Source organism: Pelmatolapia mariae, linkage group LG14 (genome assembly GCF_036321145.2).
Source record: "Pelmatolapia mariae isolate MD_Pm_ZW linkage group LG14, Pm_UMD_F_2, whole genome shotgun sequence".
Lineage (NCBI taxonomy): Eukaryota > Metazoa > Chordata > Actinopteri > Cichliformes > Cichlidae > Pelmatolapia > Pelmatolapia mariae.
Window position 1 is genome coordinate 26,759,442 of NC_086239.1, and position 63,401 is coordinate 26,822,842.

The 63,401-nt window shown below is 40.6% G+C and overlaps 3 protein-coding genes across 13 annotated transcripts in view; 2 read left to right on the forward strand and 1 right to left on the reverse strand.

The window, feature by feature from the left end:
• Positions 1 to 3,242, reverse strand: part of zpld1b (zona pellucida-like domain containing 1b) — a 20,449-nt gene extending 17,207 nt beyond the window's left edge. The window contains exons 1-7 of the mRNA XM_065471911.1: positions 3,137 to 3,242; positions 2,147 to 2,367; positions 1,850 to 2,031; positions 1,412 to 1,484; positions 722 to 819; positions 344 to 424; positions 1 to 142 (exon numbers count right to left, since the gene is read on the reverse strand). The exon at positions 1 to 142 is cut by the window's left edge and continues 30 nt beyond it. Of these exons, the coding sequence (XP_065327983.1) occupies positions 1 to 142; positions 344 to 424; positions 722 to 819; positions 1,412 to 1,484; positions 1,850 to 2,031; positions 2,147 to 2,367; positions 3,137 to 3,242 (903 nt within the window). The remainder of the gene's footprint in view (positions 143 to 343; positions 425 to 721; positions 820 to 1,411; positions 1,485 to 1,849; positions 2,032 to 2,146; positions 2,368 to 3,136) is intronic.
• Positions 3,243 to 18,818: 15,576 nt separating this feature from the next.
• picalmb (phosphatidylinositol binding clathrin assembly protein b) lies at positions 18,819 to 39,556 on the forward strand. 10 transcript variants are annotated; one of them, XM_063492345.1, is made up of 24 exons: positions 18,821 to 19,591; positions 24,216 to 24,358; positions 24,489 to 24,564; positions 24,656 to 24,758; positions 25,640 to 25,733; positions 25,932 to 26,043; positions 26,162 to 26,268; positions 26,356 to 26,397; positions 27,038 to 27,061; positions 27,469 to 27,554; positions 27,675 to 27,798; positions 27,904 to 28,037; positions 29,463 to 29,563; positions 29,739 to 29,891; positions 30,262 to 30,345; positions 32,086 to 32,178; positions 32,406 to 32,516; positions 34,145 to 34,261; positions 34,366 to 34,396; positions 34,511 to 34,610; positions 35,626 to 35,685; positions 36,061 to 36,165; positions 36,563 to 36,668; positions 38,144 to 39,556. In XM_063492345.1, the coding sequence occupies exons 1-23, from the start codon at positions 19,462 to 19,464 to the stop codon at positions 36,653 to 36,655; spliced, it is 2,223 nt and encodes a 740-aa protein (XP_063348415.1). In that variant the 5' UTR covers positions 18,821 to 19,461; the 3' UTR covers positions 36,656 to 36,668; positions 38,144 to 39,556. The 10 variants fall into 10 exon arrangements, with proteins under 10 accessions (XP_063348420.1, XP_063348419.1, XP_063348421.1 ...); XM_063492350.1 differs by lacking the exon at positions 32,086 to 32,178 and having other exon boundaries at positions 18,819 to 19,591; XM_063492349.1 differs by lacking the exon at positions 30,262 to 30,345 and having other exon boundaries at positions 18,819 to 19,591.
• Positions 39,557 to 41,494: 1,938 nt separating this feature from the next.
• Positions 41,495 to 60,664, forward strand: sytl2b (synaptotagmin-like 2b). 2 transcript variants are annotated; one of them, XM_063493050.1, is made up of 20 exons: positions 41,495 to 41,603; positions 42,790 to 42,942; positions 44,406 to 44,569; positions 44,877 to 44,988; positions 46,089 to 46,137; positions 46,231 to 46,333; positions 46,420 to 46,822; positions 46,904 to 47,109; positions 48,541 to 51,030; positions 52,286 to 52,399; positions 52,486 to 52,536; positions 52,830 to 52,924; positions 53,016 to 53,132; positions 54,112 to 54,281; positions 54,757 to 54,859; positions 54,960 to 55,121; positions 55,314 to 55,398; positions 58,891 to 58,993; positions 59,084 to 59,289; positions 59,891 to 60,664. In XM_063493050.1, the coding sequence occupies exons 2-20, from the start codon at positions 42,842 to 42,844 to the stop codon at positions 60,037 to 60,039; spliced, it is 4,983 nt and encodes a 1,660-aa protein (XP_063349120.1). In that variant the 5' UTR covers positions 41,495 to 41,603; positions 42,790 to 42,841; the 3' UTR covers positions 60,040 to 60,664. The 2 variants fall into 2 exon arrangements, with proteins under 2 accessions (XP_063349120.1, XP_063349122.1); XM_063493052.1 differs by lacking the exons at positions 41,495 to 41,603; positions 42,790 to 42,942; positions 44,406 to 44,569; ... (7 more) ...; positions 52,830 to 52,924; positions 53,016 to 53,132 and having other exon boundaries at positions 52,492 to 52,536.
• The last annotated feature ends 2,737 nt before the right edge of the window (positions 60,665 to 63,401 follow it).

A 63,401-nucleotide genomic window follows, 5' to 3' on the forward strand; every position in this document is an offset into this window, starting at 1 on the left:
GCAAAGCTTGGTGACGCAGTGCAAAAACACAGTCGACATCTTCTGGTGTCTGTGTTTAACAAAACGGAAAACCTCAAAGGAAAAACGGCCCATCTGGCTCTTCCCATTCTCCAAAACTGTCGTCTGGGGGTCTTTATAGCAACTGTATGGAAGCAGATACATATATTCAGACCCAGCAGAAATGCTAGATTTAATGTCTATGAGTACCCTTAAGAACTCTTTAGGAAGAGAAAACGTGGCATTCAATGAGGATAAGCCATGTGGAGAACCTGAATAGGTAATGACTCTCTTTTGTGGTTTATCAGTCATTATCTTGAAGCAGAAAAAAAACCGCAAGATTTACCCAAAGAAAAGGTCATAGCGGAGTTCATCATTAGGATTCCCTGAGGGGGTTGTGTAACAGTAGTCCATCAAAATGTTCCACCTGCAAAGGGACAAAACTGTGAGATGGGATGGAGGATAGAGATCTAACTGCACATGAGAAAACTGCAGCCTGGCGCCTTCATGAAGAATAATAACATAATAGCATAATGAATGTAGGCAAAGCAAAGAAAAGAGGAGTAAATCTGTAAAAATGATAGTGGGAAAGATGCTGTGGAGAACTATATTTAAAATATCCTTTCTGCTGCAGTAATAGGTTTGTTATGGTAAAGAGTCTTGCACATCTATGACGTGAAAATTATGGAAATTCAATAGTGAATAGCTGGGTTTTGTGCGGTACCGTTTGTCTAAGTTTGTGGCTTTCACAGCAGCAAATACTCTGGTTTTCAGAGCCAGTCCAGCCATGGGGATAGAGAGAGGCTGATTGTATGCTGAATCCTGGAGAAAAAAGAAAAAGAAAAAAAATGTTGATTATTCACTCAAAACATGGCATAATGCAAATGAAGACACTGAATCAGTCTTTGCATAGCTGGTGTTATTCTATAGTTTTGCTATTTTTCTGCTGTCCAGAGCAATTTTTGCACAGGTCTGTAGCCAAACAAGCATATGTGACATAAATTGTTAAAGAAGGAGCACAATTATATGCAACACAGTGATTATGTTGTTTAAAGTAAGTACAGAGTATTCTAAGCAGTGTGATTTTAAACAGGATTACATAGCAAACCTTTTGTGGAATATTGTTGTTGGTGGAAAAATACATGGGCTATTACAGAAAACCAGCTGCTTATTGTCACTTGGTTTTGTTGTTTTCATGGAGTTAGTTGGAAACAGTGAAAATACTAAGCACTGATAATTAAAAGACATTAAAAGATGTTATATGAACATCGAACTGAGTCACTAAAAACAAACCAAACATGCTTATCCAGTCATGTGCCAGTTTTAATGTCTATTTTGTTTCATATAAATTCCTCTGCACCTCTTAAGCTAGAAATGGAAATATATTTTTATTCCAGCGCTGCTTTGTACTCACGTTGTACAGGATCATACTGAGCGTGCTCACAAAAGTACCGTTGCTGTCTTTGACAGACACAGCTGCAGAGGATCTGTGAAGAGATGGAGCCTTTGTGAGCCTTAGCTTAATAAATAACATTTCGGGAGCAGAGGTTTCGATTTAGTACAGTTATAAATCAGCTGCGCTTTTATTTATATACTTGTCTGATTTACGAAGGTCAGAGAATAATATATGTGAATAATAAAATTAATGGTTTGAAAAAATACTGCGAGGCACAAAGTCACTGAAGCTTTTAAACTGGGAATTTAATTGTTAGCACAGTTTTTGAAAGCTATAAGTGAATCTAATTAAATGAATATATCTTAAAGCCAGCCTTTCAGGATTAACTCTGCAAAGCAACTCCTGCAAGGTGCAGCTCTCTTTTGGACACTGATGGATGTTTTGGCAGAAACTCACGATGCCAGCTGTGAGTTATTGACCAGGTACTCCAGCGGGTAGCTGCAACTGAATTTATACAACAAACCAGGCAGATAGCTGATTATAGTTGGTGGGTCAGGGGTGTCGATGTAGCCTGATATATTCCCAATTTGTACAAGAGACATGTTCCCATAGGCAGTGGGCCCGTAGGCTGTGCTGACCTGCAGAGAGAAACATCGGCCAGTCACTTTGCTCTCCGCCAAAGTCAATACACAACATGATGAAGTTGATTATTGATTAGAATAAAGCCATGCGCAGTGCTCGAGTATTCTTTACCACCAGACTGTTGCCGCAGGCCTCCAAAGTGCTGAGGCTGATGCTGAACAGAAGTGCTGTGGGGAAAGTGTTGTTGTTGATGAAGCCGCGACACTGGGCTTCGCTGTGATGGCCGTTGAGGGCCAAATCTGCGTCGGTGTAGCCGGAGAAGAGAACAGGACAGAAGTTGATCTTCAAAGTGATGGTCTGAACCCCGCAGTACACACTGATGTCCCTTTCACCTGGAGGAAGACGGGAGAGGGAGGTTCAGAGAGAAAAGTTGGCAATGTAACTGTAATAATTGAAATCGTAACTACTCGGTGCGTGTTTCCAGAATGGCTGCTGCTTGAAAATTACTTTTTGGAGTCCTAAACAGCTGGCACATACACAAGCGTGAGCCTCGAGTTTTTTGTTTGATGGGTGCAAAGATAAAAATCAAGATTTGAGGCATCATGCTGGGTCATGCAAGGCAGAAGTTACTAATTTTTCTAATTAAGATTTTTATTCACTTTTGTATGGGAATTTTCGCACAAGTATGAAATTACTAACAGAGCTCTGTGGAGGCAAAATCAATCAGGTAAATCAATCTAGTGTAATTTTGTAGATCATAGCAGGAGATTGCCTCAAAATGTCTGTATCCAGGAAATGTTTGTCATAATAGGGCCATAAACATTGTAAGTAAAATATTCGATGGATTAAATTATTTATGTGGTTCACATGTTTTTTTTAACCATAAATGAAGCTTCCCAGCTTAGATAGATAGAAAGGTATGTTGATGATCTATCTATCTAAGTATAAAGATATAACTTTATTGTCCTCAATATTAACTCTCAATAAGGAAAGAAATGTTATTAGAAACACCATCAGTAAAAAAGCATCAACCTACCAGAACTATTTGTGCTCATTTTAATGTGGCTGCTACTTTTGCTGCTCATAGATCTACCGTGTTCCACACCTGTTGGCAGACGTGTGTGGACGGCAAAGAGAGAACCTGCTGGGGAGGATTCTCACCTGGAAACCTGCTGTGGTAGTTGGCGTCACAGTTGTATCCATTAAACTGTGTGGAGACTGACGTGGCGTTACTCAGCAGCAGGAAGATAAAACCCATTCGTGTCATTTCCGCGCCTAAGAGAGGTTTGTCCGCTGTCATCTTCAGAAGGTCACCACTGCATTAGCCACATTCCTCAGGTACGTGTTAAAAAACAGCACTTATCTCAAAATTAGATGTTCAAAAACAATGCCTCTTGTTTCCTGACTGCTCCACGGTTTGACCTCTATCAAAGTAGTTCAGCCTTCTTTCCCCACGTCCCCTAATCCTTCTTGTCCTGCTCCCCCTGCACCCTTTTACCTCAGTTGCTCATGTTGGCCTAATGCCTCCATTACCCAACCCCTTTTAAACTGAGGTCACCCCTCTTTGCGGCTCATTTCATCCCAACCCCACAACCCTCCCTCTGTCCACCCCCACATCTATTATTTTTCCACACCTGTTTACCTGTCTCCTGCCTTTTCCAAAGTAATTGGCTGGAACCCCTCTTCACCTGGTTAGCGATGAGAGAAAAGTTCAACTCTGTGGCATGCAGCTCTGGTGGCACCGAGTACCTAAACTAAACACAGCGTCAGCCTCACATGTATCTCTTGTGTGCGCACAGATGAGAAAGATACCTCGACAAAAACCAGCTGCGGTGCAGAATATGGGAAACTCCATCAGATCTGAATGGACTGGACAAATCTTTTCACCATGCCAAGAAACCTGAGCGTACTCAGAGGGTTTCCACTCATCTCTCCACAGTCTGATCTCTGTCTGTCAGATCACACAAACGGCGAGCCTCGGCAGGGGGGGGCCCAGCTCAGGAATTAAGCTGTCATCGGCTCCTGCTGCGGCCCACATTCACATCAACATAAAAGTCAACTCACGGTCTGATGCAGGGCTGTGTGTGGGTAATTGTGATGCACAAGACATCACTTAGAGTAAAGGCATTCAGCGGTGTATACAGCTACAGCACAGTGCTTTCAGCATTGCAGAAGGAAAAAGTGGACTCTTGCGTGTGCTTTTACGCCGTGTTTCTCTGCCTCGAGATAACCCGCTCACCTTGGATTTTACTGCAGTCCATCTAACAAAACATTATTATGTTGCACTTGTAGCATAACACAAAAAAACTTCTTCTTCTGAAGTTCCTTGACCTTTAAAATGATCTACTCATATTTAAGGAGGTGTAAAAGAGTGTTGCTGGAGTCTTCTGTGGTGCTGCTAAGCTCAGTCCAAGCCTTTGGAAAGCATGAATTTATACAAATGGGTCACAAATATGGAAAAACAACTTTATTTTTCACGACAGCTGTAACTACAGCATTTTTTAGGAAATATTTTGATTATTGGATTTGGTGTTTAGTGGGTATTGGCAGCAGATCTGCCCATTTTCACCGTGATCGAGGAACATTTCACTCTGTGCAAATATGTGGCTCACTTTGTCCTAATGTGTTTGTGGATATAAATAAAGGAACTCAATAAGCTTTACAATATGTGCCATATTTTTCAGCATGCTCGGTTTTGATGCGTTCATGGAATTGGTTAATAGGAAAGTTGGTATATTGGATTATTGGCAGACTGTAAAATACCTGTGAACAAAGCACAGAGAAGAAATTGCTTAAAAATTAATCCAATTTGTGACTCATTTGACAGACAATCAATGTAAGTCTGGTTTGCTGTAGTTTATGAACAATGTGACAACAATTTTCTATTTTTCATTCTTATTATTTCTTTTCCATCTGTCTTTCCTGTAGAGGAAAAAAAGGACCAAATATCTCAAAGCAAATAGTTTCATTGCTTTTTAGATGAGCAGAAATAAACTTTTCTGTACCCTGCTGTCCTCATTCCTTTCTCTGGGTAATGACAAACAAACAGATGTGGAATTAAAGCACCTTCAGTGGTGTCTAAAGGGCCTTGAAACAGTCACATGCTTAAGATTGCTGAAAGTTGCTTATAAAATTCATGCTCATGCAGTTCCCTGAAACAGAAATATTCTAAACAGGATATTACTTTTCCTGAAGTCTCAGAAACACTGAAAAAATATTTTGGATACAAATTCTTGGAAGCATATTAGTCACAAGCTTTTCGATTGGTAAATCAATCATTTCGATAGCCTATTTTCATGCTAACAACTTTACAAGTAAAGCTTTAAATCTCTCAATGAGTCATTTTCAATTAGAAAAACTTTTTCATGCAGCACAGGTTGCAGCACATGGCTGATCTTAGAAGGTAAAGCAGGTCATCCACCAGTCTACCCGGTCTGCATGTCGAAGTGTTCTAGCCTCCAAGTTGCCTACAGAGTGTGCATGATAGTTAGAAAGTGCTTGAAGGCATAGGATAAAGTGCAGCATGAATGTGGCCTGTGGTTAAAAAAAAAAAAAAAAAAAAAAAAGTACTTTGAGTGCTCTGAGTAGAAAAACGCTATAGAAATTCGAAATTATTTACCATTAGCGGCCTGAGTCCTGAGTGGGGATATCTGGGATGTCCTGGCATCACAAGTGGAAAGGGAAGTTGTGTTGATGGCCAACCCTGTGGTAACATAAATCATTTCAATGTTACTCCAGGGATGATTTTATTGTTTTGTATAAATAAAGAGAACTGTGTGATTGACCTGTGGTCATATCACCTGAGCCCAAATGCTGTGAGCATCAAGTGTTCAATTCCCGGCCAAGCAAACCAATGCATGCAATCACTGCATGTCAGCCCCGCTCTCGCTTCTCAGATCTCCCCTCTCTGCCCACTGTCCACAACTCTGAAAGTCTCAGACTGTTCTCTGGCTCTGGCGGTATTTTTAATTGTAGTTTTTACATTTTTAGTTTTAAGAGCCAGCCTGACTACTACAAACTGAGTTTCCCCGAAAAAAAAAAAGATTATGTGGAAAAATAAATATTTTTTCCAGGTATTATTTTTGATTTGTATCAATCTAATGGTCTGAGTAAAATTATAATAGACTACATTTAATAAGACATATGCATACACAGTCATGGTAAAGTAAATCATGAAAGTAAATCCTCTTTCAATTAAGTAAATACAAACTGAGAGCAACATGACATTACACTGTGCAACTAGCTCTTTAATAACAATAAGAATGAGAATAACTTTATTAATCCCAGAGGGAAATTCATGTCTCATATCTCATAATAAAAACAAAAACAAAATTAAGATGCATTGTGTGAATAACTATATACATCCCTATGATCCAATAGCTTGTAGAAGCAGCAATAACTTTCAATGATATTTTTTTTCTTCTTTTGACTTTATCAGTCTCTCACATCGATGTAGAGGAATTTTGGCCCACTCTGCTTTACAACATGGCTTCAGTTCACCGAGGTTTTCAAAACCTTGATTCTTTTCTTTTCCAGCAATTCTTTGTGTAGATTTGCTGCTGTGCTTGGGATCATTGGCCTTTTGCATGACCCATTTTCAGTCAAGGTTTAGCTGTCACACAGATGGCCTCACATTTGACACTAGAATACTTTGGTATACAGAGGTATACAGAGGTGTTCATTGTCGACTCAATCACTGCACGATTCTCAGGTTCTGTGGCTTCAAAACACGCCTAAATCACCCCTACACCATCGTGCCTGATCTGCTGTTTGGCTCTCACTAAACGTGGTTCGATACATTATATCCAAACATCTCCACTTGTGATTCTTGTCTGTCCATTGTTCCAGAAGTCTTGTGGTTTCTTCAGCTATAGCTTTGCAAATCCAAGCTCTACTGCCATGCTTTTTTTTTTTAGAAACCCTTCCAAACGAACCACACTTGTTCAGTCTTTTTTGAACTTTAACATTTAACATTGCCAACTGTAGAGTCTGACATGTAGCTCTTTTTTGCAGTTTCTTTGAGCATTGTACGGTCTGACCTTGGGGTCAGTTTGCTGGGATGTTCACTGCTGTCAAGATTGGCAACAGTCTTCAGTGTTTTCCGATTGCGAATAATCTTTCTCACTTGTAGAATGATGGACTTTAAATAGTTTGGTAATGACCTTATAACCACTCCCTGATTGATCGCTGCTGTAAGATCATTGCTGATGTCTTTCCTCCTTGGCATTTTGCTAGCCCACACCTGAATGCTCCAGACCAACAAACCAAAACTTCTGCTTTTATAGAGGTGCTCAGATTCACTGGTGAGCAATTAATCAGTTGCATTTAATTACCAGCACCTGGCACCCTTTTAATTCATATGGAAACAGTAAGCGTGTCCTCAGTTTTTTACCCCCTGCTTTGGCATTTTGTTTCAGTTTTTGTTAAACAAATGATGACACGTTGTAATATGTCATATTTTGTAGTTCATCTGGTGTTGTAGTTACCTATTTTTACACCTGCTTAGGACCAGAGTGATTTGTTGTACTGTCCTGACACAAATAAAGAGTATACTTTTTTTTTACTGACTGTATATCAAAGCATTAGGTTTATTCGGTCAATCTTTTTTTGCATGAGCTCATTGAAACATTATATGCTTTGATTGTTATTCCCTTCCTGCCCCTAATATTGTTACTGTCGTCTAACACATGTAATGTATGTCACCTGGTTCAGGCACATCCTGCTCTGTGGTTTTATGTGTCAGATCCAGACTCACAGCCCTACACAGCTTGCTGCACGTGTTTGCTATCCCCCCTGCCTTTCTGATAAGGTAGTGCTGAAATACAATATGAAGTCTGAGCAAAACAAGATCAGATGGCCACATATCCTGCTTTTTTTTTTTTTTTGTTACAAATCCCACCCAGCAGATGACCTATTTAGCCAGTACACTGTGCGTTCAGTACAATTCTTTCTTAAAGATGCAAGAGTAAACTAAATATCTCTCACCAGTGTGTGGAAATAAATGGCTGCTGGTTTCTTCAAATTTGGCATCAAAATCACTCTTTGTTAAACATCAATGAACTTTCTTATCCTTGCCATAAAACCACGAGTTTCTGTGCAGCCCTCATGAGCTTTGCAAATGATTTCTTCAGGTCACCGTATCCAGAAACTTTTAATGGCTCGGGACCACCTGCCAAACTTAGATCTGCCTGATAGAGCCGCGTCTATCTGATCAGCCTGAAACACCCAGACTCAACAAACAGACATCTAAATCACACAGTCTGGGCTGAAGCACAAAACCTGTGAGAGTGCGGCTGTAATCTGATGCTCCAGTTTTAACGCAGGCAGGAAAGTGAAGCCTTCATCAAAGGCCCTGCTGCGATTTGATCCTCGGTGAGTAATGTTTGCCAAAGCCAGAAAAAAATCTTTATTTTTTGACAACAGCAGATGGACAGGTTCATAATGCATGATTAAAAACGTGACTTATAGTACAGATGAAAAAAAAAAAAAAGAAACTAGCCAATGATTATTTATAACCCTCTGCTAATACAGATGATTAAGAGCTTGTCTGTGGAAGTCATCTCACTGACGGCAAGTTTTTATGTGAGGATATGTTTACAGAGGCTTTTGTCCGTTTCCTTTGTTTGGCTGAAAATGGGAAAAGTCCCCAGTGGGGTGGGATAACTCCAGGATGAATTATTGTTTACATATGAATCTCAACCCCATATTTAGAGAACAATACGTGAGGAGCACTGCTTTCCACCATCATGACCTTGTCAAGGATATCACTCAGAGGAAAGTGCAGGTCTTTTTTAGTCTTTTATTTATGTTTCCACTTGTAAATACCCCAAAACATAATTTAATTCAGGAGATATTCCAGATTAAATATCAAGCTTATTTCATAATCAGTCATTAATATAAAGCGCATTGATATACATCACAATGAAACTGAAGGGAAGACCTAAGTAATCCTTCCTATTATTATACGTATTAATGAAGTTCAGCCACATTAATTAGTCATAAATTTGAATTTTATGTGGTTAAAACAATTCATGATTTACCAGGCATACAAAATCCTTAAACACCAACACCACAGACTTCATGTTTGGTCAGAATCATGGCTCTGTGCTGCTCCCCAGTGGTCTCTGTGGCACACTGCATATAGATAAATGCTCATTTGAATAAAAATGTATGAAAGGGACTATCCAGTCTCCTTTTTCATTATGCCCAGTTTCCAGATATTATCAGATTTTTATGTTGTTATGAGTTTTATTGTGTGACTTTGTCAAAAGATTGCGTTTAGTGTTTTGATGGTTTCTGTGGATCACCTGCGCTCCTGGGAATCAGTGGCATGCATGATTAGGCCCAGAGTAGTGAGTAACTGGGACACATGAGAAGTAGGGGAGAGCAGGAGATGTTTTAAACACAGCACAGTGTGTATATATTAAAGGTACTCATATTTAAAGATTTTGCTAGTACAAACCAGAAATATCATTAGCTTTATGTTGTTGTTGTTGTTGTGGGAACACAGTCCTGTAGTACTGAACATAATAATGATAATAATGATAATTTTGCACAACAACTACAGGTAAAAACTTGATAAAAAAGCAAAGATGAGCAAAACAATACAAGTCGAATATTATAAAGAGTTCCTTTGCATACAACACAAAATGATCATAAAGAAAAACACATTTCTTTTCTAATAGTATATGTACAGACTCAGAACCCAGGTAATTGGAAACTACACATGTACTTATTTGTTTTTCTAAACACAAAGTTAAGCACATTTAGTGCTACACTAAGTCACTTTTGAAGAAAATTCAGGGATTTTTTGCTGTTTTAATATAATAGTAATAATCTGTGCATCCACATTCTTTTTATTTATTTATTTATTTATTTTTTTATAAACCTGTCCCGTTTGGTTCTTTTGCCATCAGAATTATTGTCTAAAGGCGAAGAAAGATGCCCAACAGATTTACTTTACCAAATGGACCATCCCAGCCTTGCTGTAATGGTCCATTTGATTTACCTTTTATTGTTTATTTTATTTTATTTTATTTTATTTTTTACTCGCTAGATACGGGACAGGGGAAAAGAAAAGGGAGAAAGAAAGAGGGAAAAAAAAAAAACAGCGGAGAAGAGGGACGGGGATAAAGGGCAAAAAACAAAAACCAACAAAATAAGCAGACAAAAAATACATATATCGATCACCTGGATCACCTGTTGAGAAAGAAAAAAGAAAACAAGCAGAAGAAAACGAGAGTAATAGAATAAACAACATCACAATGATATATGGGAATATAACACTAAATACTTAATATTAAACATTATTGTGCAGCACGTGAGATCGACAGCGCACAGTGTGCTTTGAGGTAGGAGCCAAAAAGGGTGTAGTTTGTGTGTGTGATCACCTGTGTGTACACCTGTGAGCATGAGCGCGCTTGTATTTAAAAGGTTCCTTAATGTAATGATCTGCTAGAGGGTGTGGGGGGCCACAGTCCCATCCTCCAGGGCATGAAGCAGGTATAGAGGAGATCAAAACTCCAGACATCCAGAGGCCCCCAGAACACAAGAGACCAAGGAAGACCAACAGAGGGGCAGCCGCGCCACTGTCCCAGAAAGAGCTGAGGAGAGTCCCAGATGAGGGATCACTCAGCAGCCGCGGAGCAGAAGCCAGGGGGGGTTGCAGTGACGTGCCCGTGAGCTCCGCCGGCAGCCAGCTGTGCCTGAGTGACCGAGCCCCAGGCCGAGAGGCCGAGGGCACCCCACCCCCGAAGTGGCCCGAGCGAGCCCCAGGTTCCAGGCCCCGATAAGCAGCCACCAAGGAGTGAGCCGGTGTGTACCCGGACGCCCACCCCCGGACACAAAGAACCACCAACGCATCGATGTCTGAGGGCGTCTGCCACCGGCAGGGGAAGTGGTGGGGGAAGATAGGCCTCCAAACCTTGGAGGGCCTGAGATGTCCCCAGAGAGGTGGCGTCTGATACCCAGCCTGACATATAGACACAGACATACAGGCACACTCAAATACAAACATCCATTCCCACCCTCATGCTCTCATAGGCAATTACTCCACACTCAACCAACGTGGAGACAGACATAAAGAGACGCTGTACACACAATCACACTCCCCAAGCGTACTCTAAGAACCGGGTCTAGGTACCCTTGCCCCTGGAGGGGGAAACTGCACCCAGACCCAGGTGGTGTTACCCTTTTCCCTGCAGTGGGGAGAAGCAGACTGCCCCGACTCCGCAGCAGCAGGGAGGCCCCATACACCAGACCCCAGTCGGACGGCCAACTCCTCCTCCTAGCCCCCCCGCTCCAGCAGGCCGCAGAGACCGGGGGTGTGAGAAGACTCCAAACCTCCCTCTACCCGCTCATATGTAGTGTTGATGTATATGTGTTCTAAGGTGCAATTAAAACCCAGGAGGGCATGGAGCTACCTGCCAGAGAGCAGCAGGTAAGCGCATAGCCCCTCCTGATAGCCCTCAATGTCTACGTGTATTTAAAATTGAGAGGTGGGCAACGACGCCAGGGGTGAGGTGTACACCCTGATGGTAAATTGGAGTCCGTGTTGTGAGCCCACCCCCAAGATCCTATATGTATGTGTTATGAGAGTGTGAGTAATGTGAATGTCTAAGTTGTGAGATAAAATTGAGGCAGAGGCAGCCAGAAGGGGACAGAGGGGGGGGGATGCCTCCTCTGCACCCTGGTGACACACCCCTACCCCAAGGCCCTGCATGTGTGGGTGATTGTGGTGGAGCGGGAAGAGGGAAGAAAGAAAGGGAGGGGCAAGTGACCCCTCCCTGGGGCCAGCTCCCCCGCTGACCCCAGTAGGCACCCCCATACTCTGCAACCTGCCAGGGAAAGGGGGCCCAGGCCCATCCGGACCAGGGCCCAGTGCAGCAGCGCCGCCCGGCCCCACAGAGCCCGGGACAGCCCACCCGACCCCACTACAGAGAAAACTGCACCCACCCCATCATCCACTCATCTTCCAGACTACACAAGACAATAGACGCCCAGGCTGAGATCTTCCTCCACCTCTCCTATATCTCCCCCTCCTGCAGAGAGAATTCCTGAGGAGAGGAAAGCTCCTGCAAGATGTGACAACCTCCCCCACCAGTTGAAGAGTCCCCCAGGTGGCTCGATGCACTGGCGGTGCCCTGCGCCAGGGCTGGGCCCCCATATACCCACCCGCCCACAACCCCAGCAACACACCAACCAGGACCCGAGCCCCCGAGGCCCGGCCAGGGCCCCAGCCCAGAGACGGAGCGCCCCCAGAACCTCACGCCCGTCCCGGACCCATCCACATTCTTAACTGCTCAAGCTGTGATACTATACTTACAATCAACAAGAAAACATTGGTGCCTCCTAAATCATTTTTATGAATCTAGTCTTTTACAGCAACATGGATAATCTATACAGAGGTGTCACCAGATAGGGAGTGGGGTGGCACCAGCCCTGGTCACCTTGACCACTTACTCACATTAAATAATTTTCCACATTTTTCACTGTATTTATTTCTAATAAAATAATCCGATTTCTCATGCTTATTTCTTTATTCCTTCTTTGTCACCCCTGTGCCTCCTAAGAATTGCCGACCTGAATTTGGATTAGAAAATATATTTATCTTCGAATGACATATGTGCTACAGAGCTCTCAGTCTTAGTTCTGACTTTTTTAAAGGTAAAATAAGTTACCAAAAACATTTAATTTCTTGTATTTAGCATTCAGGGTAACTTACAGCTTTCATAGGTGCAACATTAGACAACTTTACAGCATCATTGCTAGATATGGAGTTTGGTATATGGTCTTCTCAACATTTTAAGCATATTCATTAAATAGTAAATGAAAATAAACACAATCCTTCTGCAAGATAAGACCAGATTTCCATTAATCAAAGTAAGATTTATATTTTTATCCCAAATGTCAGTGAAAGAAGCCAGAGGGAATTGTTGATTCTCGAGGCACAGAGCATCTGGACAGAAGTCTCTCTTCCTATAAACAACATTTTAGGGAGATCGCTGAAAATGAGCCCTAGACTGCAGTAATGGGAGTAAATAACAGTGATTATTGACATTCAGGATTATTAAATATTCTTCTGGTTATCCAAAAGAAATGGAACTGGACTGGACCAAGATAAAGTGCAGTATGAAGGAGGTACATGAAAATGTCCTATTTCCACAAAGCAAACAAACTCTAATGATGCAACCCTCTTATTGCCTTTATTATATTCATCTATTTGTGGTTTCTTTTCTCATTTGATTGATTTCTCATCTCCCGTCTACAAATGTAGATTGAGTAGATTCATTCTTGCAGAACGTTGCAAGTGAATTTAAATAAATAATGTCAATAAACACATGAAATATCAAGTCTGTAACAAAAAAAAATCTCATCAGTTTAATGTTGAATCAGGCTGTCTAATGGAAAAAAAACCCCTGCTGTCAAAATGTGGCTCAAAGGATGTGACAGATTTGCTTAGTTTATTAAAACTCCAACACAAAGCAAAGAGGTACTGTGGAAATCACAGAAACACAAACAGTGTGCATGTGTGTCGTGTTTGGAGTTGTTGCAGGAAATGAGGTTGAATCAGAGTGGATGGATGGAAGAGACAAGAGTGACCACATGACCCAGCTTTAATGGCCTGCAAGGCCCCAGAGAGTGGTCTTTATGGCATGTTGCCCTCTGATGTGACTAGGACTGCCTTTAGGATAGACCTCAGCACATCCAAACCCAAATGCTATAAGCAATTACAAATCTTAAATTTTACTTACTTTTATGTTTTGACTATTGTACATTACTTAATAGCTACATCACTTTAAATCTATTAAAATGGTTTATATTGAACGATGGCTAAGAGGCCAAGAGTAACAAAATATACTGCTACAGACACCTTGAGGCAGATATTTCATACTTAGATCAAAGAAAAGTTCGGTTAACTCCTTTTTAAATAAAAATCATTGGAAACCATAATTAAATATATCAGAACATTTTTTTCAATATCTGTCACAGGTATATGGAAACAAACAAACATGGAAGTATCTCCAAAAGTTGATTCTGTTCATCTGGACGTAGCATTTTGTGGGAGAAACGTTTCGTCACTCATCCAAGTGACTTCTTCAGTCTCAGCTGACTGCAGGTTTCCCCAAATCTTATAAACAGTACATTTGCATAATGACTGAAACCAGCCCACTGAAGGAACAATGGGCTGGGAGGTCAGTTCCTTAATCATAATTATGCAAATTCTCAATTACATGGAAGTAATTGAAGCAGGAAGCTGATATGATATTACTGAAAAAATATGCTTATCCTCTGCATCTCTGAAAATAGCTTATATCACCAGTAGGTACAGCTGTACAGAGGAATAATGAAAAGCACAACAAATCAAATTATTAAAGTCAAAACACTAATTAAAAGTCAATTAAAATGTGTTTTTTTAAATGATCAATAGAGTTAGCTTCCCTAATATTTTGAGTTGTAATGTAAAGTGTCAGACTGTGAGAAATGTAAGATGATCCAAGATGATTTAAGATTATATATCCAAGTAAGAGTGCTTTAAAATCAAGTGCAGGATATTGGATGCCAGTGTAGCTCTGCTAAAACTGAACTCATGTGCTCTTTGTTACTCATTTAACTTAATAATCTTGCAGTAGACTACTGCATAAACTGCACCCTATTGATAGTCTTTTAAAGAAATCCAAGTAAAACATCGATGCAGTAGTCCAGTAAGCTAGAGATGAATGTATGAACATGTTTTTCAGAGTTGTGGAAGGAGTCACATATTGGCAATATTTAAGTTAGAATCTTAAAATAACTCAAAGACCCTTAACTTGTGGTTATACCTTGTCAGCTAATCTCTCTAACTTATGAGCTGATTGCATTTGGCTTTCAGGCCAATTAAAATCATTTCCATTTTATGCTCATTAAGTTTTTATTAAAACATTTGCAGTCATCTGACTGTTAATTTAGGTTAAAGATAGCCATGTTTCCCTATTCTCAGCACTATCTGTCATAAAGCCGCCATGTATAATGAAAAATGCAGTGGGCCCAGAATTCTATCCAGTGGTACACCGCTTAAAATGGCATGTATGTTTGATACTTGATCTCTACAAGTGATGAAGCATTGGAATTATTTGAGAACATTATCAGAAAAACCTGCCCAGTGAAGAGTGCATTATCAGTTGTGTCAAAGGTTGTGCTTAAGTCACGTAAAATGAGGACAGCAACCTTATTAGTGACTTACGTTAGTATGTGAGGTCTGAGGTCAATTACCATCTCTATGGGGGCAGTTTCTGTGCTGTGAAAAATAGAAACATTATAGTATAATGGGGCCTTAAATGATTGCACTTATTCATTTTAGTCATTTAAATAGCTTTGATGCTTGAGGGCTGAAATGTTTCCTCATTAACATCTTACTATATAAAAGGACAATGCTTCAACCCACCACCCATCTCACAGAAAAGTACTATGAACAGGGCCATGTATCATGGTGTCTGAACTCTTATAACTAGCATCCAGAGAAGAAAACACCTGAACTTACATGTAAGACAGTGAGGATTATGGTCAGCAGGAAATTACTGTTAACCTCTGACCACTGGGACATATTTACATGTTTAACTGAGAGTGAGCAATCTGTTTATCATAAATGAATGATGAGAGTCACACTGGAAAAAGGTCACACTGCCTAAAAGCAAAAACGGACTCTTTTGTAAGGACACTTTATTAAAGGTTATGTTCCTTATGAAAATACTAGCGTCTTTCAGACTACGTGAGGCAGCTCAGTACACTGTTATCAAACATTTCAGGTAATTCAAAAAATATACGTTTGCCGTTTTTACATCTATGCACAAAAAATACCCGATCAATTCATTTCAAAGACAGACACAGTATTAAATCTGAAGTCACGATTTTGACATTTTTACTGGACCAGAATGAATGTTTCCTTTCCAAACTCAACAGTGTAAACAACAATACCTAAAATGAACAGCTTCTGTACACATCAACCTAGTTGTAAAAACAGTGAAAGTTTTTGGTTTATGAACATTTTTCAAGTCAGTAAAGTGAATGCAGGGTAAGCCATTTTTTTTTTAGCTTTTTAACTTTAAATGAAAATATTAATAATTATCTAATAAATGCTGAAGTCTTTTATTGAATGAAACTTTTGTGCAATATCAATCCACTGTACTTTCAGCATACACTATTAACTGCCTGCTTGTCATGACAGCAAACCTTTTTATCTATTCAAAATTTTAAATAGATTAGGAAAATCCAGATTAGGAAAAATGGTGGGGAGTCCCTGTCTGCTCTCCTTATTTTATCTGAGATGGCATAACAACTGCTCACAGAAGTCTTACAGTTAATCACTGCTACAATTTTAAATATGATCAGTTCATCTTTATCAGTAGGCTACATATGACATGGTTATAATCCAATTAAAACATTACTTACAAACCCTTTAACTTGATCCAAGTGTCCTAGCTAATTACAGACTGATTTCCTTTCTTTTATTTTGAAAATGATCACTTATAAGAGTTGTGGTAAGCTATATGATTACTTGCAAAGTAATGCTCTAGCTGAAGAATTTCGGCCAGGATCTAGAGTCCATCCCCATTATGGCCTCAGATAGTGAAGTGATTTCTGACATTTAATTGATTGAGAGTGGTGTATAAAATTGGCACAAAAGGTACCAACAGTAGTTAGTGTCTAGTTTGTTCATGTAAATGATAATCTCTTTCACACACACAATTCATGCAGTTCTACAGGGTTATATTCTGGGCCCAGTAATTTTTATATTATACATATTATATTATTATTAAACCCTGTATACATTTCCACTGCTATGCAAATGGTACTCAGTCATTTATGTCAGTTTTATTTATAAAGGCAAAACTATTAGTTAGTTTTGTATCATCTATATTATCTATCTGCTATTGCTACAAATATTATTACTAGTGCTATTAGTATTAGTATTAGCAGACATGTATTCATTTTTTTTTTTTTTGCTTTTATTAGATGGCATAGTGAAGAGTAGACAGGAAAGCAGGGAGAGTGAGTCAGGGTTTGTGACAAAAGTGAAGGTGTTGTACTGATGACATTACCTGGGCCTACAGTGCTACTTTTAGGGACCTTTTTTGACCTTCAACATAAACCAAATAAATATCCACAAATGCCTTTTTTTTCATCTGTATATTGCTACCAAAATTAGAGCCCTGTCTCAGAGGGATGTTGAAAAACTAGTTCACACATTTGTGACTCCTCAATAACTACAAAATGCTACAGTGAGAGAACTAACAGGGTGTAGAAAGAGAGATACATACAAAAGTCCTGAATGATCAGGCCATGTCATAGCTTAAAGACCTCGTAGGACTGTATTATCCCATAAGAAAACACTTCACTCTCAGTGTGCAGGCTTACTGAAGTTTCCAAAAATAACATGGTAGCCTTCAGCTATCAGGCCCCTGTCCAAATGGAACCAGCTCTTAGTTTGGGTTCAGGAGACAGACACCCTCTCTATTTTTAAGATTAAGCTTAAGACTTTCCTTTCTGATAAAGTTTATAGTTAGGGCTAGATAAGGTAGCCTTGAACAATCCCCTAGTTATGCTCCTTTAAGCTCAGGCTGCTGAGGGACCTCCCATCATGCACTGAGCACTTCTCCACTACTCTCTTTTCATTCCTGTTGGTTATAGCACATCTGCATGCCATTCACTTTCATCTACTCTCCCCCACAGTTTGTGTTCTGTCCTCATCTCCTCCCACCCTCCTTTCTCTCCATCAACCAGTCACAGCAGATGGCGTGGTCCCTCCTTGAGCCTGGTTCTTCTGGAGGACTCTTCCTTTCAATATGAAAGCACCTGGGGCGGTTGTTGTTATGAATTGGCACAGAAAATAAAATAAAACTGAACTGAATAATACTACATGTGAACTACTAAATATCTTGTATGGTTTTTAATTTTTATCACTGTTTTTTAATGGAAAGCACTTTGGTCAACCATGTTGTTTTAAAGTGCTCTATAAATAAAGTTGGATTGGATATTTGTGTAGAATTTTTCCTCATTTCTTCATAATGTTGCAACCTTACTTACTGTTATGATTTACTGATGTTATTTAGTTCAATATGTTTCACTGTAAAGGTTGGGGATGTGTGTAAATAACAAAACCCCTGTTAAGGAGACAGGATGGCTAGCCTTAGCGACAAGTCCAAGTTGACCAGACAGATAAATGAGGCTATCGCCATTCAGCAGTGATAATGGGAATTTCTCAAGGACTGGAGGAAGTTATCATAACAAGTTTAAAACTGTTCAGTCTCTGTGTTCTGGAGTAAGATAAACCACCTGTTCAACCTACCATGAAGCCTTGGGCTCATTGTGCCTCACAGCCATTCCTGGGAAAAATGCTTGCTCTAGCAAACCAAAGCCACACTTTTGCTAATGCAATCACACATTTTTACACACTGGAACTTGATCATTATTATTTACAGGGAATAATAACAGTTTCTGAGAAAATAAAATTCTATCCACTTCTTCTTTTCACACCAAAACGAAACAGGAAACTACATTTAAGTTTAAATCAGGAAAAGTATGTAAATAGGAGGTCTGCTTATCCTACTGGCCATTAAAATTTTTAAAATAAATTAAAATCACATGTATTTTTCAAAGTCAGTATTAGTAATTTCTTTGAAGTGTGTACATATTGAAAACACAAAAGTCCAACTCTCACTGCACACTCCTGTCCTCAATCAAAATACAGGCTTCATCTCGACATCCAGGCCTCACTGACTGAGCCTATCTGCTTTATTTCAGCTGGTCTGCGATCAGTTTGTACACACCTGCACGGCAGCGGACCTAGTGGCGTGTCTGAGGAGGCAAATCTGACTCAGGATCTGCAGCACAGTGTGTCGTGTATAAGTATTTTTCCCCACTTCATAACAGAAAAGAGGAAAGCAGGCCCGCCATTTCCCCTCCTCAGTGGTCTCTTTTTCAGTCCTAGCTTGTAAAGCCGACCGACGGTGGCGACGGCGACATCGGCGGGAGGAGGCGGAGGAGAAGGAGGAGCGGCGGAGGCAGGCAGGCGGGCAGGCGAGCGGAGAGACGCAGGGATCTGGTGTGCCACATCGGGATGAGAGCGAGGCTGAGATCCGGGTCGAGTGAGTCAGCGAGTGGACCTTGCAATCACGGCATCCTTAAAAACTGACTGATTCTGGACGGAGCCGAGCGGCACAACAATACATAAACTACCGAACATTTTTTTTATTGTTGTTGTCATTTTTCGCTTGTCTTTATTATTCCGCCCTCCCTCGGTCTGCGCCTGCCATAGCCTTAGTTCTGATTTTCATTTCCACCAAGCTGGGTGAAGCGGGGGGGTCCGGTGAGGTAGCGGTGTAGGAGGAGGTGGAGGGTTTATTAATTTTTTGCTGTTGTTATTGTTTTCGTACGAGCTCATATCTGAAGGCAAACCCAGACGAGCCTCATATTTTGACAGCCTTTTGTTGCACTGACTGGAAGCGAAGATGTCGGGGCAGAGCATTACGGACAGGATAACTGCAGCCCAGCACAGTGTAACGGGATCCGCCGTGTCGAAAACAGTATGCAAGGCCACCACGCACGAAATAATGGGCCCGAAAAAGAAACATCTGGATTGTGAGTATCTTTAAACACCACACGGGTTTTGGGGTAAAACCACCACTGGATTTTTTCCCAGTGGAAACTAAGCTAAGCTATATCGATAGCTGAGCTATTAGGCCTCAAAGCCTTTAGCACAGGCTACATAGGCTAAGATGCTAGCGCTTGCTCATGACAGGGAGATTAGTTATATTGTTTAAACACTGACCACATGCCTTCTTGAAATAGTTTTGAACGTAATTACGGAATTTTAAGATTGACAGCCTTTATTTATGCTTACAGTTAATTTAGCCTTTTTGTTTTACATATAAGTTGCTGTAAACCTTTCTTTTTTTTTTCTTTTAGCTCCCACTACTTCCTATATTTACTCATAGCTTGAAATTATAGCCGTAATTCGCTTATGTGACTGCTTCATACAGAAAATCCTTACAAAATATATCAGGAAGCTGTGGGCCCTTGCACAACATTTCCAGGAATGCTCTCATCTTTAGTGGAGTGAGTGAGTAATTTGATACCTGCTGATACACTGAGGTGACACTGAAGGAGCAAAAAAGAAAAATCACAGTTTGTGCCTGGAGTACCTTAAAGGACACGGACAGTACATGACACATCTATGATAAGAATACATATGCACCCTGACGCAGGCACAGGGGCTTAAACCCTCCTCTGACTTATGAGTACATCAGAGGGGTCACTGCTTGTGTGTACTTAAAGATGCAGTGGTAATTCTTTTCTGCATTTTGATCCGCAGAAATGAAAGCAATGAACATGGTTTTATGAAGGCCCTGTGTCTTCATAAGAGTTCAGTGCCGTGTATGTGTGTGGAGGGAGGGGGGATTGTATATTTATCTACCATGTTCAAGGCTGCTAACCCAGCACAGTGATTTGTGGACTCAAGAAGCTAAAACTGTGGTGAGTATTTTGGGTTGATGGTAAAGCTGCAGGTTCCACACCTGTTGTTCTGCTCAGGCGACTCCCCTGAGGTGACATGAGTGAAAGTTGGCAGAGTCATACACTGTTGGACTGATCCCAACAGAAGCCATAAATCCAGTGTGACTGAGATGTGTCTCAGCACACACAGGACAACCTGTATGCGTGTGCGTACATAATGCCACAAGGCCCTCTTATTGTATGTTGACACTTAAGAAAGGTCGGTCGGCTGGGTTGGCAGGCAGGCAAAGGGATTATTTTCAACTATTTGTGTTTTCTCAATTTTTAATCTCAATTTTGACACAAATTTTCTGCATTTTGAGTACGTTTAGGAGGATTACATGCTTTCACTAGAGAGTTGAAAGTACTGTAAATGACTGGAGACACACCAGAACAATACATGTGGTGCTTTTTAAAAAGTGCGTTACGAGTAAAAGAAGCCACAGTTAGCTTAATATCTGTAAATTTTAATCTGTATAATCCTCAGAATTCTTTCAGATTCACATATTTCACAAAGTTTTAAAACACATGACTAATGACAGTAAAGGTGTGTGTGTGTGTGTGTGTGTGTGTGTGCGTGTGTGCGTGTGTGGTCGAGTGTTTCAGGCTCCAGATGCATGCAGAGGGAACATTATAGGAATCTGATCATTTATGCGGCCTATTGTAGAGACCGAAAACACATTTGAGAAGCTGTAGTCTGTAAATGTTTTAATTTTTTAGGTTGTCTTTAAATATGGATATAGCAGATACCTTTTTTTAATGGAGGTTTTCAAGTGTAAAAAGAAAGTCGAAGTTCTCAAATGTCAAATATCATCCAGTTTAATGCAGATGTAATAGAAGTTTTTCTACAGTCTGCATCATTGTTAATGAAATCGGCACTTCTTTTATCAAAGGAAAAAGTAAACAGGACAACCAAATGTTCAGTTTTGTCAGTTTTCAATACTCTGATGCACTCGGCAGTTTGTGCGTACGTGGAATGGAAGAAGAGCTCAAAGTGCACAGTAGTAAAAATCAAGTGTGTGAATGTAGCTTGTAGTGTAGCTGAACTTTGAATCTACTAAAACTATACAGGTGCTTCATAAATAGAAGTCCAAAGTCTGATAGCCACCTCTTATGTGACACTGTCTGACTGGTAATCATAATCAGCTTTAAGTAGACATCATTACCATAGACTCGTGGACTCATTAACAGTTTGATCCACAAAATGCCAGAAATTGTGGGAAGAAAAAAGAAGGTGTCTCATAGTTTAAACCCCAACCTTTACTTTAAAGTCACATTTAAATAAAGATGGGGAATTCAATAGCAGAGTGTGCAGAGGATCTGCAGAGTAGTTGATAATTAATTTTGTTATTCAGTTAATCAATAAATTCTGTTAGTTATTGCTATTAGTACCAGAGTGACTGCTTAGTTTGAGTAGTGGAGGTGAGGAACAAGTGGAGCTGAGTCAATTGGCCAAAATGTAACTTTATTTTATGATACATGTCAGATCAGTATTAAAAAGTTCCCAATGATCAGTCAAAATGTGGTGGAAGAATTTACACACATTTACATTTTTGTCATTGTTGGGTTTTTTTAAGTTATCACAATAAGTAACTAATTCATCATTTATATCCTGTCTTATAGCTCCTGTGGAAAGCCTCCTTTCTCTTTGTTGCTCTGTCCTCACTCTGATGCATTTTAGGACTAAAGACATGTTTAAGATGACACACTAAAACTGATTTCTGGGTCACAGGCACAAGTCAGTGTTATAAAAATACTCTTTTATATCATTGTGCTCGTATAGTCTCTCTCTCTCAATTTTTTTTCCAAGATAAACTAAATTAGCAGCAAATTATTATTCTCTATTATAAATATTCTTATAAATAAAGCCCTGTTTTTAACACGTTCTAGCTGATCCTGCATTGATTGTCGTTACATGGATTTAAACTGCATAATGAGGACTAAATGCGGATTTATTTTTAATGCCGCACAGTTCAGCGGCATCACTCATTGTCATGACAGTTACATGAATACATTTGTGTCTTGTGAATTGATTCACTTAGAAATCGTTCATGTCAGCCACTGTGGACATTTAGCAGGCTGATTATAACATGACAGTGCTGTCAGTGCATCCTCCTCCCCCATCTTCCTCCTCCTCCTCCTGCCTCATCTCCTCTCTGTCGTCGTTTTCTTCTCTGGGCAGTTCAGCCACCCATGCTAACTTCTCTGCTGCTGCTTCTGTGGAAGGTTATCTTGTCCTACTTAGAGTCCCCCGCCTTTTGAAAAGTCAAATATAGGACAGAAATGGAGGCCCAATTACCCCTTCAGTCTGATCGCTTCTGTGAATGGCAGTGTCATTAGCACTGATGTACTCGGCTGCTTCGAGTAGTATCATTCAACCAGCATATGGGTGCAGGGTGAGCATATGATCAGAGGAAGTGGGACAGAACATGTATGGTTAACATCTTATGCCCTGCACTTTATGCTGGTCTGATAGAAGGGTGGTTTGCTGCCAGTAATAAGCTAGATTAGTTTCAGGTTTCTGCTGCAGTGATCCCTGATTGTACTCGGACAACAGTATGATGATTTACTCATTATCATGCAGATTTTATGTGGAAAACCACCTTTTTTAAATACCCTTATTTGGCCAATTTACCTCACTGCTCCAGAGGATTTTGGATAGAATAATAGCAGGACTTCAGGACTACAAGAACCCTTTGTTACTACCTGATCTGTAAGTTATTGGTGTGATTGTTTATTTAACTGCCTAGACTTTAAGTGAAGCAGAAAAAAGTCTAAGATTGACAGATGTTAGAGGAAACAGCACCAGAGCTGCCATTAATAATACAGAGATCAACAACACAGTATTATTTTTTAGGTGCACGTATTGGACTTGGAGATTTGTGATCAAATATTCACCTATTTTATGTCCAATATGAAATTAAACTGTAAAATGACTAAACAAGATGGGAAATACTCAGAGTTTTGGAGCTGTTGGTCACATTTGTTTGGCAAATGATAATTCTGTTATCCACAAATTTTGGACAATTTCTTAACAGTTGATCAATTACAGTGTCTTAGCTGATTGTATTTTATAGTATTTTCAGTGGTGTTTTCTGTTAAGCTGATGGTGTTGTGTTAGATTACAAAACATCAGTAATATAGTTGGTCTTTACAGCATTTTTAGATCTCTTTTTGAACAGTCTTCCTTCACCATTTTCAGTTTTGTCTCGACTGATCGCCAGCACAAAACGTAGTAATGTGAATTAGCCGGTGTCGCAATTTTTGGGATTATTTGCCAACGTTGGGGTTAACAGGTGAACAAGTTGAACTACTGTGAACTCCATGTGAAAACATGGAAATTAGATGAACACTGGAGACCAGTTTTTAGTTTGATCATCTGTTGTTAGTTTCTACTTTGTCACAGTAGACAGCGGCAGGTGTTGGTCTGTTTGCTGGTTCAACATAAGGCCTGTCTGACAAAAAAAATATGATACACTGGGAATGGATTCCTGATGAACATTATTAAAAATGTTTGGTGGCATAATATGAATCTAAATCAGCAGACAAATGGGAACTATTGGGATCTCAGGCCACAGGTCAGAACAGTGGAGTTTCAGATAAGCCAAGAAAAGCAGTAAAATGCCTCATTCAGACTGCAGTAGACAACACTGGACAGCCTCCAGTTATTAAAAACTCTAATTTAACTGTATGAAATCTCTTTCGTTTTAAGATTTGATTCACTGCACCAACGAGATGAACGTGAACATTCCCCAACTGGCTGACTCGCTGTTTGAGAGAACCACCAACACCAGCTGGGTGGTTGTGTTTAAATCCCTCATCACTACACACCACCTCATGGTCTACGGTAATGAGGTGAGACACTTGATCCCATTCCCATTACGATCCAAGCCAATAAACTGGTTCCACTTTAATGGCAGAATATTTGAGTGTCTGCTTCACCAATTAGTGGTGTTGTCTTTAACTGTTGTCACCCCTCCTGCAGCGTTTTGTCCAGTATTTGGCTTCAAGGAATACACTTTTCAACCTCAGTAACTTCTTGGACAAAAGTGGATTACAAGGTAACGTTTTTTTGTTCTTATCGCGGAAGTTTCAACAAAATACGTAAATTGTGATAAATGCTTATTTGTCACCTCCTGTCTTGCGTTCCAGGCTATGACATGTCTACATTCATCAGGAGGTATAGTCGATACCTGAATGAGAAAGCAGTTTCATACAGACAGGTTGCCTTTGACTTCACAAAAGTTAAACGCGGGTGAGCACTGAAACCGATTTCCTATTCTGTGACGATGTAATCTACAATAAAAGCTGTAAACTTGCTTTCCCTTTAAATATATGTTTAAAGAAAGAATGTTTACATCTGAAGCAAATAATAATGCTCATTGTGACTAAAGCTGGGTTGTTTCAATTCATCCTCTTACCTTCGAGAAATGGTGAAATATAGCGATCAGTTACTCACGGCTCAGAGAGGTCTTTAAATACGTTGTCTAAACTGTCTAAATTGGCTCTTTTTTTTGCATTTTTGACTGTTAAGCCATCTCAGCAGAACTTGTATCAAATTAATAGTAATAACCCATTTTTTTATTACATAGAGTCAAATAGCGAATGATAAATTAATCAGTTGATCCACAAACGATTAATTGTTGAGCATTTTTATACTTCCACAGCAGAGTTAACAGAATTGTTGTAATTCGTCTGTAATTTGTTTTCCAAATAAAGTTTAGTATATACCTTTTGTTGTTGTAATGGAGGAACATGACACTCAGTTTGCTGGACAATAGAGCTTTGTGCTAAATGGTACTGCTTGTTCTGGCTTCTCCAGTATAAAGATTTTAATTTTTAATTTTTTAAAACAATTTTTTGAAGCTGTATATGTTTAACTGAAAATGTCTAGGCTTCAGATTGATCTCCCCTTCAGCTGTGACAAATTAAAGCAACATTTTCCTCTGTGTTTTTTTTTTTTTTTTTTTTTTGGACATTTTAGAGCCTGCTGACAGATTTATCAGTAACTATTTGCAGCACTATCATCAGTGTAAACCCATAAGTCAGTCTGTTTTAATATCTGCACTGTTTGCTTCCCCATCTCTCCTCTCCTCGTTGCCCTCGCCTGCTCCGACTCTGCGTGTGTCCACACAGAGTGGACGGCGTAATGAGGACCATGAATACAGAGAAGCTGCTGAAGACTATCCCCATTATTCAGAACCAGATGGACGCCCTTCTCGATTTCAATGTGAGTTTAAGGTGAAGCCCACCCCCCCGTGGTTCTGCAGCTCATGTAGTAAGAAGCTGCTCATCTGGAGTGTGCAGAGTGCACCGAGACTGCTGTATTTCCCTAATTCAGAAGCAGACTTTTTGTTTTGTTGTGTGTCAACAAATCGCTGTGCAGAAGCTTTAAAGATAAATGTCTCGGCTGATTGCTTTTCCTCAGGTCAATGCCAACGAGCTGACTAATGGAGTCATCAATGCAGCCTTCATGCTGCTCTTCAAAGACTCCATCCGGCTCTTTGCTGCTTATAATGAAGGCATTATCAACCTGCTCGGTAAGACCTTTGCGGACTCACCTTCTCTTTGTAAATCCTGTGCTGTTGTTGGCCATTACAAGTAAATACAATCTTTTTTTCTTTTTCTTTTTTCTTTTTTTAATATATAACCAAACAGAGAAATACTTTGACATGAAGAAGACTCAGTGCAAAGAAGGTCTGGACATCTACAAGAAGTTCCTCACTCGAATGACCCGGATATCAGAATTCCTGAAAGTAGCAGAGGTAAATTAGACTACATTTCTCCACAAATGCTCCTGCTGTCGTGAGTACAGGGAAGCAAACGCAACTCGCTCTCTTTCTTTCTAACAGCAGGTGGGAATCGATCGAGGAGACATTCCAGACCTTTCACAGGTAAGCGTCAGAAAACCTGAGGTTTCCACTCTTATTAGGAAGATTTTCTTTTCTTTCTGTTACTGCCAGCTCTAACTGCTTTTTTTTTTCTTTTTTTGATTCAGCATTGTCCTTGTTAGACTAGAATATAGTATACTCGGCTCACGTTTTATTTACAATTAGTCACTTTGCATGATTTTGTTCTTGGGCGCATGTCTGCCAGAGGAGGTGGTCCTCTTTTCCAGTTCCCTATCCTCTTTCTTCCTCTTCTGAATCTCCTTCTTTTCTTCTTGCCCCCAGTACCTTCTTCTAATTCTTCTGACAGTAAATAAAGGTGTGGAGTCCTCACACTATAGTTGAAGCCTGCATAGTGGCAGATGTTTCATAATTTACAGTAAACTGTGCACACTGTTGTGCTCGTCTCTGGGGGGCCAGTTTTACATAAATAATTTACCCCCGAAAAACTGCAGCTAAGAAGCCTTTCCTCTCACTGTCACCACCTTTATATTCTGTATTTTCCCCTTATCTTTCCACTTTAGTTCACAGTTTGTGTAAGTACTATCATTCCACTCTTCTTCTTCTATGTCTGTGACTTGCCTCAGTGTTGTCTTTTTGCATGCCTCTGCTCTGACTCTGTCTCCTACATCGTGGTGAAAAACAGTTGAAGGAAAAAACACTCGCCGTGGTAAAATTCTGTTCACTTTTGGTCGTGTTATTGAGGTGTAAGCAAGCATAGCTCATCTCCTGTAAAATGGCTGCCCCGTTGTGCTTAGACACCGCCACTTCAGCAACGGCCGGGTTGCTGAAAGTGTTGTGGTGCTGTACGTCATCCCACACAGATGTTACTCTCATCCAAAGTAGCTCTTTGGCTGGAATGTAGTTATCGATCAGTGGTGGGTAACTAATAGCCCAAAGCTACCAAAAACGTGCAGATCAAAGACATAAATTGGCTGTCTACACCTGAGTTTTCATGGTGTGGTGTTTTGTACTCCATCTTGGTTGCTCACCACTGTCTTTTATGGTCTTCATGTCTATGTAGACTACATTTTCTGTCTCAGGAAGTCACTGACTCTATGTTCTCTGTCACGACAGGCTCCTAGTAGCCTTCTCGAAGCTCTAGAGCAACACTTGGCCTCTTTAGAGGGCAAAAAGGTCAAAGATTCCACTGCAGCCAGCAGGTATATAAATCCTCTTATATTTGCCTTGGATCACAGCAACTGCCTCAACATTTATATTAGATCAGTCATACTGACTTATCTGTGCTGCACTGCATCTGGTGTGAATTTGTTTCCCTGCAGGGCCAGCACTCTGTCCAATGCTGTGTCATCACTGGCCAGCACAGGGATGTCTTTCACTAAAGTCGATGAGCGAGAGAAGCAGGCGGCTCTCGAGGAGGAACAGGCTCGACTCAAAGCTCTCAAGGTTAATGCATTTTTGAAACGAAAAATGAAACATTATTTCACGTGGCATGCATTAAATCTCCCCAGCGTTGGCTTTTTTTTTTGACTGGACTTCATTACTCATCAGGAACAAAGGCTTAAAGAGCTCTCCAAGAGGCCTTCATTTGCCACGACTGATACATCACCAATCTCCACCACTGGGGGCACTATCAGCACAGCACCAGCCATTGATCTCTTCTCTACACCCAGCTGCTCCAATGGGTACTGCTTAGATCTATGTTTTGTACTTGAAAAGAAAGCGCTTCAGTAACTAATTTATAACATATAAAATTGTGAGTAATTAGGACATGTAGGAAACCTTTGCCAGCATTGTTGTTGCAGAAGAAGGTATCAAACAGCCATGATGAGATGCTCATGCTAGTAATGACATGAGAGGATGTACATGTGAGATAGCTGAAGCAGTTTATTAATCAGCTGAAAAGTATTTTGTTGGTTTTCTTGATTTTGGGTTTGAGACTGGTGATCATTCAAAAAATTACATGATCTCACCGTGTTCCCAGGGAAAGCATAACGGGTGCGTTTCACCCTTCATAATGCTTGCTCTTTTACAGCTGCAGTCTGTAACTCAGAGGTGTAGTCAGTTTATTATCACATTGGCGCTAGAAGCAGCCATTAGAAAATGAGTGCACTGTTGTCATAAAGGGACAGACATGGTCAACAATAATATTCAGGTAGGCGGTGGCATTTAAGTGATACTCAGTTAGTGCAAATAGGCACAAAGTGTGCCAAGAAAATGTCCCCACACCATTACACCTCCGCCACCTGACTTAACCAAGGCAGGATGAATCCATGCTTTCATGTTTACACTTAATTCTGACCTTACCATCTGAATGTCACGACAGAAATCAAGACTTTCCTGAACAACAAATGTTTTTCAGTCTTCTGAACATGCAAATTTTAGCCTCAGTTTCCTGTTCTTAGCTTAAGAACAGCGTTAATTGCACTTGGTGTGGTCTTCTACTACCTGTAGCCCATCTGTGCACAGAGATGCTCTTCTGCATACCGTAGTTGTAGTGAGTGGTTATTCGGGTTACTGCTGCCTTCTTCCTCTGACCTCTAACATCAACGAGGCATTTTTGCCCCAGGAACTGCCGCTCATTGAAATATTCTAATGCTCAATTTGAACTTCAGCAGGTTGTTTTGACCTTGTCTACGTGCCTCAATGAATTGAATCGCTGCCATGAAATTGACTGATGAAATTGACTTGCGTTAATGAGCAACTGAGTAGGTGTACCCAATAAAGTAGCAAGTGAGTGTATTTACACTGAAAAGCTTAAGGGAGAGACTTCTGGTTGGAAAACACATAGTTCTATATTAAAATAATATACTAATGGTGGTCGGTGGTATAAGATGATGTATTTCTGGATCAGGGAGCCACATGACAAAGTAAAAGTTTTATTAAAGTGATTTTGTTCAATGTGTACATTTCAGTGTGACAAGAGCTATGAATGTATAATATTTGATTTAGAAACAAAAAAGGGTAACCCTTCCCCACTAGAGAAGCCTTTTCGGCCATTAACTCCAAATGGTTATCTGTCAGAAGAGACCAGGATGAACACTATAATCAAGCAGTTTCCGGGCCTGTATTATGGATTTGTTTACCAGGCTTTTTTCTTCTGTCCACAGTGCAGTGAAGATGGAGAGTGACCTTTTTGACCTGCAGCCTACTTTCCAGCCCTCCATGCAATCAGGCACCACAGGGCTTCCAGCAGCGACAGCATGGGCAGGTAAACTGTTGCCGCTCCCATCACGTTCCAACCAACATCTGCTTCTGGACTTTATTTGTTCTGCATGCTTTCCTCTTGTTGTTGTCTGACTCTGAATCCCACCTCTTCCTCTGCTCTCCACTTTCTTCTGTCTTTTGCTTTTCTCTGTCTCTCTCTCTTTCCTCTGCCCGCATAGATCCTTTCACGTCTACTGAAGCTGGAGATGATTCCATGCCAAACCTTAACCCTTTCCTCTCAAAACTCGTTGTCGATGCCACTCACTTACCTGTCGTGTCTTCAGACGGTGTTAGCTTTTCCTCTAGGACATCTGGTCATGAAGTGTTTGGTGGTAACAAATCATTTTGTTTCTCCTCAGAAGTCTTGTCGTGCTTGTTCATTTCTGTGTAGCTTCTTATAAGCATGAGTAGCCTGCATGTTTTCCCTCTGCTGGTTTAGTTTGAATGTCGATTACCTGTCTGCTTATACACGTCTCAGTTCTCTCTTCCTGTCTTCCTGTTCTAAGCTCAAGCTCAAACTACGTTAACTTCTTAGCCTCTTAGTTCCTCTCATGTACCAAACAGGATCCTCCATGTCCTGCTATGGAGGTAGTTTGGGCTCTTTTAATGAACGGTTTGGTGTTGCATTGTAGTGCAAAGATGCCTTAGAGCTTTAAGTGGAAATATGTTCTTCTTTTACCAACACTATTTTTGATTCTCCAGATCGTTACAATCCCTTTATTGACACAAACTCATCCGTTTCAACCAATTACAAACGCACAGTGCGGATAGAGCACTCCATCTCAGGTACTATGATGGCTCCCCATCACAGCCTATGTTTCCTGGCAAACATAGGATCCTATGCAAATCCCCCTCCCTCCCCCAAAGAGCCATTATTTTGTCATTCATGGTAGAAATATAGGCAGAAACTTGTGTTAAAGGAAAGGTCTGACATTTTGGGAAAATATTTTAACAAATGGTAATATTTGTTAGGTTAGGTCAGGTTAGGGTGCTGGGTTGGATCAGTGATTGTGACAACATTGCTCTGGAGCTGTTCCTTAGTGATTTGGGGCCATTTTGACCTGGTAGCATCACACTGTTGCTGCAAATTTATTGGAGCACATCCATGATGCAGCTCTCTTGTTCCACCACATCTTAAGTATATTCTGTTGGGTTGGTCTGGTGACTATGGAGGACATTTGAATACACTTAACTCATTAACTAACTTAACTATTCAAGAAACAAGTTTGAGATTATTTGAGCTATAACCCATTATGCTAGTGGAAGTGGCAATCAGAAGTCAGGTACACTGTGATTATAAAGGGGTGGATGTAGTCAGCAGCAGGTGATTAAATGATGCTCAGTTAGTATTATGGGGCCCGAAGTGTGCCAGGAAAAATCCCCTACACAATTGCATCACTACTACCAGCCTGAACTGTTGATACCAGGCAGAATGGATCCATCCTTTCATGTTTATGCTCAATTCTGACCATACCAACTGAATGCTGCAGCAAAAATCGAGACTCAAAATCCAGGCAACATTTTTCCAATCTTGTTCAGTTTTTGTGAAGCTGTGCAAACTGTAGATTTGTGTTCTTAGCTGACAGGAGTGGCACCTGATGTGCTCTGTAAACCCTAGAGATAGTTGTGTGGGAAAATTGCAACAGATCAGCAGTTTCTGAAATGCTCAGACTAGCCTGTGTGGCACTAACAACCATGTCACGTTCAAAGTCACTTGTGGTTGGTGAGTTTATGTCAAAATTTAGACAATTTGAACTCTTTTAGTCAGTGTGTCACTCAGAAATAATACTACTGTAAATCCCCTCAGACTGCAGCGTGAGCCAACCAAAACTCTGGCACTTCTTTACAGTATCACAGTTTTGTTGATACTCTTTGCCTGGTTAAAGGACTGGGATTTAGTCAAAAGTCTTGTGTAATGTTATTTTGAGCTTTGAGACTTTTTCCTTAAATATTTAAAAGCCATTTCTTTTATGTGGGATATCAAAACATGCAGAAACTATTGGTCTTTTCAATCAGTGTAAAAAATAATAATAATTCACTGGTTCATGCTTCTCATCAGCAGCAAAACAGTTTGACATTAAGCAAGCAATTTAGCAAAGTCTGACCAAGATAGCTGCCGTGTGACCTTTTGTGAATGCTCACAGCTGCATCACTTGCTTGACAGGAAAAACAACCAATCACAATATAATGTTCCTCCAGCTGATCCGATCTACCACCAGCCATTTTCTTTAGGTGTCCACCTATTTTCAGTTTTCATGTTAAGCTAAGTGTAACATATGCTAGTCTGATCAATTAGTATTAATCTCCAGAATGTCAAACTATTCCTTGCCTTTGGGTTGCTGCAGTACATTATCCACCTCAAATTTTGCTTAAGAGTTTAACAACTTTTGTACATGTTAGCTCTCATCTTTCTTTATGTAATATTGCTGTCTGTTCCTTCATGTCTCTCTGGCCTGGCCTTGAAATACTTTCTTTCTTCCTATCTTTCTCTTCTTTGTCTTCTTCTTGCTTCCTGTGGCGTGTCAGACTCCTTCTGTGGTCCAGTGTCCATTGCCCAGCACCTCCCACATCAGGCTCCCTTCCCCACTGAGCCCTCTTCTGTAGCAGGTCTATTCAGAGGTAGAGTACTGAAGGCATCTCTCTGCCTCATTCATCAGTAGATCAATGCTGTTTTTCCATCCTGTAGAGGAAGCTGTGCTATTCTGCTCTCTGTTCAAATGTCTAGAATTTCTGTAGTTAGAAGTGCTGGTGCAGAAACTTTGGGTCCAGACCGTGGGCAGTTTTTAGAGTATTTCTCATCTTGTAACTGTGTAACTACAGCTCTCTTCTCTTTCATCTCTCTGAAGGATACTCAACACCACAGGCCCCTCCACAGCCATCAGCGGGGGGACTGCAAGTGGACTTTGAGTCAGTTTTTGGAGCCAAAGCCACAGGCAGCAGTAGCCTCAATTCTGATGGTAAGGATTTCACATTCAAGTGAACTGGCAATACCAGTGCAATAGCTTTTTGTCTCTTAGTAAGGCAGACGGTGCTTAATTATAGTTTGCAGATGATGGATCAAAAGCCCTCCTTCACTTAGCTGAAGAAAGTTGGGGTTTTTTCCTCAGGAAAAGGGGGAGGAAATATCTGAAAGACTTAAAAAAAAAAAAAAAAAAAAGTGGACCACATTAATGTTTTTTGTTTTTTTTTCCTACCATTTATTGTAGCTGTAGTTGCTTGAAGAAAAACAGCGAAATCTTGCTATTTAGAATTGCACTAAGTCATACTATTTGCCTTAGATAGCTGTGTCTGGTCCTGACGTCAGATGCAGCTGAAACACCTGCAGCTCTCAGCCCCATCTTGCAAGTCGCCAATGCAGGAACATACTGTTGTTTTTCTTCTGGGTTATTTTTACCCCACACTGTCTGTGTGTCTGCAAGCAGCCAAAAAACTGCATATAGTGAAGAAGCTGACAGGTGATAGACCTCAAATCAGAGTTAGGCTAAGAAAAATTTTCACTCTTAGATTTTTGGTGGGTATAATTGATTTTAAGAAATGTTTTAAACACTCATAACTTACTGAACGTGCAGAATTTCAATGATGAAATAACAAATTCAATCTCTTCAAATCATCTGTTTGAACAGAGAATGAAAACAGTTTCCAGAAAACCCTGAAAGGATTACAGAGAGTGATTATCAATGCCCTCTAAACAAAAACATTACCTTTGTTTTATAAGAAGGAATAAATCACATAAAACATACAGACATTATATCCTTTTCATTTATATAATCAGTCCAAAACAGGCACACACCTCTAGCACTTACTGGTGTTTTTCTTCTTTTTGAATCGCTCAAGAAGAAAAAATCCACTATTTCACACGTTGTTAGTGGTTACTTTAATTTCTTTAAAGCAGATGCTGCTAACATAATATGTTTTGCTTGGGGGAGAAAACTGCAGAACTCATAATCGGCATTGCAAGCTGTTTTGGTTCGCCCTTTTCTGCCCTCATAGCGCTGTTTTTGGCCCAGACAAGCAACTGTTTTCTTTTCTTTCTTTGTTTAAAATCTCTAAATGTCACTCTAAGCTATCTGGCAACACCAAACTGCAGAGAAACATCATATTAGTTAGCTACTAGCTGGTGCCATACCGCTGGCAGCTGACGCCAAGGTGTGCATGGAAAAGAGGATAAAGGGACCCTGATCTTGGCCGCTGAATACTTGTTAATTCTGGTATAACACAAGTGTTGCAGGAGCTTTAATGATTTCAGATGTTGGCAGCTGTGGCCATATCTTTTTTTTCAGGAATAGCTAGAAGCCAAAAACAGAGCTAAAGGGCTGAAAATAAAAATCCAAATGAATAAAAGTGTCGTTTTTTTATAACACAGGAGGTACGTTAGTCGCATTTGTAGTAATTTTATGTTTACTAGATTAACTAAAAAGGTAATACTGTGTCAGCTGGCACAGAAGAATTAAAATTCATGTAAAATAGAATTTATAATAAGAAAATAAGTCCCAGTTATGTGTTTTTTACTGACAGTTTTTGTCATTATTACATTGTGACGAATATCTTTTCTTTTCTGAGCTGGTCCTCTGTTCTGTCTTGTCAGATATTACTGGGGGTATCCTGAAACCGACTCTTGCCGGCTCTAACCAGCCATCCAATCAGCAGCCAGAGAAGTTGGTGTCAGATGACCTTGACTCCTCCCTGGCCAACCTTGTGGGCAGTGAGTGTGATGCTTTGCTTTTAGCTGCTCTAATTAAAGCACGTGTTCATTAAAGGGGGGAACATTTGCAGGCTAACAGCTGCTCGTTGTATTTCCTTTTTCAGACCTCGGCATTGGAAATGGCACGATGAAGAAGTAAGTGATGCTTCGTCGCTCTGTGTGTATGTGTATGCACACGTGCGCTTCAGCGGCTCTGTGCTCCCGAGCCACTTAAGGGCTGGTGCTAACATTGGCTGTGTTAATCCGCAGTGACATCCACTGGAGCCAGCCAGGGGAGAAGAGGATGACCGGCGGCACCAACTGGCAGCCCAAGGCGGCGCCAACTACGACCTGGAACCCTGTCTCCATGGTGACACAAACAAACTTTTCACTGCAGATTTTTTGCTCTTATTCTGCTGTCAAATAGAGAGCTGACATGAAACCAGAACATCTGGGTTCTCTTACATAAATGATACAACTCAACTCAAAATCTGTTACTAATTACACCCATAGCTATAAACAGAACCTTGGAACAGGTACTGGTGCTTTAAACAAACCGTCTATAACTGTCTGTAGTCAGATACACACAAATATATTTGGACAAAGGCACAGTTTTGGTAATTTGGTTCTGCACAACAGCTTAATGGGTTTGAAGTAAAGTGATGAGGTTGTGATTGAACTGGAAGTCCTCAGCTTTTAATCAAGGTTTTAACGAATTACGTCCATTTTTAATAGGTTCAGAGTAATTGGGCTAATTAACATAAAGATATGGGCATTATTTGAAATACTTTGATGCTAAATCAAGCAAAATGCTGAGTTTCCTCCCTTGAGATGCATCGTCAGGTCTTTACCACAGCCACATTAATACAATACTTGTGTTAAGCTCCTTGAATTAAAGCTGAAAGTCTGCACTTCAATCAAATGTTGATTGCTTTATTTCAAACCCATTGTTGAGGTGTACAGAGCCAAAATTACAGCAGTGTAAAGCTATGTTGTTCAGGATTCTTTTAATGGACGTTTCGCACAATCAGTAGAGCTTAACAAGCCCTGGAGGGCTTTAGGTGGCAGACATTAGTGCTGGAAAACTGGTAAAATGGGGAAAACAAAGTGTTGCTGCACGTTATTGTCGTGGGAGTAGAGGTTTTTATCTGCTCGTAAAGTAACCATCGTTTAATTTTGTCAAAGCCTCAAAGGTTTCCATTTGTTGCGCTCCATATTTTGCAATATGAAAAGTAAAGAATCAGCGTGCACTGACAAGGAGGAGGTAATTAAAAAGGAGCTAGACCAGCTGTTGAGTCGCGACCTTTGTACCCCTGTCACCGTGGCTGTCACATTTAATGTTGTTGCCTTGTCTTGTCTTACCTGACCTGTTTGTGTCTCCTCAGCCTCCGTCGATCATGGCCTTCCCTGCCACCACACCCACAGGCATGATGGGATATGGCATGGTAAGTACGTGTGAAGCTTCTGTAAAACTCCTCATTTGGTTTGAAGTGTGAAAGAAAAATAAGCTGGATATCCATTCAGGAAGTTGTCAAATCAGCTTGTTAGATAAATATTTCCTGTGCTCTTTATCACTTGGCGAATTAATTAAATGCACTTAAAGTGGGTCAAGTGACTCATTGTTTGCTGATGTAAATATTCTCAAGGTTGATAAATAAAGTGAGAGGTGAATCCTCAGTAGTTTTTTTTATTTAATTCAGTCTATAAATATTAATATTCAGTTTTCATCAGCAGATAGATCTGAGCGATTCAGGATGATGTGATTGTGTTGTTTGTGCTCACTACTGACGCCTCTGAAATTGATGTTTAACTTGCTGCAGCCTCCACAAATGGGCTCTATGGGGATGATGAATCCGCCCACCATGATGTACTCCCAGCCGGTCATGAGGCCACCCAACCCCTTTAGCTCTGTGTCTAGTGCTCAGGTGGGTGCACGTTAGTTTGCTCCGGGTTCAGGCACAGTAAAGTTTGCACAGTTATCAGGTTGAGTAAACTGGTGTATCCATTGTGCTGTGATGTGTACCATGATTAGTCACTGTGTGAGCTTTGTTGTCAGTGTGATATTGCTGAGGATGATGACAGTTTTAACAAATGAACCCTTCACTCTGTAGAGCTGAATGGGACAAAAACTGTGAATCATCTCCCTTGTTTTGACTCCTTGTTCCAAAAAAAAAAAGCCTTTTTTTTTTTCTTTTTTTTTAAATTAACCCTTCTCTCATACATCACAGCTTCTCCAGACTAATCTCATCCCTCCTTCAGTCTCTGTACTGACTCTGACTTCTCCTCTGGTCCTCCTACCTCCTGTATTTCTCCCTGAAATAGCCCTCTGCAGCCTCTAGTCCTTCCAGCCAGAGTCCTCTCCGAGCCCCTGGACAGGACCCGTTTGCACACCTCTCTCTCAAGGATTTCTTGTAGAGCATCTCTTTAGGTACATCATGCTCTTTGCTTGTGGATGCACCTGCATGCTTTGCATGTCCAGTTATCCATTTGTTTAATTTGTATTCAGTATAAATCCATCTGATTAGATGTATTGCTTTTTACTAATGTTAACGTGGTGTTGCTCAGATTGCTTGCCTTATTGACAGATTTAGCCATACTCATTCTAACCCCTAGTTCATCCACTATCACCACATGTTGCTCAAACCTGTTTTCTCTGAACTGTGTAGACATTGGTGAACTAACAGCATGTTTGCTAAGCTCTGACCTAACATATATATACTAATGATAAATGCCTCATTTTGCTATCAGAAACCTACGTAAGCAGTAGTTGCTAATGAAGCTAATGTTATATCCATGTGTTAGAAAACTTAAATTAATCATCATGATCCAAATAGTTATTTTTATTTTATGTGAGAAACAAACATTGTGTTTGAAATGATGGCGTTAGCAGATAGTGTAATAGAAATTAACAACTATGTGGGATTTAGCCACTAATCTGAATTTCACAGTTGTCAGACTAATTTCCATCAAGTTTCTATTATTTTAGTGTAACCACACTAATTAATAGTGGACCTAATTCTGTCAACTACTGTAGCTTAAATTAGGAGAAGTTCGACACTGCTAACAATTTCTATACCTTTTTTGTTTGTTTTTGTACTCTGGAAGTCTAAAAACAACAAGCCCTGCCCTTAAGAAACACTTCAGCATAAATTTGAATGCTCTTTGTATTCATGGTGCTGTCGTTGGCGAATGTGCTCATGAACAGGCTGGTTCATGGTTAACAGTGTTAAGACTCCTAGATATGAAGATTTTGGGTTAATTTAAGGTCCCAGTCACATAGGCCTTGAGACTAATCAGTAACAACCTGGATAAAGAAATATTCATCCCCCAACCATTTGGCAAGTGGTTGCTGATAGTTGCAAGATGAAACTGGTTGCAAATCTCCTTTTGATTGCTTTGGTTACTTGCAGTTTGGATGAAAGATGCTACTGTTGGATTCAACAGTAAGGCAAAAGTTGTACTTTAAAGGTGAATGGTCTGTTTCCAGTTTGTCACATTTCCCAGTTTCACTTCCACTGGGTGAGCAGTTGACAGCTCAGGATCTACGATCCAAACTACAGATGACCATGGCAATCTGTCAGTGATCGAAGCAAGGAGGGTTTTTTTGGAGCAGCACCCTCTTTTCAACAGATTTCACCTAGCAAACTTCAGCAACCACTTGCCAACCAGTCAGGGAATACATGGGTTTTCCCAAGCAACCAGTCATCAACTGGTCTTAAGGGCCTATGCGACTGGACCTAAGAGAGAAGGCTCCTCTCTTACTTGTTATCACTGCCAGGATATATCAGACATCCTGTGAGAGGGAGGAAGTGTAAGGTTTTGACTGTTAACAGTTGCTGGACTGGATTATGTCTGCAGGCATTTTAGTGAGCTTCTAACATTGTGCATGACCTTTTCTTGCAGATGCAGTTCATGTAATTTGAAGGAAGTGACTCTTGGAAGATGAAAGCACCCAAGCAGCAAAACTTTGTCCTCGTTGCAGTCTTCAGAGAAACATTCACACAACGGTGCAGCGACTGTCAGAAACCATGCTAACAATGTCCAGATGACGTTTGGCGATAGCTCACACCCATTATTCTATAACTTGTCCGAGACGTCGAGTGATGCTGCTGTCTAACCCACCCACCCCTTAAGAGGACTCCTTATCCGTTTTACAGTGTAATCTGTAAAGATAGTTTTGGGTGCTGAGAAACTTAAATGTTGATGTATTTGGACATGCTGTGGTTGGATGTAAAGGGTTGATGTTCAGAGGGGAGGGAGTGGAAGGGAAAGTAGAGCAGTCCTTCCCTTTCTTGATCCAGTCATCAGTCATCTATTCCCTACGGTTATTTAACTGTCACTAAGTAGTGATGCTAATGACGTTTACACCTGTTTAGTTTTTGTCTTTTTTACCGTGTTTACAGTAGACATTCCTTGTGTGTTGTTTGTATTTATTTATGATTATTGGTTTAAGATTGGGGGGAAAAAAATAATAATAATGTAAAAACTACAGAACACGTGGGAGTGCTTCAGCATTAAACAAGGATCTCAGACTATCATTAAGAGATAGAGTTAAAAAAAATAGCTATTATATAAATGACACCTATTAAGCGGAATGATAGAGCACTAAATATTCTTTTTGTGTTAAGAAAATTTTCTACTAGGTGAAGGACTTCACAGTCCCCATTGTAATTAAAGTGCAGGGGTTAGAGTACAAGTCAGTTAACAGTATATAGTTGATTCTGTGCCTAGGGTTTTACTTTGCAATGGATCAGTTTTTCTGACTAGTTGGAAAAAAGCAAACAAAAAAACAAAAAAATAACACACTTCATCCACGAATCTGAGGCGTCGCACTGGGTGGTGGGCTCCATTTGCTTTAAGCTTGGCATGCCATTGACTCACTGACTGTAATCAAGGCTGCCTTTACTCTGAATGTGAACGAGTTGTCTTCATGTTGCACACATCTTTCCACACTGCAGTTCCTCAGTGAGAGGGGGCGGGGGTGGGAGGGCGGATGGCGCGTCCAGTGGAGGGGAAAAGAGTCGCAGATTAGTTGTAAATTAATTGTATAAAAGATCCCGAGGGCAGGGTGGCAGAGGAGACGCACTGTTGATCGGTGCTCTGTGTATATAAAACCTGACTGTTCTTTGAACGCAAACGTTGAAAGATGTATGAAATATGAAAGCAATTCAATCAAATTTGACTCTACCTAAGTTTGATTCAGGATATTCTCTGCGTTTGTCTCCGCAGATGTTTTCTTTATGTAATTAGAACGTGTAGCAGACAATGACTGAAGTCTTTTCTTTTCTTTTTCAAATAAAGAGCAGCTTCCACAAACTCTTGTTTATGTTTTGCTAGTTAATAGTTGAAGCTGTTTACCTGATAGCACTGGATTATAGCACGTTTTCACACAACAGGCTGTCACTAAATTACGTGTTGAATCTTGTTGTGTGGGCGCAGTCTGTTCCAAGAAGTTTGTTTTTCGGCTTTAGTGAGTGAAATTCAGGTATTTTAATTGGCTCTAATTAGCAAAAACACATGTTAGCACTTTATGGTTGTATCACTGGCCTTTCATCCAGTATGCTCACATCTTTTGTATACAGTCTATACTTAAATCATAGTAACATACTTAGTCTAATTGGAAGATATTAAAAGAGTTTGCAGCTTTTGACATTTAATTTTTATGTTAATCACACCTTGCAGGGTTGGGAGATTATTTTTCCAAGGGGCTGCATGCACTAGGACTGGTGTGGAGGACCACATGGATAAACTAAACTCAGTTCTGCTCAGTGTAAATTTGAATCTCTCTATGAACTCATTGGTGTGGCTTTGGGGGAAATGAATTGCCCACCCGTGCTGTAGTGTTAGGATTGGGATGCTACATCACTATATGCGGGATATCCTGATCTCAACTGGGAGGCCAATTTGAGTGTCTGCTGAAGTGACTGAATATGGTTTCTTGTAGGATTAAGGGTTAAACACCGCAGATTAACATCCGTCCTGTGATAACTACAAAGTAGTTATCATTAATTCCTAAAGTCTATTTTAGTAGGTTCATAAAAAGATCCATACTTCTAAAGTTTTTGTGAAGAAGAGAATTTAACTTGCAGACAATAATGGGGTTTTTATTCTAGGCTGTAAACACACTCATTAGAAGTCTGTGGACATCAACTTGCTTCTGAAGCCAGTCAACAAATGGCCATTCAGTAAATTGCTGCTTGGGATGAGGGAGAGGGCTTGATGAGTTAAACACAAGGCCATCAAACAGGAAAGCTGAGTAGTGATCCTACGTGAGGCTGATTTTTTAGACCACATGTATACACCCTCAGCTGCTCTGATGGAAGGCACTTAAAACAGAGGGGAGAGTGTTTCCTTTATGGGTTTCTGTCTACTTTAACTTTAAGATCAGAGACTCACCTGAAGGATCTTATCCAGCAGATGACATCCTGCTTTAGTAGACAACATAGTCACATGGTTACCAGTTGCCAAAGATTTTTAAGGTCTTTGGTTCAGGACAGTTGTTTTTTTTGCTGTAGGGGTCACAAGACGGTTAAATGATAAAGAGAAAAATATTCCGTACAGTAAGGTTTAATTTGCTGACTAGAGAAGTCAGAGTCTAAAATGTATTAGACCTAAATAAAATCAGCATAATTCGTGAGCTATTCAAATATAAAACCTATAACAGGATTTCTGTGCAGCTTATGTCACAGTTCACTTTCCAACCGTTTTTATTTGTGCTCTTCCTAAGCTGAAAACATGAAACCAGGAGAGACTCAGGTGTTGAAACTGTGGCTGTGCCCTGAAACCACATCAGGGTCACCGTGGGAATATTTATGGTCTGCTTACTCCAAATAATTTCACAGCATTCAGAGTGCAGGCAGAAGGGAAAACAGTGCCTTGCTGTAAGCTTGTATTTGAGGTTCGGGCTGTCCTAGAGCCTCGCCTGCCCGTGAGGATGCTCACACCCTTTTGTCAAACAGACCGATAATGTCAACGTGTGTAAACTGGAGACACCTGCTGGACACTACCTGGCATTACACCACTGACTGCATAATGCATTCATATTTAAGTGTTAGATCAGTTAAAATTAAAGCTTGAACTTGACATGAAACACCCAGACATTCACTAAATAAAAATAAATATTTATATAGTAACTGAAAGTCAAATAAAAACTGCAGCTCACCCTACTGCTCATCAGATCCTCCCCATGCACGCGCTCTGAGTCCGCCCCCTCACACGCGCATGTCCGGAGATCCGGCGCATCCAGCAGCAGGAGACCTGTGGAGGAGGTAAAAACTTTATATCCCGTGTGATTTTTTTTTGTAAAACATGAAGATGGGAAAGACAGAAGCGGGCTGTGAGAAGTCCTCAGGTGTCCTGTAAGGTAGGCAAATACATATATATATATATAAAAAACACGATGTTTTCCACTTGTTGAGTTTGAAGTGGAAAGAAAGGAAGTGACACTCTCTGGAGATTTAAGGTAAACCTCTGCCACTCACGTTAATAGTTTAACATGAGACTTCTCAGGTGTGCTTCATTTAAAACCAATTTTAACTCTAAGTTTGCTCAGCCAAAGAAAACTTTTGCGCCCGCCCTGTTGCTGGTTCCCTTTTATCTCTGAAGGAATCATCAGCTGCACAAAGACCAGACGATTTCTCGCGTTACTGTCCAGATATCAAAGTTTAGTGTTAAAGTATAAGCATCTCTTTCGCTTGATAAACTTTTTTTATTAAAAAAAAAAAAAAGAGCACAGAAGCTAAAGTTTAGCACCACTGATGGAATATTTTTCCTCAGGCACCCTTATTACTCTAAACATAATTGGGTACTTATTAGAGTAACAGTAAAATACGTGGCTGTGGCTCATTTATTAGTATATATGACTTGCTTATATCAATAGCATCAGTGTGTAAGCAGCTGTTCCTGGTGGTTAAGGAGCTGGTTACTTTCCAACCTGACCTCCTTCAAAAAAGTTCCCATATTCAATATCCAGAAGTTCACTGTGTGAACTTCTATAAGATGTGACTATGAAACTACATACAAGCCAAAAAATAACAGGAACCCCTGATTTGATCTTTAATATTGATGGTTTTGTAGGTTTAACTTTCTGTGTAAACCTTGTTAAACCTCCATCAGTCACATGATAGAACCATAAGCAGTGCACTAGAAGTTTAAAGCAGCTTAAGGCAGCTATATACTTGGGTAAAGTAGAAAATATAGGAGCTACAGCTTTAACAATAACTCCTCTAATGGAATTATTTTCATTGCTTTAAATACTGGACCTGTTTCTGGTTTAAATTGGAAAAAATGGGCTCCATGCCACTCTTAATGAGAAGCCTGCTGTATAGAGGGGTAGCTGCATAGACAGTGACCACCCTCATTAACTTGTAATGCAGACCCAGTCATTTTGTTCTATAAGCAGACCTGAAATATTAAAGAAACCACTTAGATCAGAGAAGAGCTTCTAGGGGTTACTCCTGGTAGTCTTTCAAGGGGTAAAGAGTTAAGGGTACAGCTCTAAACGTTGAGAACTTTACAGGATCTGAATTAACTGCTGTATACTTTGACAGAACCAGCAACCATTTCCACACCTGTCCGCTGAGAAAAGCAGGAGAAGGAACCATGATAGACCTGAGCCACCTGACGGAGGAGGAGCAGGCGATGATCATGACGGTGCTGAAGAGGGATGCTGAACTGAAGAAGGCAGAGGAGGAGAGAGTCAGGTTGAAATTTGAGTCTCAGTCACGTATGACGATATGAAGTCATATTTTTGGACGTCCTTTATGCCACTGTTTACTTGTGCGTCGCTGCTTGGCTCTGTTCTTTACATGTGCTGAGACATTTTGGGCTGACTCTTAAGTTAATGTCATGTTGTTGAGCTAATGTCATTTTATTGATTTAATAAGAACTCCCAAGTCCCTCTGTCACCCGTTCTGTGAGAAGAGGCCTTTGTCGGATCGCCAAAATAATATTTGTCTGCTCATAATCCAATAACACAGTAACAGCTTGGCTGGACACAGGCGCTGCCTCCGTAGCTGAGAAACCTCAATGTGAGATGAGCAATTAGATTACAGCCAAGTCCACACGTGGGAGAGGATCATGCTGGTCTGATGGACAGGAATAGAAACCCTTAAAGGCTTCAGTGATGGGAGATGCATCAAGTGTGTCGAACGTGATGGGGAAAAGAAGTTTAATTTGGTCATATCTTTTTAGGACTTTTAAAACAATTGACATCTGCTGTTTCCCTGTCGTCTTAGCACCTTTGGGCGGGGTCAGAACTTCCTCACTGTGCATATTCAGGGTGTGTGAAGACAAACAAGAAGCTCACATCTTCTCTGACCTCTCCCATGTCCTGAAACAAAAGCGCACACTTCGTCTTTCAAATTGCAACCATGCGTGCAAACTATCAAAAATCCCTGATGCTGTGTACCATGTTTTGATTTCATTTTCAAAAATCGAGAATGCCATCAAACAGCGTGCTTTTTATTGTGGCCTTAATGCAATTGGCCGGCCTGACTTTTTCCATCAGCGGGGGGCTGAATGCTCACTGTGTCTCGGGCAGTCTAGTGTAAAAGGATTAAGCCAACAGTCTGTAATAATGTGCTACCCTTTTTTCACATGACCGCCGAGTTCCTCTGTGAAGGAGGAAAGATGAGTTGGAGCAGTCAGCTCAAGGCGGAGGAATTTTTTTGTTCCCTCTTTGATTCAATTTAAAGTTGATAGAAATGTTTTCCGAATTCCTGCACAGTAAAATCAGAAGCTTTTCATTAGCTTAAGCTGAAATCTGTAAAATGCTTCACACGATTAAAAACACAAAAGAGAATTTGTGTTATGTTGATTGCATTGTAAACACCTTTAAAAGATTTTTGGTGGTTTGTCTGTCCTTTCTGCGCTCTTGGCTTTGGATTTCACCCCATATTTGCAGATTAGTCCTGCTCAAAGTGAATTAAAATGGTGTCAGATTCTTCATTCAGTGCAACCGAAAGCGAGCATTGTCTCGCTTTTGCTCTTTTTTGTGACTGTAGCCATTCAGCAAGACGTGCCACTCAGCTAGGATTAATACACTGCATAAAAGAACTTGAAATTATACAGAAAAAACCTCTCCACTTGAGCGTTTTCACTTCATTTCTCTTTTGTGTATGTCTATTTTATTTTATTCTTTATTCTTTTTATTATATCCTAACAGGAAACTGGAGAACATAGTAAACAATGCCTCCCAGTCCGACACTAAACTGAAGTACCTGACAGGAGAGTGGTTTTACGAGGCCAAGTCACGCAGACACAGAGACAAGATCCACGGCTCGGAAATCATTCTGGCTTCCATGAAACAAGGAAAAGCGGCTAGTTTAGGTCTGCTCATTCTGCACTGTTCGCTAAGCGTTTTAAATGCACATTTCGTGCTCAGGGGAAAAAAAACTTTTCCTCTTTTTGACCACAGCACCCTGTTATCACAACAGAGGCAAGTACAGATTTTACTGATCTGCTGGATTTAAATGTTTTAGCCTTTCGGGGGTAAATACATACAGAGTGCTGAGGTCAGAAATGAGGCCAGGAAAGAATTCCCTCTCAACGTGTGGTGAAAATCAGAATTATTCTGCTTCATCAACCTGGACAGTGTTGTTATTCACAGACTTCTCCAAACCTCTCTCTCCTGCAGATGGTTCTCTTAGACTTGACAGACCCAAGGTCGCGAGCAGTCGAGCTTCGGACATTGTTCCTCCACTGAAACCTGCCAGACAGCTGGAAGCAGAGCAGCCACAGCAGATTAGGTAAGCAGTTGTTTCCTATAGTGCTGTGCAATACTGCAAATGTTATTATCGATACGATGCAGCAGAAGAAAATACAAGGCCATGTGCCGCCCTCTAAAGCACTTTGGGTCAAGTTCTGTTGTTTAAATGTGCTGTAGGCTATAAATAAAATAGACGTCACAGTCAACACAAAAAGGTTCAGGCATTTCTCATGTTTGAGGTATATTCAATGATATCCAAAACAAACTGTATATAAAAAAAGTATTGATCCTGCCATGCTAATATCGATCTGATACCAGTACCAGCTTCACTTTGACTCGAGAAACGGATGTGTTCACATGTAACGCTACCAGACACTGATATTATCACTTGAGGCTGAACCAGCTCTGTTTATCTCTCTCGTCACCCTGTTAGTGTGAATATGTACTCGGAGTCTTGTGACTCAGCCTGTGTAAACATAGGTGGTGCTGACAAGGAATACATCTGTTTTATAGCCAGGCAGCGGCTACTGTACCTTCTCGGCAAAGTGTTTAACTCGATAAAACTCTCAGAGCAATTACTCCGATTGGGACATTACGAGATGTTGTTGTTATGTTTGAAATTAAGTTATGCAAAAAAAAAAATGTCAGGATCGTCCTATCCTGTGGTTCTAATTTGAATGAGAAGATTGTTTTTTATCGTAAGACTTTTAAGACCTATTGTTAATATAAGACTGGATTAGTCACACCGTTGACTGTGTAGTGAAGTCACTTTGTGCCACACATTCAACACACTTCTATTATAGTGCAGTCAATATTTGACTTAGCCCCTCTCAGGTATTTGCACTCTGACAGTGTTGGTTTGCAGTGCATTTATTTCCCATTGCTTCATTACATCACATGAGATTTAAGTGCAGTCAAATGAATTGCATTAGATTAATTTAATTCAGCCACAACATAGACGTGTTGCAAGTGTTGTCTCATATGTTTGCTCCTTTGATGTTTGGGTGGTTTGGATGGGCAGACATCTTTTGCTTCTTTAATGTCATTACTCTGTACTGTCGCGAGTCCCAGTCATGCACGGTGTTGTTTACATATTAGATTAAAAATACAACTATTATTTTTTTTATTCTTTTTTCCCAGTGATGTAGAAAAAGAGAATCAAAGTTCAGGGATCCGCTCCCCGAGAATGGTACGTGTTGAAAATCAGGCTGGACTTTCTTTTTTCCTTTCTTTTTTCCTGTTGTAGAGTTAACAGTGCATTTCATTCTTTTCTGTCTTCAAGCCGAGGCATAACCCTTTTAACCGTGCTTCCCTTGTTGTTGTTGAGCCTCCTGAAAATAATCATTACCTGTCAGCCAGTCGAGACCAGGAGTCACTGGAGACAGGTCTGAACTGAAATTTGAACATACAGATCTTTGCGGGGCTATCTGAGGGTATCCCGCAGTGAGCCTCTTATCTTTTCTGTCCTCAGAGCCCATCTGTCCACTGAAGAATCACCCAGCAGGTGAGGCCAATCAGACATCAGAGGGCTCCTCTGTAGGTTTCAGGCCAGTGCCAAAGAAGAGGACCTTTCTCTCCAGACGTCCTCTCAGTCCGTCTGAAAGCAACGGCCTGGGGTTGGATGCTCAGCCGGGGTCAGCGGGGATTGTTCCTACACCACGACGGAGGCTGCAGCGGGGATCCAGCGGGAGCTCTAATCAGTCTGGCCTGAAGAGCCAAGATGAAATGCCTCAAAGTGCAGTGTCTAATCAGGTAGCTCGGTCATCCACATCTGCAGATGAAAACTCCTTGCAGTCACTGTGTGACAACTCTCAGGTTTCCTCCAATTCAAGTCTGGAAAGACAGAGAAACCCACCTTCAATAACAAGAGACAGGTCAGTGGGAAACTTATACTGGGAACCTGTAATTAAACGTTGGCATCCTTCCACTGTAACTCACAACCTGTATATTTTCAGAGTGTCCAGATACACAAGAAGTGATGCGTCCACTGAGACGGGAACATCGCAGAGGAGTGAGGAACGAGATGACCAACCTCAAAGAGAGCTTCCACCTTTGAATTTTGTCACGCTGCCTACCACCAACATTCAGGACAAAGAAAACAACAGCCGTGTGGGGCCAGCGATGAGGCAGGAGGAGCTGAGTTTGCCCCAAAACATTGTGGGTAAGTTCAGTAACAAAGGTACGACAGGGCAGGGGTTTCAGGCATGTATTTCTCTTTCAAGGATTGGAGGAGATGAAAAGAGGTGAAAGTTTAAAAAAATGAATAAAATCAGAGAAAATTCTGAAAAACTGACATTTTTTGGGGGGAAAATATTTTTTTTTCATTCTTCATCTTTTATTTATCTTGTGACCCCGAGTGTGTCCTCCACATTCTGGTATTTTCCTCTGTTTGTCTGCTACAGACAGACGATTAATCTTTTTTTTTTTTCCCCACTTCAGCCAATGTCCAGAAATTTAACAGAAGATAATATATCTTAATTCCAGCAAATCCAATTTAACTCCACTGTGGACGACTATCTAACATACTGATTTGTAGCAAGTATAATAAGCACAATATTCACCATTTAAATATTAAAGTACTAAGATTCAAGAATGAGCTCTAAACCATAATTAGGAAAATAAGATTATCTGAATGTATTAGGCCATAAAACAAATATAAGACACAATTAAAAGGGGCGATCGCCTGAATGAAAAATCGAGGGTTTGCTAAGGTCAGCAAGTTCCATCACCCTCTTAAAATGTTGTTAAAATGTTTTACTTTAGACTAAATTTGAAATCACACTGCCATCAATATAGCAACACTGCAAAGTTATACTGCTATATGAGGTCCATTTCCCCTTCAGGGTCATCTTATTTTCCACCTCTGCAAGCTTCCAGCACTCCTCCAGTATGCAAGCACTCCTCATACACTCACACATCTGTGATTTCACCAGAAATTTAACCTCAAATTCAGGTTTAAGGTGACCCGACATTCATGCCGGGGATCATCACTGGTGAAGAGATCAATCAGCAGTCTAAACTTGAAGGCGACACATCAAATTAGGAGCTTATCTGAGAGAGAGTCAGCGTTTTGCTTTGTTTTTCACATTTTTTCTACTGTGTGCTGTGAATTTAGTGAGTCGGACTGTCAATATTGAACTCTCCTGTAAAGTACCAGGGCAGCCGAAGGAGAACATTACACCGGCTTATAACACATAAAAGAAAGAGACAAATTCGGCTCCCACCAACTTAAAGATGAGAAATTTAAAGGTCAGAACCTTTGGGGGCCTTTAAACTTAACTTAAAGTGTCAAAACTTGAGGAGATCCAGCAAGCATCACAGTGACAAGTGATTAGAACTTGACTTCTGTAGAGTGACTTTAAAAACATAGGAGTGCTGGAATAAGTCCAGAGGTGAACAAGGAGAAGACCTTGAAGGGCAGAGAGCTGAAATTGAAGTCAGAAAAGCTTTTTCCTCTTTGGGTTGTAGCCCTCTTTGGTCACACCTTGTACACTAATACTGTTTTATTTATTCATTAAATTGATGTTGTAATCCCGCCGCTTATTGAAGTAGAGCCAAGTATCTAATTCTATTTTCCCACGTTGCTTTTTAGATCCGGATCTCCCTGTATCCTATGATCTCAACTTCATTGATAAGTCTCATCAGCAAACCCAGAGGTCAAATCATGCAAATGTGTTTAAGCTATCCACTCAGGCCACCAGTCCCACTGGTGAGGATGAGGAATCCATTGCAAAGGTGCTGGAGTGGTTCAGCCGCAGCACGGACAGCAGCGATTGGCTAAATTCAGACGATCCAGTGGTTACAAAGAGCCCTGACAAACATGTGGAGGTCAGTAGATTAAGAGCTGAGGATTTATTGTCGAAAGATGCTGTGGATATGATAAGTGACAGGAAAAAGGAAACACTTGAAACAAAGAGGAATCATTTGCAAAGACAGATCAACAATGACAAAGAGCTTAGAGCTGCTGACAGAAGAGGCAGCAAGGAAGTGATTGAATCACAAGAGGAGGTGAAGACGGGTACCAGAGAGAGAATGCATTCACAAGATGTGAAAGATGATGCCGATGAAAGCCAACCACCTAAAATATCTCATCTGAAGTCGTTCTGGGAGAAAAGCAATACGGGCCCTAAAATACTCATTGGGAAGTCGGTCTCATCTGGCGACAAAGGTCAAAAATCTGCTCAGCTGACGGCAGAGAAAAGGTCTGATATGGCGTTGGTTCCTGGAATATACAGCGGGAATGAGATTTATGATAAATACGCTTCAAATCCAAGTGATGAAAGAGAACAGCAGCTGTTAATCACTACAGATGTAGGAGAGAGTGTTCATTTAAATAACCACCAGCAAGCAGACAATCTGGTGATTAATTTGCCCCAAGAGGGTAATGATGATTCAACATACAAGTCAGATTATTTGATGTTGCTATCCAGTGAGAGAAGAGGTTCAGATGCTGAGGTTTTTTGCACAGCAAGAGCACCGGCAAGGACGGCCATCAGTCCAGAGTCTGAGAGCATCTCTTTAATCGAACCTGACAGCTTTTCTGAACCAAGAGAAGTCCTGCTGCCAGAAGAGCTCTCAAAAAGTCTCCCTGTGTCTCAGCTGGATACAGACCTTCTAACAAGGGCCAGCCTGGATTCTGAGAAGCTCTTTTTAACCAGAAACAATGCGTACGTGGACTATAAGCAACCTGGGAATGATGTGCAGATCACCACAAAAGCACAAATTCAAAGAGGTTCAGGTGAGGATAAAAGCATTCATTCGAGCATGTCTCCAAAAAGAAAAGAGGACTCATCCAATAAAGACAGGACTAACAGTCCTCATCTAAATAGGCAGGCGTTGCAAAACCAAGAAAGCACGGCAGAGCGAATAAAGCAGCTCAAATCCTTCTGGGAGCAGGAGAGGAACAAGCCCATGTTTTATACCGGCAAACCTAGAGCTTTCGGAGACGGTAAGGTGGTTCGTGGAGCAAATCAGGCGAAACTGAATAAAAGATTCACAAAATCAGAATATGACCTGAGGTCAATTGGCAATGAGTCAGGCAGTGACGATGAAAACTATGACAAAAATCATCAAAATTTTTCTATTATGCCACTGAATCAGAGAATAGACAGGCTGTCTCCGAGCCTCGGCACAAGCCGGGCCCAGTTTAACACTCTACGCGAGTTCTGGGATGAGGCCACATCAGACTCCAAGGGATCATTTTCCTTTGACAAACCCAAAAGCCCCAAAAGGAAAGAGGGAATAAGTGCCCAGCTGTCGTCTCAGGACGTAAAGGTTGTTGATCCAGAGATTTACAGACTATCCTCTGCTGTCGAGAAAACAAGACCAGCTGTGATGAAATCATCTCCACCTCCTCTGAATCGATCAAAGTCGCCACATGACAGACAGACGGGCTCTGGGTCCAGAGCACTGGGTGATGGCAAAAACAACCCACCTAATTATAACTCAACTGAGTCAGGCCAACAAAGATTGTCCAGAAAGAGCTCAAAAGATTCCAGCAGAGAGGAGAAAACTTCAAAACCACAAAACAGCTCAGGAAAAGAGAGTCGTATTCCTAAGAGCAGAAAAGACAGCTTTGGTTGTTCGAGCAGTCGGGGTAATTCTATGCGCCGTGCCACCAGCATGTTCGCTCTGAGCATTCCCGATGAAAAAGATCAAAGCAAACTGAAAATGGATGTCAGCCCTGTTCACTCTCAGAGCAGAAAGCAAAGACAGAACCCTGAGAAAGGTATAGTGCCGAGAAGATCAGAGGAAACGGAGGCTCTGACTCCACGAGCACGCGCCTTTGTTCCTAGAGACTACCGGCACTACCTGGGGATGACGGATAAGACCAGCGTCCACACCTCGCTCGCTCCGGCCGTGAAGGACGAGGGGTCAGAGGGCAAATCTGGGTATGAACTGGACCTGACTGGGCCAGTGAGGGCCAGCACACCGGTTAGCTCTGAGGAGCGATACAGCAGGAAGGTCAACAAGATGAGTCAACGCCCCCTGTGGGCAAACTACAGCAGCTCAGACACTGGCCAGGAGTCCTCTGTGAGCAGCACGTCAGAAACCTGGTCCAACTCGAGAAACAGTTCAAATCGTAAGCACCAGTTTTCATTCTGATGTTTTACTTTCTACTGCAACTCAAAGCAAGAATTCCTCTCTAAAATGGTTTTATACATGTCATCATAAAGTTTTTTTCCTTCAGCTACAGTTATGCTAGGGAAAATAGTGGTTGAACAGTGCACTGCAACTGCAATCACCTTGTGATATCGTTACCTTTTGAAATGGGTCATTTGAATAGCCCAGACAGAGACTGTCTATAAGTAGAATACAACCAGCAGTCCCTACTTCAGAGAGACGCATCGCAGACCAGGTGTGCTCATGTAAATTACAGTAAATCCAAGGTGGCCCGGGATTGTTTGAAGATGGATTATCCTCGCGTCAGGTGATCTGTAGCAACCTATGGGTGACATCTGCAAATAGTACCAGTGGGTTGCTGGAAACATTTAAAGAAATTGAAATTAACTAGTCTGCATAAAATAAACCAGAAAATAAATAAACGATCATCCTCCCATTAATCACAAATATCAATCTATTGTTTTTCAGCAGCTGTTTTGTGTAGGTCGTACTCCTGTGTGTACACTCCTATACAGTTTGTCATCATGGCTTGGATCCAGCTGTGTCCTTGACATTGTGTCCGTGTCGGGTTATCTGTGTTGGCAACAGCAAATCTCAGTAAACAGACTGTGTACCTGCAGTCAGCTGTCTGTGTTTAATTTGTGGGCTGGGTAACTTAATTAAAACCCGAAAACAAAACAACATTTCACCAACAGTAGTTTTATAGTGCTATATAGTATTCTTCAAACCTCAAACCTTGAAATGTTTAAAGGTTAATTTCTTTTCTTTTGTATTTTCATTATTACCTAATTGTAAACCTCAAACTTCAAATACTTAGATTTTCATTTTTGGATTCAAAGTAAATGGAGCTGCAATAATCAGCTGATTAAAAGCTGTTTCATAATCAGCTGTCAAAGATTAGCAGATTAGCCTCTTTTCTTTGCATTGCAATGTCGTTAACCGAAAAACACTGTAGTGGGATACTGTGATTGCCATTTTTCACATGCTTCTGTCTTTTTTTCCTAGAACAGTTTATTAAAAATATTTCAAACTATTTATCATTCAAATAAGAATAGACAAACCTTCCTTCTACCTTTGCCAAGTCTAAAAGTTTTCTCCACGCATCCAGGATCCAGACGACAGCCATTAATCAGTGCCCTTAATTTGCTTCATGGTGCTTTCTCAGCTATCAAGACCATTAATCAGTTAATCAGAGCGTTTTCCTCTGATTGCAGGTGAAAATGATGATGATGACCAAAATCCTATAAGGAAAGCACTGCGGCGAGCAGAAGCACGGCCCAAAAATCTGGCTAAAAGTATGGAGGATATCACCGCATCATTATCACCACGTGAGCACGTTCTCAATGCTAAAGCCCGAATCTTCCATATGTAGACACAATTTGAGATGACTGATTCTTAATTCTGTTTTTCAAAGGACAAGAAAGAAGACAGGACTCAACTTCTGACCTCAGGCGCATTAGCGATGGTAGAAACTGCCTTTTTCCTTTCAGAAAGGATTTTATTGCCAAATGTTGAGCAGATTTACAACATTAGGAACTTTGTGCGAGACATGATAAGACAAATACTTATCTTATTTTATCCTCCTGAGAACCAAGGAAAAAAGTATCTCTCAGTTAAACTTTTTCTCAGATTTTTGTGTCTACTACAGAGGACATGCATAATTAGGCTGGGTCTCCGGATGATATACATTTTCTTGCAATCATAATGGAAATTTAATCAGTATTTTAATCTTCTGCTTCCCAACTAACCACGCTCTAGCTTCTGTTATCGCATCACCCTCCTCGGCCTTATTTTCGGATCCAGACCACCTGAAGAAGATGAGCAAATCAGTTCCTTCATTCTTACAGAAGGAGGTAAAATTACTTCTTGCATCTTTTAGTCCCGTAGAAAAAAGCCTGCACTGCATCTTCGAGCACAGAGCTTTGTTTGCTGTCTGTGTTGTAGGATCCTGGCGAAACCACTGACTCCACCTGCGAGGACAGTTACCCCCGAGAAAGACTAATAATGGGCAGCTCAATGTCTAACCTCACCATCTCTTCTGGCAGGCCGTCTGTGTCTTCTGTATGTTTATACACAGCAGAATGCATCGCTTTGCATGCGCATGTTTCCCATTCACTTATCTCTCACTTTAACTGTGCTGCTTCTTGGCTTTAAGCTGAACTAGAGAAACCTTTTTCACAGCAAAAGCTTTAAATTAAAAATACAGGTGTACTGAAGGCTGCATTCCACTTAGCATTCATGCTATTACTGGCACAGCCGCCAACATGTCGTGGCCTACAGTGATACACTGACCTCATTTTTTTGTAAACTTTGGCCATGTTTAATATGAGCATTAATCATCAGTTTTCTTATACTTTGAATATTATGTGAAGTAGAATATCTCCAGTTGTATTGATACTGACATGAATAAATGTTTCGACCACCACTGCACCCATGTCGGGATGATAGCCAGAATCAGAAAGATCCCAAAGCTGCCAAGCATCTGTGCACTGCACCTCAGCTGAACAGTGGGAGGCTAACCAGATGTGAGCAGATGTGTATTAGCTAAACAAAGTTGGTCTGCGGCCAAATCTTCATTAGTGAACACTTTTAATCAAGCGTAAATTGAAATTTTGTTGTGATTTTACCACTTCTCAGGCCTTAGGAAGCTCCAGTGAGCCCTGGAGCAACAAATACTGAAACGCTGAGTGAGATATGAGGTTTGTCAAGTAGGGCTTTTTTTTTTTAAGCTTATCCATAGAAATGATTTTAAAGGAGAAAACTGATAGCTCTGACAGAAATTTGAATCCTCCCCACACCTCAGTGCAGTTCACAGCAACTTTCCAGCTCTAAGGTTTGTAGCACTGATCAGGTCAAAGTATAGAAAAGTGCACTAAGAAGAACTCTGGTCACTGTTTGTTCCTCAAACATTCCTTCTCCGTCTGTACCTGCTGCACAATAAAACTCAATAACCAAAAGCTCAAACATGCATGCATCAGACCTTCTTTCGCTTTGTTTTATAATAAACAATGTTTATCTTCATGTTTGTGTATGCTTTCAGCTAAGTGGAAGTGTGATGACCATGTACAGTGCAGACTTTGCGAATGTGGAGATCCAGGGAAGTATCCAGTTCTCCATCAACTACGTCCAGCGGCTCAGAGAGTTTCACATTTTTGTGGCCGAGTGCCGAGACTTGGCTGCTGTCGACCCGAAAAGGGGCCGCTCAGATCCGTGAGTGCTACTTCCATACTAGATTATAAACCAATGAAAGGAAACGTCATATTCCTGCAGCATGTTTTCACCTGTCCCCCCCCAAAAAAAGGACACCAGATTTCTTTTAAGTCACTGTAAAATAATAATGAGGGGCATATACAGAGTATTGACTGTATATAAGAGATGGCTGTAGCCACTATAGCACTAGCATTTACCTGCAATATAGCAAAGTGGCAAGGTCAGAACAGCAGTGCATGTGGTTCATGACGTTTCCTCAGCTTTCACTAGAAACTTGAAGTGTAAGAAAGTTTTTTTTCTTAACTTTTATTGTATCTATCCAATTCTACGATATTCTGTCACCATATCACACAAAAATGAATAAGTTATTATTCATTTTAGCACTGTGTATAAAGCAGAAAGCCCATTTTTGGCCACTAACTGTGACTACTTCTTCCATATATTCTGTAAGATTTGCTTTCTTTTTCTTTTTAAGGTATGTCAAGAGCTACCTGGTGCCCGATAAAGCTAATCTCGGAAAGAGGAAAACATCGGTAAAAAAGAAGACGTTAAACCCGACTTTTAATGAGATCCTCAGAGTAAGAATATGCGGATATTTTGCCAACACACAAATATTCCCACACTGTAAATCTTGCCTGACAGCAAATAAAAGCGCCCTGCTCTTTCCTGTCCTCCCAGTATCGAGTTCGCATGGAGTATCTCAGGACCCAGACACTTATTCTTTCTGTTTGGCATCATGACACGTTTGGCAAGAACAGTTTCCTGGGCGAGGTAGACGTGGAACTGTCTAAGTGGGACTTTGACCACACCCAGATGAACTACTTAGCCCTGAAAGCCAGGGTAAGAAAAAAAGATAAACACACACAAAGGCTTCTTTATCTGCGGCATTGTTTTCTCATCGCATAACGGCGGTTTATCTGGAGAATGTGGTCCGTCGGCTCATTTATTTTCCAGAGTCTTGTTTGAGTTGGTTATATCAGATGTCACATGATGAAGTTTTCAGGTGTTTATGTAATGTCTCCCGTGTCTTAGACAACGCCCACACTAGCGCCATCAAATGACCGAGGAGAGATGAAACTAGCCATACGTTTCCTGCCACAGATCATCCACAGCGAAGGTCTGCAAGTAATCCTCCTCTGTTTTTTATAAATTGGATTAGCAGTATTGTTTACAGTGAGCACAGCAGCCTCTCCTGTTTGTCAAAGCTTCTGTTATTCTGACATAGAGCCAATCAGAAGAAAGTCGGGTTAAAGGGAGACGTGTTAAAAAAGACTTGTGTAACGCCCTGTCCTCACATACATGGGTATTTTTCTTTGCATTTTGACTTTTGAAAAACGTTTTTTGGCTGAAGATTTTCATACTCTGCATTTCCTTCTGTGCAAGGAGATTTTGTCCTATAACGTCACGCCTTTTTCCTTTTCTGACATCAGACTGCACAACACATCATTTTTTTTATATGAGGTGATTTCCTGCAGTGGCAGACAAAGGCAAGATATTTAAAATCTGCAGTTGCATGAGTAGAATATGGATGTCAGTGTTTCCCCTGATGTTTAGGAAAAGTTGAACCTCACTCTTGATTCAAATGTAAAACTCAGGCCTTCCGCTTGGCTTCTGATTGGCCAAGATTTCTACATCACCATCTTTTGCTTGACATTTTGAATCTGGATGGAGATATTTTTCACAGTGCTTCTGTGGACTGTTTTTTCTTTAAATGATGAAAGTTGACACCTGCCCATTTAAAAACAAACAAACAAACAAACCATGTAATGTGAACGATAAATAAGAATTATTTTGAACTTTTAATCATGTATGAGTATAAAGGTGGAGTTCTTAACGAACTTTTTCCAGGAAGTTTGTTTGCAGGCACAGCTATCGCCATCTGGTGGCCTTCTGATAGAATGCAGGTTTAAGAGATTTCAGCTTAACTGTTCCTACCTGATTGTTGCATCTTGTACTTTGTGTTATGTTTAATTTAGGGTAACACAATTGTGTTTATTAGCACCTATCCATAGCGTCCCAATATACTGCATATGTCAGGTGTCAGCAACCTTCAACATCAAAAGAGCCATTTTAGCTCCTCCTACCAATCAACGGGAGACAAGACCGGCACACGTGGGGGACAGATGATATAATATAATTGGGAGAGAATTGAGAGAGAATAAATAAATGCATATAGTCTATGTATTACCAGGGTTATATTTAAAATTCTAACCTGTGGCCGATGGTTTAAAAATAACTAAATAAATAAATACTTTTTTTTTTAAACTGGCCACATTAGAAACAGTGAAGCAGGATTTTTTTTTTCTTTTTTCATAATGAGATCATCTACCCTACATCTACATAGATAATATTGGAAATTTAGGTAGTGTAGTGCAGTAAAAAGTATCACCCCCTTCCTCATTAAAAATTATTTTTTATTTGTTTTACTTATTTTTTAATTATTATTATTATTATTTTTCATATGTAAATGTCTAAATGATGGCGTCATTTATTAAGGGAAGAAACCTACGCAAACCAAGCTGACCCTGTTTTAATAAAAGTGCTTGTCCCTTCCATGTTAAATCACGATTTAACTGTGATTAGGACTTTTTTTTTTTGGGAATGCTGTGATCAGCCACACTCAGGACTGATTACTGCCAGACCTGCTGAATAAAATTAAATCACTAAATAGAGCCTGGTTGTAGTGTGACGGTCTGGAGCTGCTTTGCTGCTTCAGGACCTGGATAACTTGCTATAATTGAAAGAATCGTGAATTCTGCTCCCTACCAGAAAATCCTGAAAAAGAACATCTGACCATCAATTCATGCTTTGAAGCTCAATCAGATTTGAGTAGCAGGACAGTGATGCAAAACACAGTCCACCTCGGCATGGCAAAATGAAAACAAAATGATGGTTTTTGAGTGACCTAGCCAAAGTTTGGACTTAAATCTGATTGGTGTGACCGTAGAGCTGGGCGATAAAACGATAACGATATGTATTGCGAAATAACTTTTTCTCGATAGAAAAATTAAACTATTGCGATAGACCTCATCTCTCTTAAAAAAAAAAGAAAAGAAGAACAGCCAATCCAAATTAAGTAGCGCAGAGCCGAACCAATCACAGCCGCAGCGTCACGTCACGTGACTTGTTACGTACAGCACAAGTGCCAAGCCGCGCATGTGTGGTTTGGGAAGCAGCCAGCCGCTGGTAATGGAGGAAATGAGTGTGTTTCGTAGTGATGTGTCGGCCGGACTTTTGACGTGAACGACGCGAGCCGGCTCCTTATCGCGAGCCGTGGGTTTTTTTCTTTCTTTCTCTCACCCTCTCTCTCGTACTTTTTTCCGCTTCACTCCGCACGCGAGCCTTGTGTTTTGCGCTGGGAAGAGGGGGGAGGGGCGGTAGTTACACTCGCAGTAGCACAGGAACAGAGCGGGAGGGAGAGAGAGAGAAAGAGAGCCAGGGACAACAACCTCACATTAGAAAGGTATAGTAATCATCCACAACTATTTTCAGTTGCGGATGATAAAGGATTCAGAAAGTTCAGAAAGCTATACAACAAGGAGAGATTGAGAATTTCCTTTTAGTTCTCAGTTTATTTGATATTGACAAAAGTTAGTCAATTTTGTCTGTTCTTCTGTAAAATAAACTAAGATTTATTTTTAGAATTAACATTTTGTTTCTAAGTGGAATTGACAATTTAGTAGTTTTGTTTTGTTTGTTCTATTTTGAAACTTAAACGCTTTAGCGGCTTCCTTTTGTGTAGTTTGCAATATTTGCCTTTATTTATCTGAAAAAGTCTCATGTTCCTTAAGTACATCTACCCTGTTGAACTTATTATGGGAAATAAATATTAAAATCAAGACAAGCTGCTGATTATTTCACATTTTACTTGTGAGCAACGGCACATTTAAATCTTACAAATATAGTTATTTGGCTTATATCGTGATATATATCGTTATCGCCTGAAATGAAAAAAACATATCGTGATATGAAAAAATCTTATATCGCCCAGCTCTAGTGTGACCTTAAAAGCCTTTTCATGCTTTAAAACCCTCAACTGTGGCTTGCTTAAAACAATTCTGCAAAGACGAATGGGCCTGAATTCCTCCACAGTGATATGAAAGGCTTATTACCAGTTATCACAAACGCTTGATTGCAGTTCTTGCTGGTAAGGGTGCCAGAACTAGTTATTAGATTTAGGGGTGTAATTACTTTGCCAGGTAGGTTGGTAAACTCACCCAGAAGGGTGATGACAATATCCCATCAGCCTTTTGCAGCAGAGGGGCAAAAACTGCATTTTGTATTTCCTTGGGTTATATTTGTCTAATATTTAAAATGTGTTTGATCTGAAACATTTAAGCATGACAAATATGCAACAAACCAAAGAAATTGGGAACAGTAAATACTTTTTCACAGCACTATAGTTGACTATCACTATACAAAGTGTGTGCAAGAATCAACCTAGATTACCAGTTAAATAAAAGCAGGAAAGAAAAGCATCATTTAAATCCAGTAATAAAATGTTATGTATTAACCTCCCTTACTGCAGTATGTTTTAGTTTTTAAGTTCAGTCTTATACTTGTGTAGAAATACCAGAGTCATAAAAATGTAATGTCATTTTCTTTAAAGGTGTAGCTAAAGACAGTTGCAGCACTGGAGAGATTCACATTTGGGTGAAAGAATGCAAGAACCTGCCTCTAATCAGGGCTACCATCGACCCATATGTAAAGTGGTATGCACAGCTGATTCATCTCAAGTTGGTCATTTAAGGTGTTCTTCTGTATTAGTCACGACATGTTTTCTTTTGCCCGCTCATTTGAAGCTTCGTCCTGCCAGACACGAGCAGGAAAAGTCGCCAGAAGACGCGTGTGCTGCGGAGGACGGTGGATCCGGTGTTTAACCACACGATGGTGTATGATGGCATCAGAGAGGCTGATCTAACAGAGGCATGCGTGGAGCTCACTGTGTGGGACCGAGACAGGCTCGCAAGCAACCTGCTGGGGGGCCTGAGGCTGGGGACTGGAACAGGTAGGCTACTGAAGTACTTAATAAAATACGCAACCTGATGAGATACACTCAGCGGCCGCTTCATTAGGTACACCTGTTCAAGCACTGCAAATGCAAATATTGGATTGGCGACACATGGTATCAGCTCGGTGCTTTCAGTCGTGTAGACATCATGAAGACAACCTGGGTTAGATGGGATAGACAAAGTTTCCAGCTGCCAGTTGAGGTGGCACTGAATGACAAACTGAACATGCCTTCTGTTGTGAAGTTATTGGAGCTTTGATGTTTACATTATGAGTGAAAGCAGTAAGACTTGCTCATTTTAGTATATATATATATATATGTGTGTGTGAAATGTCTTTAATCTTCAATGCTTTGATCATTCTCGTTGGCTGGTTGCATGCACAGCCTTTATAGCCTGCGAAACATAAAAGTGTACAGAATGTAATTTTCAAAAACAGAATGACATAATGCGAGTAGTGTTTCTAGATCAAAGTGTGTAGAAAGAAAACAAAGGCTTTATATGATGTAGATAAGAGATAATTATTCTAAAAAATTTAACAGTTTCATGCTGGAACGACGATGTTTTTGGTGCTTTTTTTGTCTCTCTCTCTCTCTGTAGGCAGAAGTTACGGAGCAGTGGTGGACTGGATGGACTCGAGTCCTTATGAGGTGGCGCTGTGGGAGCGCATGATGGCTACCCCGAATGAATGGGTGGAAGCCGTAATCCCGCTGAGAATGCTAAACTCTGCAAAAACCGCTTTCAAATAAGTATCTCAAACTGTGACGAGATTACAGACGAGTAGAAAGTAAAACTGCTTTTACATTTCAAAGTTTAAAAATAAATGAAAGGCAGCGAAGTGAAACACTGGAGTCATCAGTTTGGCAGAAATTTTACAGAAACCTGTGGGCCACCCAGCATAAAGGTGGTATGAACACTTAGAGAAACCTCTGGAGAGTGAGTTTTGTTTTTAGACTCATATTCTTACACAGCTATGAGAATTAAGAAGAGGATCGACCAATGCCGACATTATTTTTATAATTCCAGCACCTTAAAGTTGTTTGTTCTGTTCTAATGAGACACAGTAACATCACTTTCACCTGTCTTTTGCCGAACATTAATAAGACACTGGGTATTTTTTTTATTTGTATTGTTATTTGGAAGAACTTACACTTAGTATATACTATAAGTTATCAATGTTATATCACCTGGAAGTGCCAATATAGCCTTCGTTTACTTAGCTGAGTCTTCAGAAAACATGGCTTCTTGGACTAACAATTATTGACAGTATTTTCAAAAATATAATTCAATCCAAAGACAGATCTCACGTGTGATGAACTGTTAAAGTGCCGTGTTAATCATATTAACCACAAGTGCAATAAAAGACACTTAATACAGATCATTTGAACAAGTCTGTCTTTTTTAATTGTTCAGTAAATTATAAGAAATGTAACATTTAACAGCAGGTTTTTCTCAGTGTTTTTTGTTGAGCTCTGAAATATCTCAACATCTGTTTTTGTACAACCGTTACAGATAACAACAAGCCGGTCCCAGGCTCAGATAAATGTGGTGGGTTGTGTCAGTGAAGGTATTTTGTGTAAACTCTATGCTACTGTTGGACAAAACCAAAGGAGGAGGAGGAGGGGTGGGGGGGGGGCTTGGAGGCCGTGAGAGAGAAGAAGAGGTTGGTGTATAGAGGTGGTAGTAGGGATTTTAAAAGTAGCTTTAAATGTAGAGAATTAGCTTATGTGATGTGTGAAGTCCTAGAGAGGTGTAGGTATGCGCTGGAGAAACAAGGAATAAAGGTCAGTTGAAGCGAGAGAGGGTATACGCATCGATAAGAGGGAAGCTGTCATAGTCTGGCAGAGGCAGACTGTATGGAGTGACGTAGAGGACCCAAAATGCAGACAAAATAGAACGTGGAACAAAACTTGAATTAACAAAAAGCGAGCTGTTTAATGAGGCTGGTTTAAAAAAAAAAAAAAAGGTACAAACAAAGGGCAAGGCAAACTGAAATAAAACTAACATTAACCTAAACTGGGAGAACTAAACAAACAACATGAAAAACCTGGACATGAAACATGGCGTGGAGAACATGGCGTGAACAACAGACGACCTGACAAAAAATGAACAGAAACACACAGGCCGTTTCTCAATTCTCAAGTACGCGAGTACGTACTCGCATTCTCGGCGAGTACGTACTGGCCGAGAACGCACGGGAGTACGGGCTCGCCGAGAACGCGAGCACGGACTCGCGATTTGTACAATTGGAACACCAGCGTACGTGATGATGTCACAGGTCCGGACTTTTTACTGCCGTCCCCTCTTAATGTAACTGTGAGTAACATGTTATGAAGCTTAACTTTAATCACAGCCAAACCGGTTTACTCAGGGACAAATAAAACACTGAAATAAACCAAACATTACCATTTAGAAGTGATCTAAGTGACTTACAGTCAGGTCCATAAATATTGGGACATCGACACAATTCTAACATTTTTGGCTCTATACACCACCACAATGGATTCCAAATGAAACGAACAAGACGTGCTTTAACTGCAGAGTGTCAGCTTTTATTTGAGGGTATTTACATCCAAATCAGGTGAACGGTGTAGGAATTACAACAGTTTGCAAATGTGCCTCCCACTTCTTGAGGGACCAAAAGTAATGGGACAGAATAAGAACCATAAATCAAACATTCATTTTTTAATACTTGGTTGCAAATCCTTTACAGTCAATCACAGCCTGAAGTCTGGAACACATAGACATCACCAGACGCCGGGTTTCATCCCTGGTGATGCTCTGCCAGGCCTCTACTGCAACAGTCTTCAGTTCCTGCTTGTTCTTGGGGCATTTTCCCTTCAGTTTTGTCTTCAGCAAGTGAAATACATGCTCAATCGGATTCAGGTCAGGTGATTGACTTGGCCATTGCAAAACAGTCCACTTCTTTCCCTTCAAAAACTCTTTGGTTGCTTTTGCAGTATGCTTTGGGTTGTTGTCCACCTGCACTGTGAAGCGATGTCCAATGAGTTTTGAAGCATTTGTCTGAATATGAGCAGATAATATTGCACGAAACACTTCAGAATTCATTGTGCTGCTTTTGTCAGCAGTCACATCATCAATAAATATAAGAGAACCAGTTCCACTGGCAGCCATACATGCCCACGCCATGACACTTCCACCACAATGCTTCACTGATGAGGTGGTATGCTTAGGATCATGAGCAGTTCCTTTCCTTCTCCATACTCTTCTCTTCCCATCACTCTGGTACAAGTTGATGTTGGTCTCATCTGTCCATAGGATGTTGTTCCAGAACTGCGACGGCTTTTTCAGATGTTGTTTGGCAAACTCTAATCTGGCCTGCCTGTTTTTGGGGCTCACCAAAGGTTTACATCTTGTGGTGAACCCTCTGTATTCACACTGGTGGAGTCTTCTCTTGATTGTTGACTCTGACGCACATACACCTGCCTCCTAGAGAGTGTTCTTGATCTGGCCAACTGTTGTGAAGGGTGTTTTCTTCACCAGGGAAAGGATTCTTTGGTCATCCACCACAGTTGTGTTCTGTGGTCTTCCTAGTCTTTTGGTGTTGCTGAGCTCACCAGTGCGTTCCTTCTTTTTGGGAATGTTCTAAACAGTTGTTTTGGCCACGCCTGATGTTTTTGCAATCTCTCTGATGGGTTTGTTTTGTTTTTTCAGCCTAATGATGGCTTGCTTCACTGGTAGTGACAGCTCTTTGGATCTCATCCTGGCAGTTGACAGCAACAGGTTCAAAAAGCAAACAGCACACTTGAAATGAACTCTGGACCTTTTATTTGTTCATTGTAATTGGGGTAATGAGGGAATAACACACACCTGGCCATGGAACAGCTGAGAAGCCAATTGTCCCATTACTTTTGGTCCCTTAAGAAGTGGGAGGCACATATACAAACTGTCATAATTCCTATACTGTTCACCTGATTTGGATGTAAATACCCTCAAATAAAAGCTGGCAGTCTGCAGTTAAAGCACATTTTGTTCGTTTCATTTGGAATCCATTGTGGTGGTGTATAGAGCCAAAAATGTTAGAATTGTGTCGATGTCCCAATATTTATGGACCTGACTGTATATATCATTTTTAACCTCAGTAGTGAAA

Excerpts from the sequence above, each read along its gene's own strand:
- picalmb (XM_063492345.1), top strand. The coding sequence starts at position 19,462 with ATGTCGGGGCAGAGCATTACGGACAGGATAACTGCAGCCCAGCACAGT. Across the intron at positions 24,759-25,639 it reads TTCACAAAAGTTAAACGCGG|AGTGGACGGCGTAATGAGGA; the intron begins GTGAGCACTGAA and ends GTGTCCACACAG. Across the intron at positions 32,179-32,405 it reads TGTAGCAGGTCTATTCAGAG|GATACTCAACACCACAGGCC; the intron begins GTAGAGTACTGA and ends ATCTCTCTGAAG.
- sytl2b (XM_063493050.1), top strand. The coding sequence starts at position 42,842 with ATGATAGACCTGAGCCACCTGACGGAGGAGGAGCAGGCGATGATCATG. Across the intron at positions 42,943-44,405 it reads GCAGAGGAGGAGAGAGTCAG|GAAACTGGAGAACATAGTAA; the intron begins GTTGAAATTTGA and ends ATATCCTAACAG. Across the intron at positions 52,537-52,829 it reads CCTCAGGCGCATTAGCGATG|CTTCTGTTATCGCATCACCC; the intron begins GTAGAAACTGCC and ends ACCACGCTCTAG.